The sequence below is a fragment of the Aquarana catesbeiana genome, linkage group LG09 (assembly GCF_042186555.1).
Source record: "Aquarana catesbeiana isolate 2022-GZ linkage group LG09, ASM4218655v1, whole genome shotgun sequence".
Lineage (NCBI taxonomy): Eukaryota > Metazoa > Chordata > Amphibia > Anura > Ranidae > Aquarana > Aquarana catesbeiana.
Window position 1 is genome coordinate 100,247,130 of NC_133332.1, and position 72,089 is coordinate 100,319,218.

The 72,089-nt window shown below is 40.4% G+C and overlaps 1 protein-coding gene across 1 annotated transcript; it reads left to right on the forward strand.

The window, feature by feature from the left end:
* Positions 1-6,222: 6,222 nt before the first annotated feature.
* On the forward strand, positions 6,223-52,471 carry SPRY3 (sprouty RTK signaling antagonist 3). The gene is made up of 2 exons (XM_073599080.1): positions 6,223-6,761; positions 37,768-52,471. Exon 2 carries the CDS (start codon positions 37,865-37,867, stop codon positions 38,735-38,737), a length of 873 nt encoding a protein of 290 aa, XP_073455181.1. The 5' UTR covers positions 6,223-6,761; positions 37,768-37,864; the 3' UTR covers positions 38,738-52,471.
* Positions 52,472-72,089: the final 19,618 nt, after the last annotated feature.

Sequence of the window (72,089 nt, forward strand, 5' to 3'; positions counted from 1 at the left end):
TCTGGTATGAATAATGAGGGGGAACACTGTGCCAAATTTTAAATGAAAAAAATGGCGTGAGTTCCCCCTCAGGGGCATACCAGGCCCTTAGGTCTGGTATGGATTGTAAGGGGAACCCCCTACGCCGAAAAATCGGCGTGGGGGGTCCCCCCAAATCCATACCAGACCCTTATGCGAGCACGCAGCCCGGCCGGTGAGGAAACGGGGTGGGGACGAGCAAGCGCCCCCCCCTGAACCGTACCAGGCCACAAGCCCTCAACATGGGGGGTGGGTGCTTTGGGGGAGGGGGGCGCCCTGCGGGCCCCTCCACCCCAAAGAACCTTGTCCCCATGTTGATGAGGACAAGGGCCTCTTCCCGACAACCCTGGCCGTTGGTTTTTGGGGTCTGCGGGCAGGGGGGCTTATCGGAATCCAGGAGCCCCCTTTAATAAGGGGCCCCAAGATCCCGGCCCCCCACCCTATGTGAATGAGTATGGGGTACATGGTAACTCTACCCATTCACCTAGGAAAAAAAGTGTCAATAAAAAAAACACACTACACAGGTTTTAAAAGTAATTTATTAGGCAGCTCCGGGGTCTTTTTCCGACTTTGGGGGTCTTCTTCCGACTTCTTCTCCCGGTGTTCGGCCTCTTCTCCCGGGCCCCTCCGCTATCTTCTGCCAGCTCTTTTGCTAGCGGGGGGCCCGGTCTCCTGCCGCTGTCCGGTTCTTCTCCGGTATCTTCTGCCGGACTCCCCCGCTATCTTCTTCCAGCTCTTTTGCTAGCAGGGGCCCGGTCTTCTGCGCTGTCTTGTCCCCCCTTCTTCCGATGTTGACACAACGCTCTTTCCTGCTGGAATGCTGTGTGCGAGCCGCCCAGCCATTTATATAGGCGGTGACCCCGCCCCCTTGTGACGTCACAGTCCCAGCATGCGCAGGGACTCTGGGGTCACGCCCCCTTATGACGCCAGAGTCCCTGCACATGCTGGGACTGTGACGTCACAAGGGGGCGGGGTCACCACCTATATAAATGGCTGCGCGGCTCACACACAGCATTCCAGCAGGAGAGAGCGTTGTGTCAACATCGGAAGAAGAGAAGAGGGGACAAGACAGCGCAGAAGACCGGGCCCCTGCTAGCAAAAGAGCTGGAAATAGATAGCGGGGGAGTCCGGCAGAAGATACTTGAGAAGAACCAGACAGTGGCAGGAGACCGGGCCCCCGCTAGCAAAAGAGCTGGAAGAAGATAGTGGAGGGGCCCGGGAGAAGAGGCCAAACACCAGGAGAAGAAGTCAGAAGAAGACCCCAGAGCTGCCTAATAAATTACTTTTAAAACCTGTGTAGTGTGTTTTTTTTATTGACACTATTTCCTAGGTGAATGGGTAGAGGTACCATGTACCCCATACTCATTCACATAGGGTGGGGGGCCGGGATCTGGGGGCCCCCTTATTAAAGGGGGCTCCCGGATTCCGATAAGCCCTCCGCCCACAGACCCTGACAACCAGGGTTGACGGAAAGAGGCCCTTGTCCTCATCAACATGGGGACAAGGTGCTTTGGGGTGGGGGGGCCTGCAGTGTGCCACCCCTCCCCCAAAGCACCCACCCCCCATGTTGAGGGCATGCGGCCTGGTACGGGGGGACGCTCGCTCGTCCCCACCCCGTTTCCACCCACGCCGTTTTTTTTCATTTAAAATTTGGCGTGGCGTTCCCCCTCATTATTCATACCAGACAGCTGTGAGCACTGCCTGTCACTCATCGCGAAAGGAAAAAAAGTTTCCCTTTCCCGAACAGCGAGCCAGCGCGACATGCACAGGACCCTGTCGCCGAGAACCAGCGCGATGGGATCGCGCTGGAAACACAATCTCGCGGTCAGGTACTGTATTGAAGGTAGGAATCAAATATAAGGGTCAGAGGGTGTGCAAGAAATATCTAGCCAAAGAAGAAAATCGGAACTTTGCAAAACTATTCCCTCTCTTTTTGCACTGTTCCACTTTTCTTCTTTGGCTAGATATTGGCTAGGGGTTGTATATTCCTGCCCTTTTTCTATGTTCCGGCCCTGGACTTACCCATCGCCATCAGCTTCCGGATGGAACCTAATATGTCACATTTTTTAATGCACCTATACTCTAGATATACTAGATGTTGTGTAAGTATGGGCTATGCACACTATCAAATGCAAATCAACTGGCTGTTAATTTTTTGCTCATTATGTGGTCTTCCCACACAAACCCAATCTTAGGTGTCTCCTGAGGAAGTGGGTGCTACAAAACGCGTAGAGATTAAAGCTCCTATGAATTTAAGAATTAAGTGGCCTTATAAAAATGTCTTTACATCAATATTAGCAATATGTATGTACATTAGTGATATGCTTTTTATGATGATATAACTATAAATTGGATTTTGCCTGTTTTTATACAATATGAAATACATTTTTTATTTTTATAATATTTTGTTTCCCAGCATCCAATTCGCATGGCAGGAGGCTGTGACAGGCTCTCAATGGAGCCAGTTCACACATCTCTGGGGCGGCTGCAGTGTGCACAGCAGAAGGGTCCTGTGTGTCTATAGCTCTGTTTCAGGTCCGAATTCAGGCAAAAATTCAGACCTAATTCTTACCTGAAACAGTGAACAGGGATGCACCGGACCCCCTGCTGTGCCCTGCGCCACACATAGTGTGAACCCAAGCCTTACACACATACAAGGACTAAATAACCTTCCAGTATGTCTTTAGAGTGTGGGAATGAACCAACACAAGCATAGGGAGAACATGCAAATAGTGTCCTTGCTGGGATTTCAGCCAAGGCAGAAGTGCTAATCATTAAGAAAGGTACACAGAAGTCAGGCACAATTCAAGAATGAATCTGTAAGCAGAGTTCAGACTACCTACAGAATTGCTGTCTTATAAGGTTGAGCATCTCAGACTTCAGGCTAAAGCAGCAATACTGTATATGCAGCACTGAACATGGCCCACTTTAAGGAGAAGAAAAATTTTACAGTGAAATTGTGGCATTAATTACTGCTTAAAAGTATTGTAATGATGAAGTAAATTTAAGTGGTACCTAGTGGTACTAGTTTTTTAAAATCTTAACCCATTCTCTGCATAAAGGTAAAGGAACACTCCAGTACCTTTCTACACCCGCATATCCCCAAACACTTACCTGTGGTCTGTTGACACAGCTGCCAGGCATGGACAATCTGTGCAGCTTGTCTGCTCTTTCACATTCTGGAGGTCATACTGAAGGCAGGGGATCCATAGGGTCCCGAAAAAAGTACTCTTGCGCACTGGTGTGTTAGCTAAAAAGAAAATTCAAGAGGGGCTATGGACTTCGGCTTTGCTGCTCTCGAAGGATGGGATTGTCCTAATAGTGAAAAACAAAGAAAGAGACAAGAGAGCGCACCAGCCTAGCGCATTATCCTTGGCAAGTTTAATAAATTAAAAACAAGGTAAAAAGCTACTCACAAAAGTCGCAAGTAAAATGGCATATCGAACGCACAAAGGCAATAGTTCCAGTGGTAGGCAGCTATCCAGGTCCCAGGAGGGAGGCACACGGACCGCCGCTGGCTTACGCGTTTCGAAGGTTTGACCTTCTTCCTCAGAGCCTTAGTCAAGGCTCTGAGGAAGAAGGGCAAACCTTCGAAACGCGTAAGCCAGCGGCGGTCCGTGTGCCTCCCTCCTGGGACCTGGATAGCTGCCTACCACTGGAACTATTGCCTTTGTGCGTTCGATATGCCATTTTACTTGCGACTTTTGTGAGTAGCTTTTTACCTTGTTTTTAATTTATTAAACTTGCCAAGGATAATGCGCTAGGCTGGTGCGCTCTCTTGTCTCTTTCTTTGTGATCCATAGGGTCCTACTGCCATCAAATTGTTAGGAGGAGTGAAGTGGAGGGAGCCGGGCCGTGGCCTCCCAATCATTATGCGTGTCTATGGAGGCACACAGCACCAGCTGGTAGCATGTATTGCACAGGGGTCTCCTTAGGAGCCAGCTAGCTAAGGAGACACCTGTAAACAGGAAGGGGGCTAGAGACTTGGGAACTAGCCCAAAGAGAATAAAACTGGCCCCATAATTTACAGTAAGTTTGGATCCCCTGTTAAAGCTCAACTCCAGGCAAAAATAAAATGAAAATAGTGCATTGTACATCATCAATTACTTTACTCCTCAGTCTTTATTCCATTTACCTCTTCCTAAGCCATCCTGCAGTGTAATGGATGAAAGTCAAAGTTTCTTCTGAGCCAAGCTAATTTCCTACCCTGCTCATTATCTTCTTGGGCCCTGGTCTCCTCACTGCTCCTGTGAGTTCTCCTGCCTCTGAAGCATATCAGAGAGGACCCATTTGCTGGAAGTGTCACCTCCACCAATATGAGGTGTCCACATCATAGTTATGTGGATATCTGTCAGAATGATCACGTACATGCCTGTGCTCGAGGATATGCTTATGTGCATAGTACAGCTCATGCACCAGTGCTCAGGATCAGGGCTGTGCATGAGCCAATGTGTGTTTGCTAATGTGCATGTGCATTAGCGTGAATGACCGTGCAAGTTTGGCACTGGTGTTTTGGCACCCAGTGACCTAATTAAGGCATTGCAGAATTTTGGAGAGTTGCTGAACGGTCATCAGTTTCAGTGACCAAACCTGCTTCCTGTTTCTTCTGTGCTTTGACCAGGCTTGCCTTCTGACTCTATCTGATCTTGATCTCCTGTTATCGACTTTGGCTTGTGATCTGACTCCATTGTTTGCCTGCTGATTTTGTATTGCTTCTGCATGTGTGATACTGTCCTCAGCCTGGCTTCTAAATGTGCTTCTGTCTTCTGAATCTGAACCTCAGTTGTTGCTGACTTTGGCCTGTTTGACTATTTGACTATAATTCTGACTCACACACCTGGGATTTCCTGCGCTCCATCTATGTGACAGCATTCTGCAGTCCTGCATCCACAGCATCTCAGCATTACCTGCGCTGTCATCTGTCAGAACCCATTCCATGCCTCGTTCTGCTATACCCTGTCACCAACTCCGGAGGAATATGGGACAGGATAAATTAGGGAAGCCCTACTGTCAGCTCAGCCTTTATTAGGTACATTACAGTACTCAACGAAAGACCCCAGGAAATAAACAGAAAGAGAGCGAAGGATCGTCACGTGACTTGCTACAGATAAGTAAAATGGGCATTTGGATAGGTCATCCCAGCAGGTAGTTAGTGTGGGAGGGGTGTGTTTTAATATCCTGGAGTTGGAGTTTAAAAGAATTAGAATTAAAGTCAATAGTAGATGGTGCAAATGGTGGGCAAGAAGCTGAGACCAGGAGCCCATGCAGTTAGGTAGATAACACAGCAATGTCTCTTATCAGTTTGTCCCACCTTGCAGCAGACATCAAATTCTTCTAAAATAAAAAAAAATAAAAAAAATAGGGTTTAATATCACTTTAGGGTCTTCCATTTGCTGTGAGATTTCCTATGTCAAATATTTTAGTTGTTTTATGAGCTTAGTTGAATATCTATAAAACACAACTGAAACTCACTACCCAGAAAGTGCAGTCATGTACACCCATGTATTTAAATTCTGCATTTTCACCAGGCCCCAAAATAAAAAATAAAAAAATTGCACCAAAATAAATTCAAACATCTCTAAATCACTCTTTAAGCATGATCACAACAATAAAACTCAAATGATCCAATCTATTTTGAGCACAAGCCAGATGAATTGCTGCTTTAAAACCATTTTTTTTTTTTTGCATTATTTTTCCCTTGTTTAATTCTGTTGCAGTCAGAGCCAAGGGACCGGATACAGAGAAGCCTATGGGGAGATCTAATGGACCGATTCAATTTCCAAAGCATGACGCCACTTAAGCATTAGGACTAGAGCAAAGGGAAGAGAGAAGGAGAGTGTGGGAGTGTGTGTGAGAGAGAATGAGAGAGAGAGAGAGGAATGAAAGGATGGGAAAAGATGAGACTGGAACATGCATAAAAAAAAAACATTGTCATCAATTATATTAAATGATACCATTCAGATTTCTTTGTTAAAGGATTCGGTGGATTTGCAGGGATTTTTTTTTTTTTAAAAGGGGGATATTTAAGTCTCTATAGGGCTTGTAGTGTACACCACTGAGTGTGATTGAAGATAGAGAGGAAAGGACATTTCAGTTGCATGGAGATATATCATAAAATAATTATACTATGGGAAGGAGAGACAGAGACATACACACAGCCAGTGAGGAGACTGACAAAACCCCTTGGATCCCGCCTCTCTCCACCCCCTTAACTCATTCACAAGATAACTGAGAATATCCGCATTCACAAAACACAGTGACACAGATCAGCACCACCTCTCAGCAGCAAGGCACAGTCAGTCTGTGCTGACCGGAGATGTACACATAGAGGAAGCCAAGGAAACACTGCTAGCTAAGGCTTGCAGACAAAACCAATGCTTAGAGCTGTTCTAGAGATTTGCAGAGGAATATCCCTTGAACTAAAGCCATATCTGCGGATTTATCCCAGAGACACTATGCAGCCCAGCTACAATCTTGGGAGCGATTGCATCCGTCTGTAGCATCTCTGGATTTTCTGACGCTGTAAGCCGCAAAAAAAATTGCGCGTGATCCCTCGCTGCTGGTGTGGTGTTTGGGGGGGACACACCTATACGTCAGTAGCCCACGGTCAAGGAGGAGTATTCATTGAGACTTTTCCTATAGCTGGGATGCATACAAAGGGCAAGACGGAGAAGCAGTAGCTACCTGGATCTGGGTGGAGACTATATACTTGCCTAGCACCATGGATCTAAATATGCACATAGGTAATCTGGATATATATTTTGTAACATTTACTAACCTTTTTTTCAGTTATTGCAGATTTTTTTTTTTTAAATGTCATTGGTCTTTTTATATAATATGAATGAACAGCGTGGGTAATGCAAGAACCCATATTAACCCATCAGAAATTATCAAATTGGTTTGCCAAGGGTATGCACTTTGCACATCGGAGCTGTTGTAAGCACTGGTGTGTGTTGTATGTGCAATTCACATGCAGTGGCCTTTGGCAAAGCAAAGAAAATATGCAGTAATGCATAGCAACAACCAATCAGAAATGGGCTGCCATCGCTCTGAATATTTTATGCTGAAAAAAGTGAAATGTGATTGGATGCTTTAATTTAAAGCCCTTGATGCACTCTTTGCATTGCCTTTTTAAATAATCTCTATTGACTGCATATTTTGTGATTCTAAATCTTAAATAAAGCAGGTGAGGTTGGTATAAACTAGCTTGATGAACTATGTAGCTGTGTAGTTATGTTTAACTCTATATAATCTACATTGTCTAGTGCGTTTACTATGGAAAGAATGAAGATGAATCTCAAGAAATGTAGTGAACTAATCCTTCCTTTACAAATAACAGGGCAATGGTCTATACTCTACATCTAGCTTATAAAAAAAGAGAAAAAAGAATATGCGGTAATAATACTTAGCAATGCAATTTTGCATATAAACCACACTATAAACATTTAATGAGGCAAGGCATAACCATGTTAAGACTTTTAAAGAATGCACTAAAAATGAAAATAAATAATTCTATCTTTTTTTTTTTCTGTATACAGTGTGCTATATTATACCATCAGCACATGCCTCCATGGTGGATTTCATATTGCTTAATTCTAATGTAGGATAAACAGCATCTGTATCTGTATTGATGCACAGCCTTCATGACAGCAGGCCTAACAGTTCAGAAAATAAATAAATAACAAATGCAGATTATATACTATTTTACTAAATCATCTTGTTTTAAAAGGTGGACTTTTCCTTTTTTTTTCTTTTATCTGTATCCGATATATTGCACTGGATTTCAACTCTCATTTACAATACAACCAGCTTAACCACTCCTTATTCTGCACGATGCAGCATTGTAGAGGCATGCATTTGAATTGTGCTGTAAACAACTAATAAAGCAGCAAATATACCAAAAAAAGGCAAACTTTTTTACTTTTATACTCCGACATGTTTATGCAGTTTAAAAACCTGTTTGTAAATGTAGATATGCTTGCAGATGAAAATAGGTGGAGGATAGCATGAGAAGAGCTTACAATTCTATACTTATTAGCAGTAAATGTATGTGTATGCTTATAAAATCTATGGATTATAGTAGGGAAATGTGTTGTGTGATGAATGTATAGTAAGACATTTAAACAAATACATAGTTCAGGAATAGCAATATAGTGTGAATCGTTCCTTATATAATATCATATAATCTTTAGGAAATATTGGCACTCTCACTAAATCCCATAGCTTCCAATTTGAGACCTACATGAATGAAGAGGGAGTTGACTTAGTCACTCATGCAGCAGATTAATGTTTTTCTATTCATGGGTCCTTGTAACCTTGGCTTCATCCATCCATATGGAACAGCAGGTTCTTGTGGCTAGTTACATCAGAGTCTGTGCCACAGATACAATACAAATGTTCTGTTCAAATTTTGGGTGCCATAACAACCTCAGTTCTTTTTGTGTATGGCAGAGCTTGCCTTGCCTAGAACAGCAGTTTAAGGATGGCCACACACAAATACAATTTATTTGTACGATCTGTGTATAATCGACTTTGAATTTTACCATCAACTGTGCAATGTAAGGGCCTACTTTAAAAAGCCATTGATTTACGCCCCAATGACACAATATATTATCTAATCAGATGTGCGTGGCAGCATTAGGATTATAAATGGGCCAACAGACAGATAAAGGATAGCGTGGGGTAGATTTATAAAACTGGAGCAATGGAAATTAGAGCTGATACCAATAATCGGTTAGTGGTATGTTACCTATCATTTTCGGAAAGATCAATTTTTATGCATCATCTCCATTGGGTAGTTCACCTGATAATATCTTTTAGCTAAAATTATTCTATAATCCTGAAAATATATGCTTTATATTTAAGATTGTAGTTTAGGCAAAGCAGGACACATACATTACTGGCTCTAATCTGTTAGAGATTATTTGCTGATGTTATTGCTAAACCAGCAACCTATGCATATGCCTAATACTGCGCTGGGTTAGATACTGGGCACTTTCACCCCCCTCCTGCCCAGGCCAATTTCCAGCTTTCAGGGCTGTTGCAATTTGAATGACAATTGCCTGGTCATGCATCACTGTACCCATATAACATTTTTTATCATTTTTTTTGAGACAGATAGAGCTTTCTTTTGGAGGTATTAATCGCCACTGGGTTTTTATTTTTTCTAAACAAACGAAAAAAAGAAGGAAGCTCTTGAAAAAAATATTTTTTTTTCTTAGTTTCTGTTATAATATTTTGCAAATTAATTAAAGTAATTTTTCTTCTTTACTGTTGAGCACTGATAGGCTACACTGATGGGCGCTGATAGGCTGCACTAATGGACACTGATGAGGCTGCACTGATGGGCACTGATGAGGCTGCACTGATGAGGAGGCACAGATAGGCACTGATGAGGCTGCACTGATGGGAAAGCACTGATGGGTACTGATGAGGCGACACTGATAAGCTGCACTGGAGGGCACTGGTGCGGCAGCACTGATGGGCAGTGATGAGTCTGCACTGATGAGCACTAATGAGGCTGCACTGATGGGCACTGATAAGCTGCATTGATGAGGCAGCACTGATAAGGCTGCACTGATGGGCACTGATAAGGCAGCTCTGATGGGCACTGATAAGCTGCACTGATGGGCACTGATTAGGCAGCACTGGTGAGGTAGCACTCATGGGCACTAATAAGCTGCACTGATGAGGTAGCACTGATGGGCACTGATGAGGCTTCACTGATGGGCACTGATAAGCTGCACCGATGGGCATCGATTAGGCAGCACTGATGAAGCTGCAATTATGGGCACTGATGAGGCAGCACTGATGGGCACTGATGAGACTGCACTGGTGGGCACTGATAAGGCAGCTTTGATGGGCACTGATTGGGCAGCACTGATGAGGCGGCACTGATGGGCACTGATTAGGCAGCACTGATGAGGCAACACTGATGGGCACTGATAAGCTACACTGAAGGGCACTGATAAGCTGCACTGATAGGCTCTGATGGGGCTGCACTGACCATCAGGGCTCTGATGGTTAGTGCCCTGATTATCAGTGTGAATGTGCCATGTCAGCATTGCCGATTACTGGCTTTCTTCTCCTCACGCTGTGACATGCACTGTTGATAACCGGCGGCAAGCCTGTTCTCATGTGATCACCTGTGATTGGACACAGCGGATCACATGGACCCTTTACAGTGATTGGCCCTTTACCGCGATCTGTGATCAGCTGTGTCCTAAGGATGGGGGTGAGGGGGTGCGCTCCCCAGGAGGTGAGTAGGGAGCATGGCTCTGGAAGGATGTCCATGGACGCCTTCAAATAACGAGAGAGCCAAGCTATAGCTGTGGCTATAGCGTGGTCATAAGGTGCTGGGGGATTTTTTTTTGTCTTAGTAAAAGAGTTATGGTTTTGGGGTGCTCCATTGCTAACTGAATGTGGATGTGATTTTAGTTCTCATGGTGGCATTAATATAAAAAAACAAGTGTTAAACCCTATAGGCAACAATTCACTGAGTGCCTGTTCACACTATGCTCACACTAGAATCGCACAGGAACGAGTTGAAACCTGTGCGATTCAACCCACATCCAAAACGTACTGCTTTTGCAATCTGCAGCGGGTGTCAATAAAATGTTAACAACATCCCAAACGCAGGTCTCCAGTGCTTTTCGTTTGCCCACACCAGATCGCATGGTACTTTTGTACCATATGTTCTGGTTACAGACCATTTTAAAAAGTAGTGCATGCATTACTTTTGGCTCGGTGCGAGTTTTTAGCCCATTCAAAATGAAGGGGCTTGAAACTGCAGCGCAGAGAGCCGCATGTGAATCGCACAGGAATGCGCAGTGTGTTTCTGTGCAATTCTGATGTGGGCATGGTGTGATCCGGCCCTAATGTTAATTTATAACTTTTATTATTTGTGTGGCTTCAAAGACCTGTGGTCATTAAAGGCTGCACGGTAATAGCCATCTTAGAGGTGCAAATAATTAAATCCAGCCTTGATAGTAGGCCATTGTGGTTTACTTACTTTTATTTATTTAGTATTTATTATCGCTTTGACTGTATGCACTCAATATAAATCCCAGAGTCTTCCAAAATAAGCCTAAAAATGATGCTCCTTATAGCAACCAGTCAGAATCCACCCACTATTTTACTGGTGCAGTTTAGAGAACATACAAAAAGATTGTATTAGTTGCTATGAGCAACACTTCTATTGCTTCTGATGTCTATGCCAACTGCTCCCCAGGCTATGATGGATATATACACTCACTGGCCACTTTATTAGGTACATCTGTTCAATTGCTTGGTAACACATATTGCTAATCAGCCAATCACATGGCAGCAACTCAACGCATTTAGGCATCTAGATGTGGTGAAGACAACTTGCTGAAGTTCAAACCGAGCATCAGAATGGGAAAGGAAGTAGATTTAGAAGACTTTGAACATGGCATGGTTGTTGGGGTCAGACGGGCTGGTCTGAGTATTTAAAAAACTGCTGATCTACTGGGATTTTCACACAAAACCATTTCTAGGGTTTACAGAGAATGGCCTGAAAAAGAAAAAATATCCAGTGAGCGGCAGTTGTGTGGACCTCGTTGGTGTCAGAGGTCAGAGGAGAATGGGCAGACTGGTTCAAGATGATAGAAAGGCAACAGTAACTCATATAAGCACTCGTTACAACCAAGGTATGCAGAACACCATCTCTGAACGCATGACAAATCAAACCTTGAAGCAGATGGGCTACAGCAACAGAAGACTACACCGGGTGCCACTCCTGTCAGCTAATAACAGGAAACTGAGGCTACAATTTGCACAGGCTTACTAAAATTGGACAATAGAAGATTGGAAAAACATTTCCTAGTCTGACGAGTCTTGATTTAAACTGCAACATTCAGATGGTAGGGTCAGAATTTAATAGAGCATACAAACATGGATCCATCCTGCCTTGTATCAACGGTTCAGGCTGGTGGTGGTGTAATAATGTGGGGGATATTTTTTTGGCACACTTTGGTCCTCCATCGGCACACTTTGGCACCAATTCAGCATTGCTTAAATTCCACGACCTACCTGAGCATTGTTGCTGACCATGTCCGTGTCCCTTTATGACTACAGTGTACCCATCTTCTGATGTCTACTTCACTGTACTCCAATGGCCTCCACAGTCACCAGACCTCAATGCAATAGAGCACCTTTGGGATGTGGTGGAACAGGAGATTTGCATCATGGATGTGCAGCCAACAAATATGCAGCAACTGCGTGATACTATCATGTTAATATGGACGAAAATCTCTGAGGAATGTTTCCAACACCTTGTTGAATCTATGGCATGAAGAATTGTGGCAGTTCTGAAGGCAAAAGGGGGTCCAACCCGGTACTAGCGAGGTGTACCTAATAAAGTGTCCGGAGAGTGGAAATTTCCACATTACACTTAGTGCCATGATGTCACCTGATTTCCTCTTGAAGGACTGAAAATATAAAGCCTTAGCTACCCTCTCTTGCTGGGAAATTTTTATGTTATTAATTAATAATAGATACTAATAACATCCAATGAAATTCCCCATTGAACTTTAAATAGTCATTTTGATGCTCATTGATAACCAAATTGCAATAACATATTTTTCTAATGGCACCTTTAAAAAAACATGATAATTAAGGAAAACCTAGTCATCTTGCTGCTAAGTGAACCAATGGCTTCAACATTTGTTACTTGCAATTACACTGAGCAAAATTATAAATGCAACACTTTTGTGTTTGCCCCCATTTATCATGAGCTGAACGCAAAGGTCTACGACTTTTTTCTATGTCCACAAAAGGGCCTGTTTCTCTCAAATATTGTTCACAAATCTGTCTAAATCTGTGTTAGTGAGCACTTCTCCTTTGACGAAATAATCCATCCACCTCACAGGTGTGGCATATCAAGATGCTGATTAGACAGCATGATTATTGCACAGGTGTGCCTTAGGCTGGCCTTAATATAAGGCCACTCTAAAATGTGCAGTATTATTGTATTAGTGAAAACCAGTCAGTATCTGGTATGACCACCATTTGCCTCACACAGTCCAGCACATCTCCTTCGCATAGAGTTGATCAGGTTGTTGATTGTGGCCTGTGGAATGTTGGTCCATTCCTCTTCAATGGCTGTGGGAAGTTGCTGGATATTGGCAGGAACTGGAACACGCTGTCGTATACGCCGATCCAGAGCATCCCAAACATGCTCAATGGGTGACATGTCCGGTGTGTATGCTGGTCATGCAAGAACTGGGATGTTTTCAGCTTCCAGGAATTGTGTACAGATCCTTGCAACGTGGGACCGTGCATTATCATGCTGCAACATGAGGTGATGGTTGTGGATGAATGGCACAACAATGGGCCTCAGGATCTCATCACGGTATCTCTGTGCATTCAAAATGCCATCAATAAAATGCACCTGTGTTCGTTGTCCATAGCATAGGCCTGCACATACCATAACCCCACCGCCACCATGGGCCACTCCATCCACAATCCACAACGTTGAGATCAGCAAACCGCTCATCCACACAACACCATACACGCCGTCTGCCATCTGCCCTGTACAGTGAAAATCGTGATTCATCCATGAAGAGAACACCTCTCCAAAGTGCCAGACGCCATCGAATGTGAGCATTTGCCCACTCGGGTCGGTTAGGACGACAAACTGCAGTCAGGTCGAGACCCCGATGAGGACGATGAGCATGCAGATGAGCTTCCCTGAGACGGTTTCTGACAGTTTGTGCAAGAATTCTTTGGTTATGCAAACTAATTGTTGCAGGAGCTGTCCGGCTGGTCTCAGATGATCTTGGAGGTGAAGATGCTGGATGTGGAGGTCCTGGAATGGTGTGGTTACACATGGTCTGCAGTTGTGAGGCCGGTTGGATGTACTGCCAAACTCTCTGAAACGCCTTTTGAGACGGCTTATGGTAAAGAAATGAACATTCCATTCAAGGGCAACAGCTCTCGTAGACATTCCTGCAGTCAACATGCCAATTGCACGCTTCCTCAAAACTTGCGATATCTGTGGCATTGTGCTGTGTGATAAAACTGCACATTTTACTGAAGCGTGGCATTTTATTGTGGCCAGCCTAAGGCACACCTGTGCAGTAATCATGCTGTCTAATCATCATCTTTATATCCCACACCTGTGAGGTGGATGGATTATCTCAGCAAAGGAGAAGTGCTCACTAACTCATGACGCTTGAACCATCGGGTTCAGGTAAGAAAAAGGAGCACTCGGGGGGGCTGCTGCAGCACCGAAGGTTTTTCACCTTAAAAACCTTCTGCATATGCATTAGGGTGAAAAACCTCAAGACTTTACATCTCCTTTAAGGGCTTGTGCACACTGCATCTCAAAGAAGCTCAAAGAAGCTGCTCCTACAGGCTTTTGAGCTCTCATTTTTTCTGCCTGGAAACTCCCCTCCATGTTAGCCAATGTGTCCATGTTCACTATGGCTTTTTCAGGAGTTTACAGGCATATGTTCTTAGAGGCATAACCCCCCCCCCCACCACCACCACCACCACCACCACCACCAAACTCGTGTTTTTGAGAGAACTTTTCCAGAAGAAAAGATGTCTAAGTCATCAAAAATGCACGAAAAAGCGTGAAAAAGCTCAAAAAAGCTGAAAGACGCTCAAAACACACAAAAACAATAGGAAACTGAGTTGAGGGGAGGGTTTTTGAAAAAAAAAATAAACGCTTATGCTCAAAAAAGCTTAAAAAAGCTCAATAATAAAAAAAACACAAGCTTCTTCAAGCTGAAATAAAAACTCAAATGCCTGTAAGGGCTTATGCACACTGCAGCTCAAAAGCTGCTTTATAGGCATTTGAGCTTTTACTTCAGCTTGAAAAAGCTTGTGCGTATTTGTGCTCTTGTGCACATTTTTATTGAGCTTCTTCAAGCACCTTTAAACTCCTTTGAGCTTTTTTGAGCATAATGCCACGTACACACGAGCTGACTTTTCGACCGGACTGGTCCAACGGGCCGAATCCGGCGGACAATCCGACCGTGTGTGGGCTTCATCGGACCTTCAGCGGACTTTTCCTGTCGAAAATCTGACGGACTTTAGATTTGAAACATGCTTCAAATCTTTACGTCGGAACTCCGCCAGACCCAGTTCCTATCGAGAAATCCGCTCGTCTGTATGCTAGTCCAACAGATGAAAACCCACGCTAGGGCAGCTATTGGCTACCGGCTATCAACTTCCTTATTTTAGTCCGGTCGTACGTCATCACGTACTAATCCGTTGGACTTTGGTGTGATCGTGTGTAGGCAAGTCTGTTCGCTCAAAAGTCCGTCTGAATGTCCGTCGGACAAGTCCGGTCGAAAAGTCCGCCTGTGTGTACGCGACATAAGAGTTTTTTTTGACAAACTCTCCTAGATAGTATTTTCTTAACCACTGTATAAACAAAACAAAAAAGCTGGAACAAATGTTTTCAAGCTTTTTCAAGTTCTTTTGAGCTCTTTTGAGGTCTTTGGGGCACTAGCTCCTCACAAAAACGTGAGTCTGTTGGGGGTTTTTTTTCTGCCTCTAGAAGCATATGCCTGAAAACGCCTGAAAAATCCATAGTGTGCATGAACACATTGGTTAACATGGAGGGGAGTTTCTAGGCAGAAAAAATAAGAGCTCAAAAGCCTGTAGGAGCTGCTACTTTGTTGAGCTCCTTTGGGCTGCAGTGTGCATGAGCCCTAAAAGCAGCTTTTTTTTGAGCTGCAGTGTGCATGAGCCTTTAAAATGTAAGGAGTTTGCCAGTATCACACTTCCTGTCCTCGGCGACAACACTCATTCACAATATCTATAGAGGAAAAACATTGTTACCATTGGAAGTTCTTTAGTACCACAAAACACCAGTCCCTCTTATCTCTATAACATATGGGGAGGTGTTCTATAGTCCCCAGAGAGACCTGGAAACAATTCTAACTAATAAATGTTAAAGCGATATTCAGTGGAGGCTGGTGCTCCATTTTTTGGGGGAGGCGGCAAACAAACCAAGCCCCCCCCCCTCTAGTCCTGCTCACCCGTTTTCCAGCCCCGCTCAAAAGCTCGCTTGCAAGCCCGCCAGCCCCCACACTTACCACATCCAGGTCCCAGGCGGCTTCGGAGGCTTCCCTGGCTTCTCCTCCCGACCAATCCAGTCGCTTCTCCTCCCAATCTGGTTCCAGGACTCGCTTCCTGTCCTGATTGGCCGAGAGGAGAAGCAGGAAGACTATAACGATTGTTGATTCGCTATTGTCACAAGTGGGTGGGCTCAGGGCGCAGTGCTCTGTGCTTTCTGAAGCCAATTAAATCCTCCGGCTCTAATCACATGCTTCACAAAAACCAAACAAACATGGAGATTAGGGGTTGGGCACATAGAGATTAGGGGGGCGGCACCCCTGTGCCCCTTATGGATGGGCTGCCACTGGCCTTATTGAACACAAAACTAAAAATGTAATGTATTGCAGCTTACCAATAATTAGATGAGGTTGCTGTGTTAGTTCTCTCTTTTTTAGGCTTTTTTAGGCTTTTCCCCCTCAGTTTTCACCTGGTGATCTGGCCAGTAACACACCTCCTCTATTAGAATGCATCCACTCTGGATGGGGTCCAGTTTTAGGTAAAATATTATAAAAAAAAATTGTGCAGCTTTGGAGAGTGTTCGAAGAAATGAGTAAAAGAAACAGGAAATCTTACACACAGTGATAGATCAAAACAATTGGGTATTTCCTATACAGATCTGGAAAATTAACTCTTTATTTTAAAGAATGTAGGACAAAGGACAGGTGAATGCCAGTGGAAAGAAGATTGTACCAACAGTCTAAGAAGGGCTTGATCGGACATTGATCCATCGTTTTTTTCCGACGGATGTTGGCTCAAACTTGTCTTGCATACACACGGTCGCACAAAGTTGTCGGAAAATCCGATCGTTCTGAACGCGGTGACGTAAAACACGTACGTCGGGACTATAAACAGGCAATAGCCAATAGCTTTCGTCTCTTAATTTATTCTGAGCATGCGTGGCACTTTGTGCATCGGATTTGTCTACACACGGTCGGAATTTAAAGGATCGGATTTAGTTGTCAGAAAATTTTATAGCATGCTCTCAATGTTTATGTGTCGGAAATTCCGATGGAAAAAGTCTGATGGAGCCCACACATGGTTGGAATTTCCGACAACATGCTCCGATCGCACATATTCCATCAAAAGTCCGATCGTGTGTACAGGGCATAAGAGTGGCTGTAGAACTATAGGCAAAACGTTTCATTTTGGATAGTGTAAGGGAGGGTTAGATGTCAGTTTAGTTTTGCCATTTGCGTCCCATTGGGGAGATTTCCATTCAGTTCCTGTCCCATAGCCAAACAGGAAGTAAGAGGAAATCTCTCCAAACTGAGGGAATCCTGGGGAGTCACCAGGGTCATCAGAACTAGTGCCCCCATTGGAAGATTTCCCTTCTATTACTGTTCTGGCGTCAACACTAATTTGGGATTTTCTTTAACTTTCACTTTCGATAATGGTAAACAGAACAAAAAGAGAGAGTTCTATCCAAAACTTAAAAAAAAAAGTTTTGCCTTTTGTTGTACTTTCAAGTGTTTGTAAATCCAAAAAAAAATTGTTTTTGTTTTGGATAGAGTAAGGAATGGTTAAGACTTCAGATTTTTTTGGCTCCCTGTATCCCATGAAGATTTCTCTTCACTTCCCGTCCTAGAGACACATCAGGAAGTAAGTGGATATCTGTCCAAAATGAGAAAAAATCCTCTTTTAGACAGTGGTCACCAGAACAGGTGTTCCAATTGGAAGATTTCTCTTTACTTCCTGTTATAACTGTGACATTTTAGAATTCCCATCACTTTCTTCCTCTTAGCAGTTACGTAGAAAGTGAGAAACTAAAAACTTGACTTAACCTCCCTGATGGTATGATTATGTCAGATTTTTGATGCTCAAAGATTGTTTTGCATGGAAATTTGGCGTTTTATATTGTAGGCCTGTAGTTCTTAGTAATAACTCACTTAAATCTGTCCAGTAGACATGCCGGGTATGATAAAGTTTGAAAAATGAAATCATAAATTATAATATAATAAACAACTATAAATAATTATAACAAATAATAATATAATAATAAAAAAATGTATTCAATAATGTTATCAAATCAAAAACACTGAAATTTGCTCAGTTGCTGAATTGTTGCTGTCGTCACTTTCAGTGTTTGATGACGAATTTCCCCTATCACTATCACCACTATCGCTCAATTCTCCAAGTGATTCTAATTTATTATCGTTGTTTTCTACCTGGTCTAAAACCACTTTTGATGTAAAGGGACGCTTTTTGGTTGCTATGGACAATCTCCAGTTTCCAGGCAGAAAGAACAGTATATATAATATAAAACTGCATGCAGGGCACTGGACAAACCACTAGGGACAAAAGGGATGTGAAATGATTTGATACATTAATGTAATCTGTAAGATTACAGTGTACTGTATGTGTTATGTATTTTTCACTTTTGAAATTTGGCACAGGGCTCCGTCCCCATGCGTTGCGACGCTCGCAGGGAACGGAGCCGACACTGTGATAGATGGAGCGGAGACACGGCTCGTACCCACAGCGGGGAGACATCGCAGGATCCTGGGGATAAGGTAAGTAACTTTGCCTGGATCCTGCGATGCGATCCCGAGTGTGGCTCCGAGTTACCGCTTTTAGTACTGAAAATTCACCCCGAGCCACACTAGGGAATACAGTCATGGAGGTTAATGTGGTTGTAAACCTCAGACATGAAATATGAACAAAGCATATCCCTCTATAGTTTGTACTTGTCTAAAATAGGAGCACTACGTGTAATTTCTGTCTGCTGCTTCATTCCTCTGCTATCAGCATGAATCACTCCTGACAAGTTTTTCTGACACCAAGAGAAAAATGGTGACAGGGGAGGGACCTCTAGCAGATTGACAGCCTCAGCTCTGTCCCTGTGTGCTGTGTGGAGGGGAGTGTGTCTCTTCCCTCCAATCAGCTCTCAGCACTCTCCTCACTGAACTCTGCAGAGTGTAATTTCAGCTCTCCTCACCCTTTTTATCTGAACTCTCACACAAGCTTTATATTTCAGCACTTTGCATATCCCACACTATCCAAAATATTTTTTATTTTAAATGTTGGTTTTATATACACTTTAAACTGTAGAACCCTATACTGGATGAGGTAGTAATAGCAAAGTCATTATTTGAATATAAACTTATTTTTTTAAAATAATAATATCCAAATGTATAATCACTCAATGCTTAATTCTATGTCGCATTTTGGTCCAGGGGACCTTATGGTATCAGGAAGAATGTTTTTCCTCTTGTGGCAAAATTAGCAAGATTTACCCATAGGCATTTTTTGGCCTATCTCTAAACTAAAGCTGTATGAGCTATGGGAAATTAAACCTGAAGGGCATCAGCCTTTTTGCTATGCTATGGATGGACATGCATTCAAAATGTGCCTTGTCAGAGACCACATACTGTATAACCAAACATGCTACATAGACTTTGTCATACAGCTGTATAACATGCATGACATTTGGACACACATTATGGCTACATTCACACTGACGTTTTAGGCCTGTGTAGATTGTAGAAGCAGGAATCTTCTGATTCCTGCTGCAGCCCTGAGAGGCAACTTGGGGGCCGCTGGGCCTGTTTGCTTTAAGGTCATCTGTGGACGCATTTAGCTGCTCAGAGCCGCAGCAGGAATCAAAAGATCCCTGCTGCCAGTGGCAGCTGGTGCTCAATATTTTGCAGGGAGGGGACAAACCAACACCACCATGGTGGGAGAAGGAAGGACGGGAAGGTGGAGGGCCTCCTTACCTTAGGAGGCAGATGACGAGTCCACCCGGGATGACACTCTGATCTGTGACACTGTGATCCTCCTCCCTCCACTGTCCGGGCCAGAGTGCTGGATGTGGCTGTGGGTGAGCCATCCATGGATGGAGACCTTGCTCCGAGGATGTTCCTTCTCCTCCCAGGTGAACAGGAAGTGGTCTTGAGACTCCCTGGCCAATTGGGTCTCAGGACCAGCAGCCACTTCCTGATTGGCTGGGAAGAGAATCAGGAAGACAATAGCGAATAGTAATTCGCTATTGTCCCACAAGTGGGTGGGCTCAGGGTGCAGTGCTCTGCGCCCCAAGCCCACCCTTTTCTTAAACCAATTAGAGCCTCAGGCTCTAATCATGTGCTTCAAAAAAACAAAAACCTCATTGGAATCCATGCGTCCAGCGCGCTGCATGTAGATTAGGGGCCGGTGCCCCTGCACCCCGTATGAACGGGCCACAACTACCTGCTGCTATAATTCGCACCGCCCTAAACTGCAGGTGTAAATGTTGCGCTAGATACGCAAGATAGAAAGGTGCTTTTCATCCCTTTATGTATACAAATACCTATATATTATATATATTAATATATATTATATATATATATATATATATATATATATATATATATATATATATATATATATATATATATAATATTGCCAAAAGTATTGGGACGCCTGCCTTTACACACACATGAACTTTAATGGCATCCCAGTCTTAGTACGTAGGGTTCAATATTGAGTTGGTCCACCCTTTGCAGCTATAACAGCTTCAACTCTCCTGGGAAGGCTGTCCACAAGGTTAAGGAGTGTGTCTATGGGAATGTTTGACCATTCTTCCATAAGCTCATTTGTGAGGTCAGGCACTGATGTTGGACGAGAAGGTCTGGCTCACAGTCTCTGTTCTAATTCATCCCAAAGGTATTCTGTCGGGTTGAGGTCATGACTCTGTGCAGGCCAGTCAAGTCCCTCCACCCCAAACTCACTCATCCATGTCTTTATGGACCCTGCTTGTCAATAAACACAGCAGCAGGGCTTGGGAGCGAGCATGCACGAGTGCCCCCAGGGGAAGCAGCTTCCTGGGGGGGCACTGGACAGGGAGGAGCAGCCAGGAGCGCTGGCGGGGGACCCGAGAAGAGGAGGCTTGGGGCCGCTCTGTGCATGTTAAGGTAAGCATTGAGATGTTTGTTATTTAAAAAAAAATCCTTTACAATCAAAGAATCCAACTGCTGGTATAAAGGCAGCTTCTGGATGCTGAGTAAGAAAGATACATATTAATTCAGTGTAATATTCCTCTAGGAATTGTCTAGACTAGGGCCTAGGCTAGTACTGTAGACCACAGTTTGACTGAATGTGTGTTTTAGGGGGATGATTGCAGGGGTTTAACTGTGGCATTGCAGTTTACTGTAAGGTCTCATGCACACTGGTCACTTTTGCAGATGCTTCTAGGAGCATGTGGCATTTTTATTTCCTGTCTCTAAACTTGTAGAAGTTCCCTACACAGGGGTCTCTTCCTGCAGAACTGGACCCAGGAACACTGCACCCTATTGTGCAGGCCTCAGATCATTTATGGGCTCTCTCACCCCCTTCTGAGCACAACTCCCAGGGACTGGCTATAAGCATTCAAGCTGCAGACACTGTCTTTCCTTCTGTTATGTTCCAGATCTCTGTGGAAGAGGGGGGAAGTAACAGAGCAGCAGCCTGTGAAACCCTGAGCAGCCCTAAGCAATCTAACCCTGCTCCTCTGATTATGGAGGAGTCAAACAAATTTGCTTAGCAGCCTACTCTGACTATGAGGGTACTAAATCAGCATCATTATAACTAATATATGAACTACAGGAAGAAAGACATTTATAGGTTCATGGGAGGTTTTTGTTCCTAATTCAAACCTGCTAAACTCTCACATACTGTTGAAGAGGACCTGCCCCACGCAATTAAAATTGGTGATGTCCACACCTTCAACTGTGTGCCACTTTTGACAGCTGTCATCTCCTGTCAGCAGACCTGTCAGGCCAATGTTCAGACCTTTACTGATGTACCCTATGGCCAGCTTGAACCTCCAATCACTGTAGAGGTGACGTTTATGTTTTTTAATAGTAAAAGCTGAAATTGTATTGCGATTGTGATTTTTAGGCCTATATTAGGATCATTTGAAATTATTTTCCTTCCGCATGTTTTTCAAGTTGTTTTTCTGAACTTGTATTGGGATTATGGTATGTGGTGAGCCATGATGCTGCAGATCCTAATGTTCCCCAATGTTTGCAAGGTATATATATATATATATATATATATATATATATATATATATATATATATATATATATATATATATATATATGAATATATATATATATATATACATATATATATATATATATATATATATATATATATATATATATATATATATATATATGAATATATATATATATATATATATATATATATATATATATATATATATATATATATATATACAGTATCTCACAAAAGTGAGTACACCCCTCACATGTTTGTAAATATTTTCTTATATCTTTTCATGTGACACTGAAGAAATTACACTTTGCTCCAATGTAAAGTAGTGAGTGTACAGCTTGTATAACAGTGTAAATTTGCTGTCCTCTCAAAATAACTCAACACACAGCCATTAATGTCTAAACCGCTGGCAACAAAAGTGAGTACACCCCTAAGTAAAAATGTCCAAATTGGGTCCAAAGTGTCAATATTTTGTGTGGCCACCATTATTTTCCAGCATTGCCTTAACCCTCTTGGGCATGGAGTTCACCAGAGCTTCACAGGTTGCCACTGGAGTCCTCTTCCACTCCTCCATGACGACATCACAGAGCTGGTGGATGTTAGAGACTTTGCGCACCTCCACCTTCCGTTTGAGGATAACCCACAGATGCTATATAGGGTTTAGGTCTGAAGACATGCTTGGCCAGTCCATCATCTTTACCTTCAGCTTCTTTAGCAAGGCAGTGGCCGTCTTGAAGGTGTGTTTGGGGTCATTGTCATGTTGGAATACTGCCCTGTGGCCCAGTCTCTGAAGGAATGGGATAGTACTCTGCTTCAGTATGTCACAGTACATGTTGGCATTCATGGTTCCCTCAAAGAACTGTAGCTCCCCAGTGCCGGCACTCATGCAGCCCCAGACCATGACACTCCCTCCACCATGCTTGACTGTAGGCAAGACACGCATGTATTTGTACTCCACACCTGGTTGCCACCACACACACTTGACACCATCTGAACCAAATAAGTTTATTTTGTTCTCATCAGACCACGGGGTATGGTCCCAGTAATCCATGTCCTTAGTCTGCTTGTCTTAAGCAAACTGTTTGCAGGCTTTCTTGTGCATCATCTTTAGAAGAGGCTTCCTTCTGGGATGACAGCTATGCAGACCAATTTGATGGTCTGAGCACTGACAGGCTGACCCCCCACCCCTTTAACCTTTGCAGCAACGCTGGTAGCACTCGTCTATTTCCCAAAGACAACCTCTAGCTATGACGCCAAGCACATGCACTCAACTTCTTTGGCTGACCATGACGAGGCCTGTTCTGAGTGGAACCTGTCCTGTTAAACCACTATATGGTCTTGGCCACCATGCTGCAGCTCAGTTTCAGGGTCTTAGCAATCTTTGTATAGCCTAGGCCATCTTTATGTAGAGCAACAATTCTTTTTTTCAGATCCTCAGAGAGTTCTTTGCCATGAGGAGCCATGTTGAACTTCCAGTGATCAGTATGAGAGAGTGAGTGCAATAACACCAAATTTAACACACCTGCTCCCAATTCACACTTGAGACCTTGTAACACTAACAAGTCACATGACACCGGGGAGGGAAAATGACTAATTGGGCCCAATTTGGACATTTGTTGCCAGTGGTTTAGACATTAATGTCTGTGTGTTGAGTTATTTTGAGGGGACAGCAAATTTACACTGTTATATAAGCTGTACACTCACTACTTTACATTGTAGCAAAGTGTCATTTCTTCAGTGTTGTCACATGAAAAGATATAAGAAAATATTTACAAAAATGTGAGGGGTGTACTCACTTTTGTGAGATACTTTATGTTTTGAGAACAGAAAACAGTATTTACTAATGAAGAGCATTTATATGATGATTTTGTTAGGAAGACTATTGCATGTGGTTTAATCAGTTTGACTTTATGCTTGAAATGGGTAGGTGTCAGTTATTTCCAGTTACTCTTCTCTTTTCGTGTAAGCTGTTCTATAGCAACGTGTTAATTCTGTCCTCTCTCATCACTGGGTGCAAAGTGCTGCTCTAAGGAACATATCTGTTGTCCAAACTTATAGGATGTAGTGACAGAAGAGAGATTAGAATCAATGACCCCTCTGACATTGGAATCATGCTAGTAGGCAAATCTGAGTCATTAACGCAGACTGATGGGCTGTTCTAGAATTAAAGAAACGCAATGGAACTTATTTATTAAAATTGGAGCAAGGGAAAATTACAAGTTCTGTCCCTAGCAGCCAATTGCAGGGCAGATTTACCAAATTAATCATTTTACACTGGTCTGTGTTGATTTCCAATATCAGGTACAAGGAACTTGAAAAAAAATGTCACTAAATATAATTGTATTTTTGAAACGAACACTGTAAAAAATAATTGTTTTTTTATTTTTTATTTTTTTTTATTCATTTAGTTGCAAAATAGCAACTGGAATCTGATTAGTGGGTGACAGAAACAGACTTCATGTACTACAATACCTGCTGTAATAGTTTATACATTTGGAAAACTAACTTCACCATTTCCAAGAAGAATTACACATAAAGTCACTGGTTAAAGGAAATAATACACATCCTTCTTTAATTAAAAAAACATTAAAAAGTAACCCAGTGGTCTTCTTGCTATAATAGTCCTCTTCCAAAAAAGAAATCAAGGATTACCTTTAGCATATTAACATTCCTTTATATCAGTGATCTCCAAACTGCAGCCCCAGGGGCTGGATGTGGCCCTTTTCCTGCCTTTATCCAGCCCCACTATTCAACCCACTGATACAAGACACTATTCTGCTCACTGATACCAACAATGAAACATAATTCCTGCCATTGACATCAACAATGAGGTATTATTTCTCCCACTGACACCAACAATGAGGCACTATTTCTCCTACTGACACCAATGATGGGGCACTATTCCTTCCTCTAATACCAAAGATGGGGCACTGTACACACCCACTGATGCCGGGACTTCTACTCACTGATTTCTACTCACGCTGGCCAGTACGGCCCCCTAAAGTCTAAAGGACTATAAACTGACTCTTTGTTTAGAAAATATGGAGACCCCTGCTTTATACTTAAAGCATTATGGCATAGTTAAGTTATTATTGAATAAATCTCCATGAATCATTGATCATAGCAAAACTTGAGTGGGATCATGGGGGGTTCACAACCCAACTTCAAACAATTAATGTATCCATCCATTACTCTGCTCATTCATTCAGTCATGTAATATTGTAGTTATAGCATATTCAGTGTAGTCACAGTCGTTTCTAGACTAAAACTAGAACTACTCCCCCCCCCCATGTTTCATTGCTTTAGTATTGCTGTAATGAATGATTACCTAAGAAGGATTGAGCAGTAATCTAGCAGCTGTACTGTAAAATGTATCTTTTATGTATTTTTTTCAAAAGCAAGACCTGCACATAACCCTCCATCTTACTTCCAACCTAACCTCTTCAATGGTACGGGTGACACGGAAGAGACCACTCTCTTTATATTCTGCCACTTTCATTGAAGCACCTGCTGAAGGACATTAAGGTTGTTATCAGCTCTTTAGAGAAAGAGCATGTTCATTGCCCTTCCATCAAGGGGACACCAGTCTGCATGCTGCCATGTCTGACTGGTGTCTTTGAATTAGTACACGTTATTTTTTTATTTTTTAATTAACATGAAAAAAAAAAAAAAAAAAAGGCGGCATTAAAGGCAGACTAAACCCAGCCTATGGCAATGAAACATGGGTCTTCATGAACTCTCAATAAAGCTATGTACAGTACTCACCACACCTTGAAAACAATCACAGTATTCACATGGTACCCCAATTAACGTGGTACAAGAGAGCTGATGCATGGGGATAGTCTTACAGCAGAATCATTGAACAAACAGTGCCTTGAAAAAATATTCATACCCCTTGAAATTTTCCACATTTCATGTTACAACCAAAAACTTAAATGTATTTTACTAGAATTTTTTGTGATAGACCAACACAAAGTGGCACATAAGTATGAAGTGGAAGGAAAATGATAAATGGTTTTCCAAATGTTTTACAAATAAATATGTGAAAAGTGTGGCGTGCATTTGTATTCAGACCCCCTGAGTCTTTTTGCGGATGTCTCTAACAGCTTTGCACATCTACAGAGTGACATTTTTGCCCATTCTTCTTTGCAAAATAGCTCATGTTCTGTCAGATTGGAGCATCTGTAAACAGCAATTTTCAAGTCTTGCCACAGATTCTCAATTGGATTTAGGTCTGGACTTTGACTGGGCCATTATAACACATGAATATGCTTTGATCTAAATCATTCCATAGTAGCTTAATGGAGGGGATGGTGTGTTCAGGGTGATGTGTAGTGTTAGTTTTCTGCTACACATAGCCTTTTGCTTTTACTCCCAAAAGTTCATGTTTGGCCTTCTTCCACATGTTTGCTGTGTCCCCCACATGGCTTCTCGCAAACTGCAAATGGGACTTCTTATGGCTTTCTTTCAACAATGGCTTTCTTCTTGCCACTCTTCCATAAAGGCCAGATTTGTGGAGTGCACGACTAATAGTTGTCCTGTGGACAGATTCTCCCATCTGAGCCGTGGATCTCTGCAGCTCCTCCAGAGTTACCATGGGCCTCTTGGCTGCTTCTCTGATCACTGTTCTCCTTGGCCAGCCTGTCAGTTTAGGTGGACAGCCATATCTTGGTAGGTTTGCAGTTGCGCCATATGCTTTTCATTTTCAGATGGTGGATTGAACAATGCTTCGTGAGATGGTCAAAGCTTGGGATATTTTTTTTTAACCTAACCCTGCTTTAAACTTCTCCGCAACTTTATTCCTGACCTGTCTGGTGTGTTCCTTGGCCTTCATGATGCTGTTTGTTCACTAAGGTTCTCTAACAAACCTCTGAGGGCTTCACAGAACAGCTTTATTTATGCTAAGATTAAATTACACACAGGTGGACACTATTTACTAATGAGGTGACTTCTGAGGGCAATTGGTTTCACTAGATCTTAGTTAGGGGTATCAGAGTAAAGGGGGCTGAATACAAATGCATGCCACACTTTTTTCATATTTATTTGTAAACAAAAATTAAAACAATTTATCATTTTCCCTCCATTTCACAATTATGTGCCACTTTGTGTTGGTCTATCACATAATTTGGTTGTTACATGGCAAAATCTGGAAAATGTCAAGGGGTATGAATACTTTTTCAAGGCACTGTAGTTCAGTATGTGTACACATGTCTTTAGTTTTTGTTGTCCATTGCAATGCAGCAGATTTCAGCTTTCAAACATTTAAAACCATACATTTGCACATGGTTGCTATGAGCAATCAAAGACTTTCTATCCAGAATTTATACCTGAGTTCATGAGCATTTGCAGCCAACATACAACATACATACAACATATACAGAGATGGCAATAACCATACATATTGATTTGATACATAGAATTATCAATCCTCTATGTACCTGGAAGCATCAGTTTATTACTATTTAGCATTGTCAAATCATTTAGGAACCTCAAAGGAATGATAAAGTATAACTTAGGGCTCATGCACACAGGATGTTTTTACAGCTGCTGTCAGGGGCATCTAATGTTTTTTGTCTAAATGCCCCTCCATGTTAGCCTACGTGTCCATGCACATATAAACTTTAAGAGGCGTTTGGGGGCAGTGGAAAAAAGTCAGTCTGTGCGTCCAGAAGCAGAGGCTGTTGAGCTGTAAAAAGAAAAACGCCAAAAAACTGCTAAATGCTGTAACAAGCGCTTAGCCTCGTTAAGCTGCGTTTGGCATTTTTAGGCGTTTTTACATTCTAGGGAGTGTTTTTACACTTTTTTACGTGTTTTTTTTTTAACGCTGCTTTTTCCTGGCAGTAGCGCTGGCATTTTTTAAACGTCCTGAGTGCACGAGGCCTTCCAATGCAGACACTTGTTCCCATGACAACTAAGAGGGATTTTCCTTCACACTGGAAAGATATCCTCTCACTTCCTGTTGAGACAAGAAGACAGGAAATAAAGGGAAATCTCTTATATGAAGCACAGATGGCAAAAAAACCCCAAAAACTGACAGCAGTTTAAAGTGTCCCCTAGTCTATTCAAAATGAAAAAAAAAAAAGTTTTGGCTTTAGCTATACTTAACCACTTGACCTTTGGAAGATTTACCCCCCTTCATGACCAGGCCATTTTTTGAGATACAGCACTGCATTACTTTAACTGACAATTGCGCGGACATGCATCGCTGTACAAAAATAACATGTATGTGATTTTTTCCCAAACAGAGCTTTCTTTTGGTGGTATTTGATCACCACTGCGTTTTTTTTTTCTTCCTTATAAACAAAAAAAAGACTGACAATTTCTAAAAAAACAATATTTTTTACTTTCTGCCTAAAAAAATGTAAAAAAATTAAATTTCTTCAAAAATTTAGGCCAATATGTATTCTGCTACATGTTTTTGGTGAGAAAATTCCAATAAGCGTATATAGATTGGTTTACGCAAACAGTATAGCACCCACAAGCTATGGGATACACAGTTGTGCTCATAAGTTTACATACCCTGGCAGATTTTATGATTTGTTGGCCATTTTTCATAAAATATGAATAACACAAAAACATTTCTTTCACTCATGGTTAGTGTTTGGCTGAAGCCATTTAATATCAGTCAACTTTGTTTACTCTTTTTAAATCATAATGAAAACAGAAACTACCCAAATGACCCTGATCAAAAGTTTACATACCCTGGTGATTTTAGCCTGATAACATGCACACAAGTTGACACAAAGTGGTTTAAATGGCTAATAAAAGGTAACCATCCTCACCTGTGATCTGTTTGCTTATAATTATTGTGTGTGTATAAAAGGTCAATGACTTTCTGGACTCCTGACAGACCCTTGCATCTTTCATCCAGTGCTGCACTAACAATTCTGGATTCTGAGTCATGGGGAAAGCAACAAATTGTCAAAGGATCTGCAGGAAAAGGTAGTTGAACTGTATAAAACAGGAAAGGGATATAAAAAGATACCCAAGGAATTGAGAAGGCCAATCAGCAGTGTTCAAACCTTAGACCAAAATTTAGCTTTTTGGCCACAACCATAAACGCTACATTTGGAGAGGAGTCAAAATGAAAGGCCTATGATGAGAGGTACGGAGGTGGATTACTGATGTTTTGGGGATGTGTGGCTACAAAGGCACAGGAAATTTGGTCAAATTTGATGGCAAGATGAATGCAGTATGTATATAAAAATACTGGAGGAACATTTGCATTCATCAGCCAGGAAGCTGCACAAAGGACGCACTTGAACATTCCAACATGACAATGATCCAAAACATAAGGCCAAGTCGACCTGTCATTGGCTACAGCAGAATAAAGTGAAGGTTCTGGAGTGACCATCTCAGTCTCCTGACCCCAATATCATTGAGCCACTCAGAGGAGATGTGCAGTTCATGCCAGACAACCCAAGAATTTACAGGAACTGGAGGCTTTTTGCTAAGAGGAATGGGCAGCTTTATCATCTGAGAAGATAAAGAGCCTCATCCACAAATACCACAAAAGACTTTACGCTGCCATTGATGTCAAAGAGGGCAATACACGGTATTAACAACTGGGGTATGTATACTTTTGATCAGGGTCATTTGGGTAGTTTCTGTTGCCATTATGATTTAAAAAGAGTAAACACAGTTGATTAATAATACAGTAGATGGCTTCAGCCAAACACTAACCATGAGTGAAAGAAAAGTTTTTGTGTTATCATTTCTATTCTCTGAAAAATGGCCAAGAAATCATAAATTCTGCCAGGGTATGTAAACGTATGAGCACAACTGTATTTAGAGAATTTTATATATATATTTTTTTGTATGCTAGTAATAGCAGCGATATTGCAGCAGACAGTGGGACCTAACTGACACCTTTGACACTTTGGGAGAACCAGTGACACTAATGCCGCGTACACACGATCGAACTTTACGGCATACTTGGTCCGGCGTACTGGATTTCAACGGACAATTCGATCGTTTGTGGGCTCTAGTGGACTTTGTTTTATCAAAAGTTTGACGGACTTAGATTTGAAGCATGTTTCAAATCTATCCGACGGACTCGAGTCCGGTCGAAAAGTCCGCTCGTCTGTATGCTAGTCCGACGGACAAAAACCAACGCTAGGGCAGCTATTGGCTACTGGCTATGAACTTCCTTGTTTTAGTCCGGTTGTACGTCATCACGTACGAATCCGTCGGACTTTGGTTGATCGCGTGTAGGCAAGTCCGTTCATTCCGAAAGTCCGTCGTAAAGTACGTCGAAAAGTCCGTCAGGCAAAGTATGCAGTAAAGTCCGGTCGTGTGTACGCGGCATTAACACAGTTAACAGTGCTAAAAATATGCACTGTCACTGTACTAATGACACTGGCTGGGAAGGGGTTAAACATCTAGGGCAATCAAAGGGTAACTGTGTGGATGCATAGGATGCATTAAGGTGAAAAAACACAAACCTTTACAACCCCTTTAATGTCAATAGCACCTTTAGAAATATATTTACCTAGAAAAATGGTGACGTGCTCAATACTTATTTTACCCGCTGTATGTGATTCTGCACAAGAGAGCCATCCTGTAGCATTAAAACTGCTATGGGGAGGTCTTTAGTTGGTAACTGAATGTATTCTCCTTTAACCACTTCAATACCAGGCACTTAGACACCTTCCCGCCCAGGCCAATTTTTCAGCTTTCAGCGCTGTCGCAATTTGAATGACAATTGCACGGTGATGCTACACTGTACCCAAACAAATTTTTTATCATTTTGTTCCCACAAATAGAGCTTTCTTTTGGTGGTATTTGATCACCTCTGCGGTTTTTATTTTTTGCGCAACAAATAAAAAAAGACCGAAAAAAAAAAAAAAAAAAAAGTTTTTCTTTGTTTCTGTTAAAATTTTTTGTAAATAAGTACGTTTTCTTCTTCAATGATGGGCACTGATATGGCTACACTGATGGGCACTGATACGGCGGCACTGATGGGCACCGATGAGGTGGCACCAATGAGGTGGCACTGATGAGGTGGCACTGACGGGCACTGATGATGGACACTGATAGGCAGCACTGATGGGCACTGATAGGTGGCACTGATAGGTGGCACTGATGGGCACTGATAGGTGGCACTGGTATGCGGCACTGATGGGCACTCATAGGTGGCACCAATAGGCACTCATAGGTGGCACTGATGGGCACTTGTAAGTGGCATTGATTGGTACATATGGGTGGCACTGATGGGTACTTATGGGTGGCACTGATGTGTGGCACTGATGGGCACTGATAGGTGGGCACTGAATGGCACAGATGGGCATTGACAGGTGACACAGATGGGCACTGACAGGTGGCACCGATGGGCAATGACAGGTGGCACTGATAAAATATATTGGGGGCATTGCTGGCAGATCTGGAACATAATGGTGCCAATCAGTGCCCATTTGTGGGCACTGATTGGCACAGATTGGGCACATTGGGCACATGTGGATGGCCATGGGGTACATACCTGGCCATCCACATGTTGTCCCTTCCCTGGTGGTCCTAGTGGCGATCCCTGGTGGTCGAGTGTGGTGATCTGAGGGGGGGCTGTGCTGATAAACAATCAGCGCAGACCCCCCCTGCCAGGAGAACCGCCGATCGTCTCTCCTCTACTCGCGTCTGTCAGACACGAGTGAGGAAAAGCCGATCAACGGCTCTTCCCATTGACAGCGTGATCTGCCGTGATTGGACACGGCTGATCACGTGGTAAAGAGCCTCCGCCGGAGGCTCTTTACCAAGATCGGTGTAGAGGTGTGTGTAGCGGTGTGTCAGGTGTGTCACGTTAATCCGCTATAGGGTGGGCAGGAAGTGGTTAAAGTATATGTGAACCCTCACCTTGTAAAACAACCCATTCAGTTTAAAATAGAAATGAAAGGCAAAACATTTGTGTATAGATCTAAAAAACATTATAAACACCTTTGTTTCCCCTTTTTTTATAAGTGATCACATACCCTATGTTCTCAGCTGTATAAGGAGCTCAGAGGGCTGGAGGAGGAGAAAAAGCAGCACATTGGTCTTCCCGTTGAATAGCTGTGCAGGTGGGGGAATGAGCGTGTCAGGACAAGTCTGATTATTGGACAAGAGCAGGCTGAGTTCCCAGCACAGTTCTAGAACTGACCACACTGTGCTCTTCTGCCTAGTGTAGTCAGATTTTAATAAGAACGCTGTGGGACTGGCAGAAACACCAGGAAATTCACACAATGGAAGCAGTAAAAGAGAAAAGGATACTTTTTCATACAAGTACATGGTACAGCAGGCACATATCAGAAATGTGAAATGTTGGGTTTACATATTCTTTATGAAAAGACAATTAATGTGGGATATGATCACTTTGTATAAATAAAGCACCCATTGGAACTGGAGGAAAAGTTATTGAATGCTCATATACGGAAAGGGTTCTTTACTACAAGAACTGCAAAATAGTCTTTAACCAAAACTGATTCTACCCTGCTAAATGCATTGTTTTAAAAAAGAGCTGAGATGTTCTGTATAAATGTATAAAAAAAAAACTTCTGCCTTTACAACCACTTTAAGACACCAGATCAACATGACAAACAGACACCTTTCATTTATGTCAAGAGATGTTAGTAATGAAAGTCTCCATATTCCACAGCTCAAGGTTTCTGTAACAAACATACTGCATCCTGTACAGCTAATATGGTTGCATATTAGACCAATACATAAAAATGATTTTTTTAAATTAACATAATAATAACACAAATTGTTGAAAGTATTTACATCACAATAATAATATACATATATGTCTACAAAATTAAAAAGACCTAAAGCATGTCTGTGTACTTCATACCTTCACTATAGGTTGGCCCTCTCAAAGGAGAACTACCTTTCTATACTGATAAATACAATCTCAACTTTCATTGGTGGAGCAGTACCTTGCTTCTACTAGATCTACAAAATTAAAAAGGACCACAAAGTTTTGCTGAAGTCCAAATTTACAAGAAAATATTAGAGATATATGAAGGCTGCCCTAATGCACATCTGGAAATGCTAGTTGCTCGGCTGTTACATTAAAGTGGTTGTTAACCTCAGACATGAAATGTAAACTAAGCACATATTTATATAGTGTCTACTTGTTACATAGTTACATAGTTACATAGTAGGTGAGGTTGAAAAAAGACACAAGTCCATCAAGTCCAACCTATGTGTGTGATTATGTGTCAGTATTACATTACATATCCCTGTATGTTCATTCAGGTGATTATCTAATAGTTTCTTGAAGCTATCAATGCTCCCCGCTGAGACCACCGCCTGTGGAAGGGAATTCCACATCCTTGCCGCTCTTACAGTAAAGAACCCTCTACGTAGTTTAAGGTTAAACCTCTTTTCTTCTAATTGTAATGAGTGGCCACGAGTCTTATTAAACTCTCTTCTGCGAAAAAGTTTTATCCCTATTGTGGGGTCACCAGTACAGTATTTGTAAATTGAAATCATATCCCCTCTCAAGCGTCTCTTCTCCAGAGAGAATAAGTTCAGTGCTCGCAACCTTTCCTCATAACTAAGATCCTCCAGACCCTTTATTAGCTTTGTTGCCCTTCTTTGTACTCGCTCCATTTCCAGTACATCCCTCCTGAGGACTGGTGCCCAGAACTGGACAGCATACTCCAGGTGCGGCCGGACCAGAGTCTTGTAGAGCGGGAGAATTATCATTTTATCTCTGGAGTTGATCCCCCTTTTAATGCATGCCAATATTCTGTTTGCTTTATTAGCAGCAGCTTGGCATTGCCTGCCATTGCTGAGCCTATCATCTACTAGGACCCCCAGGTCCTTTTCCATCCTAGATTCCTAGATTCCCCCAGAGGTCTCTCTCCAAAACACTGAGTTTGATTTACTAAAGGCAAATAGACTGTGCACTTTGCAGAGTGCAGTTGCTCCACGCTTAGTAAATGAGGTAAAGCTTTACTTTTCAATGAATATCCAATCACGTGCAAGGAAACAGGAAAAAACAGCATTTTTGTTGGCACATGATTGGATTATGGAAGTCAGGAGAGCTTCTGCTCATTTACTAAGCATTGGGGTAACTGCTCATGCAGAGTGCAAGTGCACTTTACAAAGTGCACAGTGTATTTGCATTTCGTAAATCAACCCCACTGTCATTCCTCTCTGCTGCCTTGTTGCTCTGTTACCAGCATGAGTCACTTATGACAAGTTTTACTGACACCAAGAGCTAAAAAGGTGACAGGAGAGGGATCTCCAGTACACAAAATGTGTTTGAGAGCCACAATTTTGTTCCTGTGTGCTGTGTAGGGGTGTGTGTCTTTTCCCTCCAATCAGCTCTCTGAGCTGTTGTACAGTGTGGAACTGCAGCTCTCCGCCCCCTAATTTGTGAATGTGAAAAATCCTTTTTGATCTCTGAGTTTTACTAAAATGTACAGGGCAAATGGCTGCAGATAAACAGATACAGCTTATGTAGGAGGATTTGTTTCATCTTTGTGTATCACCTGGGGATAGTCACTTCACTGGGAATAGGTAAGAGTTTACAGCCACTGTAATCTAAAGACTTCATTCAACCTTTGGTGCATCACTAACTCAGAGCAAGTATTCATGTTAGGACTTCTGACTTACATCAGAGTTTACTTGCTTCATACTTATTAAGGGTCACTGACTCAGAGCATAGGAAAGCTTAAAGTGATTGTAAAGTCTTGTTGTTTTTCCCCATAAAAATAAAAAACATGTTATACTTACCTGCTCTTTTGCAGTGGATTTGCACAGAGCAGCCCGGATCCTCTTTTTCTCTAGTCCCTCTTCTGTGCTCCTGGCCCCTCCCTCCTGTTCAGTGCCCCTACAGCAAGCAGCTTGCTATGGGGGCACCCGAATCGAGTCACAGCTCCATGTGTCCATTCATACATGGAACCCCACCCCGGCCCTGCCCCTCTCTCACTGATTGGCTAACTGACTTTGATTGACAGCAGCAATAGCCAATGGCATCGCTGCTGTCTCTCAGCCAATCATCTTGGACAGCTAAAAAACTTGTGGACATTGCTGGACAGAGAGGGACCTCGGGTAAGTGTTAGAGGGGCTGAGGGGGGCGGCTGCACACACAAGGCCTTTTATCTTATTGCATAGAATGCATTAGGATAAAAAAACCTTTTGCCTTTACAACTTTTTTAAGAGCCAGGAAACTAGCATGTTCAGAAAAAGGTCAACAATGACAGCTCATGAATTTCTTTTAGTACAGGCTTCTATTAAACATACCCGGTGGCTTGCTTTTAATGTCAAAATGTATAAATGAGAGATACCGACTACATTTAAAAAAAAAAAAACATTTAAAACTTTTAAATAAATAATTATATTTAAAGGATGTATTTTATTTGAAATAAATTGTCCATTGAACAAAATCATCAAATGGATATTAGAAACCCCCCTATTTTTTATTCTTAGGATATTTTTGTAGAAATATACAGCTATTTTGTTTAAAACAAAAGACAAAAATTGAACTGGTATAGTGAAATGAATACTTTATCTGGAAGGGAAGTTTAGGACATGTGTCTGTTTTTTAATATTAAAACTGCTTGTGATGCGTCCTTTTATAATCTGATGGATATGAAAAATATATCATATTCATTTAGATATGCAGACAAGATTATTCAACCGGTGCATTAGACAGCACCATGTAAATGGTAGTATGACACTTCACTTTCTCCACTAGTGTCTCCTGGAGGAATCTCAGGGGAGCGATGCCTGGAAAAGCAATTACAGGCAGGATAATAAGAAATAAAGTGGTTTTCTCCAAGCAGTCTGCAGTGTAGATAAGGTCATGTGTTTCCCTTGTGGTCGGAGTTAAGTTAAAACTTTCACTGAGTGCTTTTTAATACGCATTATATACAGGGCTAGTATTAAGAAAATATTATGTAGCAGAAGGCTTGTGGCACAGAGCCCTCGGTGCCCTAATCCCTAGGTAAGCTATGTTTATCCACTAGGTGCACATCTTTTACACAAAATGTTGCATAGTTGTCCAGGTCTTGTTATGGAGCCAAATATAGTAACTGAGGAACCATATTCATGGTATAAGACAGGGCAAAGGATCCTTTGACATCCACTGCTGATCATACAGAGGGCCTACAAACCAACATTTTTGAATTCCTACAGTTTATGTATGTCCAAAACTTGTTTTTTTCACTTTTTGATAAAGTAGGGAAGGGTGAAAATCTCTAGGTTTTCGCTGCTGTATGTGTCCCTTCTGAGGAGATTTACCACCTCTACTCCTTATGGTAGTCATTGTCACCTGTACAGAAAATGATTGGAAATGCAAAATGTTATAGTTATCTCTAAAACAGGGGGTACTGGTAAATCATCAAATGTGATAAGTGTTTCTGTAATAACTGTCCAAATTCCTTATTTTTTGAGGTTTCCTCTCACATCCTGTTGTGTACTAGGGACAGAAAGTGATGGGATGTCTCCCCAGTGGAACATAGGAAAGTGATGGAAAGTCCCTCCTACTTTATTCAGAATGAAAAAAAAAAAATTGACTATACTGTACCTACACTTTAACAGGTACTGATGCTAACAGTGCCAGTGATTCCGGTGAAGGTATAGATAGAGCAAATGAGGTGGTGAATGACCAAATTTAATGTGGTATTTTTTAATGTATTTTTAAACAAAAAAAACTGCATCAACTTAGCACCTCCAAACTCCTTTCATACACAATGGCTTGCATATACAAATTTTGAGCCATCAAATATTTTTATAACTGCAAGAACAATTTCTTTAAAAAAAAATGGCTTTTTTATGATTTGAAACTTGACCTTGCCCCTATACTAAAATACTTCCTCTAGTAAGCAACAATGATCTTCAATGCACAAAAGTAACTAGGAAATAACTGCATTTCAATTCTACTTTCATAATGGAAGAGATAATATTCAAAGCTGCACTGTGGGATAAGCAAGTGCAACAGTATTTTATTTAAATCTTGGGGGGCTTTGTGTCACTGTGCATATCTGTGCATGAATCCAATGTGAAACATTTCCCCTATGCAGATGCTTCCTGTAATGAAGACCAATCACTGCTGCTCCCTCTTCTTGTGTAGGATGACGAGTCTTGTATTCTCCCCCTGTAGTGGGTGTGCCTGCTGGGTCCCTCCCACAGCTTTGTTCTTTGCATGGGTTATGCACAGCACAGTGATGACATCACTGCTACTTTTTACAGGGCAATATCTGGGTTTAGAAAGATATTTGATGCATGCAAAGTGGATTTATAAGCTTTGTGGCTATTTAGGAACATATTTCAGTGAAAGTGGTTGTGCCCAGAGTTTAGCTTTAAAAATGCTAGTTTGGATGCCTCTTTTTGTGGTGCTGTTGCAGTAGGGTGAACCCCCTGCTAAGTAGTTTTTTTTATCTTTGTTTCATCCCTTGCCCCAGGGTCCTCAGGAGGCATTCTTCCCAACAATTTACTATTGTTTTCTGCTCAGAAGCCTATGATATGTAAAGAAAATTATAAAGCTGCAATATTTAATACAGTCAATGTGTAAAAACAATATGTCAGTTTTTTAACAAGGCTTTATCATGTAAGTTATTTTCCTGCAAGTTTTATAAAAAAAACTATCGAAGGTTAATAATTATGACATTTATTACTTATTTCTTTGGCATATCATAATACAATAATGTATACTTTCATCTATATAACATATGCATTGTAAATATATTTTGTATTTTGTAGGATCTTCTGATGTACCTTGATGGAAGATACAACTTGAACATATTACTATCCAAAGAGTGACTGTCATTACATACATAAGGAAGGAGGTAGCAAGGCCATGGATATTTCAACTGGAGACATCCAGCAGGTTCTTTCCCTTGACCAAATTCGTTCCATCAGGGCAAACAATGATTACGTGGAGCGACCAGCTGTCTCATTTATGCAGACTTGGTCTAATCCTTCCATTTCCCAACATGCTGCAAAGCAAGAATGGTCTAATGACCACCTGGTGTCCTATAATCACCAGGATCTACATCGCAGCCAAAGTCATCAACACCAATCACAACATCTTATCCACGATCTAAGTCATTCCAGTACAATAAGCTCAGTTTCTCGGAGTACCACAGCATCAGACCAGAGACTACTAACTGGAATCACTCCATCCAATTCAGGGCATTCACTTATGAGGACACAGCCTAAGGATGGTGACCTGAAGCAAGACCAGTTTATTAAAGGGATAATGGAGAAGTCAGATAGATACATGGGCCATCTTTTCATCTGTGAGGAGTGTGGGCGTTGTATTTGTGATGAATGCACACAAGTTCGGAAACTCCCTTCTTGTTGGATTTGTAACCAGCGCTGCTTGTGCTCGGCCAAAAATGTCATTGAGTATGGAACTTGCCTTTGTTGTATCAAAGGCCTCTTCTACCATTGCTCTTCCGATGATGAGGACAACTGTGCTGACAACCCCTGCTCTTGCAGCCAGGGATCCTGCTGTGCTCGATGGGCAGTCATGAGCTTCCTTTCTTTCTTCATGCCCTGTCTTTGCTGCTACCCTCCTCTTAAAGGTTGCCTGTCACTCTGCCAGAAAGGCTATGACAAAGTAAAAAGACCAGGCTGTCGCTGTGAGAATCATACCAACACTGTCTGCAGGAAAATATCTTCATCTAGTGGCACACCATTCCCAAGGCCTTTTGACAAACCAGTATGACCTAAGAAGACCATCATGGATATGATCCTACTTCCTACTCTCCTTTAGTACTTCCCGCTGTCCACTTCTTGGAAACACTTGGTGCCAGAGTCAGCGAAAGCCTTACCAACACCCTATTAACAATTCAGGAATGTAAGAAATATTTTTAACAGAATGTAATTTGGGTGGAACAATATACAATTACATAAAGATATACAAATTAAATAGACACCTCTAAAACTCCTCAAGTTCATGCTGCAGTAGACCATGTGACTTTTGGTTCTGTAATGATGACATTGAGATCTCTGCCATATGACCTCTCTGAGTAGGATATCATCTGTGTAAGAATGGAAGTTATATAAAAGCGGTCTGAAGAAATCTTCTGCCTGGACATATTACAAGTGAAACACTTAGAAAAAAGCCAAGACAACTGTCCATGTATTAAGCAAACTTGGCACTTGGTGATCTACTCTTTAGCTGTGTTGAGAAAGGAACAATAAGGAAGTATAAAAACCAAGATCAACTGCAAAACTGCAAAAGCTTATTATAAAAATGAAAATGCGTGCACTTTAATTTAGCAGACATAGCAATCACAAGAGGAACTGTACTTGTAAAACAGTATATAGAAGACATTGAAGGTAAATGGCAACATGAATCAAACAGGGAAAAGGAAAAAAAAAAACATATTTAAAGGATGCTTGGATTAGTCAATTTAAAATTAACGCCTGATTAATCCACGTCTAGCATACATTTGATGCAATGGCAAGCTAGGGAGCCATATTTTATTTATTCTTTCAATTCAAGAAGGAAATCTTTATTAAACTACTTTTCAACTAGGTGAAATGCATTTTGTCACATATCAAGATATGATGTAAACCAAAGGAGATATATTTTGCATGGAATAGGTTATGTTTCTATTCTTTCTTGCCCATACCTCTGTATTATTATATTTGTTTCGTTTTTAGCCACTGTTTCTAAAGTGACATTGAATGCTTTCATTTTAATATCCGCTGGGGATAATTTATCAAAATTAGTGTAAAATAGTGCTACCAATAACAAACAATGAGATGTCAGCTGTTATTTTTTTAATACAGGTTATAAAATGAAAGCTGGCTCCTGACTGATTGTTATGGGTAGCAGCATATTTTTTTTTTGTTTTCTTTTCTTTTTTATATTGATACCCACTGTGTTCTAAGAACCTTGTGGGTTTAGCCTTGCTGGTGTATCGTGTGGTAGATTTATAAGCTAGTCCAGAATGGACAGATATACCACTTGAGGTGAGGACGGGGAGGGGGTATTTATAAGTTGATGGAATAATGAGCATTATTTTGAATTACCTGTGGGAATAGAGCTAAATAAATGAAATGTATAATTTTTATAGGTCTGTGAAAAGAAACTGCATTGGGAAAACCCAAAGTCAAAGGTCTAGAAATACTCAACTAAGTCATATGTAGAAATAAAAACATGCGCAATTAAAGGGAATCTGTGAAGATAGATATACGGCAATTGCCATTACTGACCTGTTATTGAAGCTGCAAGCTCAAAAGCTATAATCATTATCTTTTTTTGTCTCAAAATTGTATATTAGATGTCAGGATGTCTCATAGACACATGCTTCTTCTAAATGGTTTAGCATAGCATAATGTCTACCCTGGATCTTGCCCTTCAAAAACAATCAACAGTGATAAATTCTTAAATTTGTATCCTGACAGGTTCCCTTTAAGAGATGTAGAAAATCTGTAGCATGGTCTAAGTATTTATATTCTCAGGAATTACCTGGGTTCCTTTGTTAAGGCAAAGAGCAACATGAAAACTAATGTAACCCCGAACAACCAATTAGAAATAGAAATGTATTGTTCTGCCTGCTAAATTTATTACCAGGGGTTACTGGGGCATGTCAATGCTCTTTCCACTATTTAGAATCATCTCTGCCTATTTCAAATAGTAACCGTGAAGGTATTGAGGCAATAATTTACATTAAATTTACAATTTCCTTCTGTTTTTGGAAAGTACTAGACAATGTCAGTGAAGTAGTAATAGTATCCCCAAGGGTTCATGGGCCCTTGCTGTAAACACTTGCTACTGTCCTCACCCAGCCAACAAAATCCCTTTTCTAAGACCACATGTTTGGACCCCATCTGTTTTGTGAAGTTCTAAAATTATAGACACACTTTTAACACTGTGCAAAATATATGCCCTTGACGATATGTGAGAATACTCATTGCTTAACAGAGGGGACTTAACAGAATAAAACCTAATAAGTTGTTGCAGGGGGTGATGGTAAGAGAGTGAGTGCTTTGCAGACAGGCTTGGGTACAGTGCCACAAGGGGGATGGTCACTGAATGCAGGTTTATGTAAATAGGATTATATAATCTTCTATAAAGGTGCTTTTTTCGAATAAATTGGGACAGACACAAAGTAGCGTAGGATAAGTTAAAATAATGAAGCTTTACATGGCAATGTGCCACAACAATGCACTGCAGATTGCAGGTCAAAAGAGAACAGCAGCTTTCAGCCCATTTATGAAGCAAGGAATGGCCCTTTTTGGGAGATTATCATTCACTGGTGTCTGTGGAAAACAAGTAATTTCTTGTGACGTGAATGGTGCCACCATCTGAGCAGTATTTTATCTCCAGCAAATCATCATCGTTTATCTCTCAGACCCATAAATGAGTGACACTTTTCTTTTCAACAATCCAAGTTTAGATTTTAGGACACATAAAGCCTAGCTGAAATGAAATTCTGCACATAAAAAGTTTTGAGGGTAAAAACTCACCCTCCTCTGCCAACAGGACCTGGAAAGTCTGGGATTGCTGGCAGGTACTTATGCCCTTTTATGTTTTTTTTTGTTTCTCACCATAACCATTGAGTACTCCAAGACACTTGACCCATGTAAACATGTAGCCAATCTTGTGGAACCATGTTTTCTATGATGTTCTGCTGACCAAGAATTAAACCAGTATTCAAGTTTAACTGTTTAGGGATTACATGTAATCAATGATCTAAATATCTTCCCTAATTGTGTATAAATAAAGCATAAAGATTTCCTAAAATCTTACATGTTGCTAGAGATCAAACTTGACCTCTTGGCTCCTCTATTAGTTGAAGTGTTATATGTTTTTCATTTCTACCTCTGACTAGTAACAAGAGGAGTCTGTTAGACAGCCTGGGCTGTAGTTTGCTTCATATCTGATATTCCATCCAGTTATACTAACAAGTTAGAAGCAGGATGCAAGTTATGGTATCCTGTGCCTTCAAACACTCTTAAAGTGGTATTAAACCCAAAAGAAAACATTTATTATATTGCAGCTTATCAATTCTTGGATGTAATGGCTGCATTCATTTTCTTTTTTAGGCTTTCTTTCTTTTTTTTTTTCCCCTGGTTATCAGGCCAGTAAGTCTGTTTTTTTTCCACAGAACAAGCTGTCCTACAAATCTATCAGTTAAGAGTGCTGGGAAAACCATTTACCACTAATGGGGGTGCTTACAATGATCTGCTTTTATTTATTCATGTAAAACCTTTATCCCAAAAGAAAAAAAACTGTTGCTGTAACTGTCTGTGGAACTGCAGTGTTAGCTTGGTCTTAGTATGGCCTCATGTTGTTAGTGTATCTAAATCTGCTAGTACATCTAACTCTCCCCTCCCCTTAGACCGACAATGCTGCTCTTTCGCCCAGAGTGGGGGGCACTCTAATACAGGGGGTGTGTTACTGGTCAGATCACCAGGGTGAAATAAGAAGGAAAAAAGCCTAATAGATTTGTAAGCTGCAATATATTTGATTTTTGATTCTCAGTTCAATACAGCTTTAACGCGTCTTTTTACCTTTGCAGTCAATTTTTTTATGTGTTCCCATTCACACAGCATACCTACAAAATATAAAACAAAGATTTCTTAACTTTTTAGTGGTTTCTTTATTTGCAATGTGCAGCCAGGGAACAGATTAAGGGTAATATTTTTTAGGCCCATTAACATACAATATATCACCCAAGCCTTGAAATGTTTAACTTTTTGTTGGGATAGACAGCCTGCACATCTAGTTTATAAGTGATAATAAAATTTGCCAGCACAGTATAGAAAGGATTAATGATAATGATGAGCAAACATAACTTCTCAGCCCCCTCCTTAACATTACATAGAAGGGGAAAGCTAAGTAGGATTCTTCAGTAAGTAAAAATGTAAGCAGCATTTTTGAAATATTTTTAAAGGGTATGCTATGTGAATGGGAACATGTAACAAGAATAAAGTAGGTGTTATATTCATTAAGTTGCAAAAGTGGAAATACAATTTAAGGTAACTATTAATAAATGTGGCACAACAGGAAGTCCACTTACTTGAAAGAGGCTATTTAAAAACTGTAGAGGGGATTAAGACTAAGTTCACACTGGCATTAAAAGCAGGCATTTGAGAGGCGTTAAAAACACCCCTCAAACGCCTATGCACAAGATACAATAGACAGCACACAGTGCTGTTCATACTATTAAAATATGAAGCATTAGCATTGCCTTATGTCGAGTCAGGAGGCGCTGAAAGGCTTCAAAGGCCTCCTGACTCAACATGAGGCTTCAATTTTGAAGCGACTCAACACTAACGTTTTTGAAGCCTTGCAACGCCTCCCATTCAAGTCTTTGGTAACGCCTCGCAAATGTTCTGGCAGGCAGTTGCGGTGCAGTTGCAGGGCATTAAGATTAATTTATTTACTGTAATGGAATAGGCATTTGTGGAGCCATTTTAACGTGCCTGAGCGCTCATCAAATGCTTCAAAATTGCCCATAGGGCAATTGAGGAGCCCATCATTAACGCTTGTAAAATGCCAGTCTAATGGCCGTACTAAAGCTCAATAACGCGAGTCTAACACCCATACTAAGGCTATAGAAACGTTTGTTAAGTGTTAGAAATGTAGTCAAGTGTGAACAAGCCCTAAAACTGCATGATTTCTGAATCAGATAATTAACATAGATTACAGGCTGTTCCTGCAATTCCATACTTACCATTACTACATACATATTGGGCCAATAACTATTCTATCTTTTAGATAAAAGCAGTATTTCCTAAGCAGTAGAATCACTGCATTCACCAAAGGCAGATGTTCTTTTTAATGCGTATGCTTTCTTAATTATGGGTCTTGTTATACCCATGGTGGTTATAGCACTTCTGCAGTTGGTCCATTGCAAGTGCATAAAAGTATTTGTAGAGACTAGAGCCAGTCCCAACATATAAATACTGTATCTTAGTGTATCCTCTAGAACCAACACCAGGGAAACAGATCAAGTTTGCCTAGTTCACATTCCTGTGTTATTTCTCCAGTGTAAATAGCAATATAACCTTCCAAAATTGGGAAAGTTGTAGTTTTCTGAAGCCATAATCTTATCGGATCATGGGTGGCAGCATTTTAAGTGCTTCCTCAGACAGCATTGACCATAGGCTTGCTCCTGGGAAAGACATGCGTTCTCTTTGATGAATGCTAATGTCAGTACTCATGGATGGTTTCCAAAAGTTGGATGCACCTTAGAGGCTTTCTACAGTATATGAAGCAGATCAACCCTTCTTCTGATCATCCATGAGAACCACGCCATGGCAACTGTCTTGATGGTAGAAGCTTTGCACATTTGCCAAAAATTCCTACTTGGCATGTTAGCAGGCATAAGCATGTTACAACTCAAAAATATTAGCTCCAAAGAGGGTTTTCTAAAAGCTAGGTTCCCAGGCACATTTTTATTTGAAACAGCAACATAAAATAATTTACTATTACATATAATTGAGAGAAATTTAGGAAAAAGAAAAATATATTTTGGTAATATTAACATAAAAATAATAGCAGAAAAAATATAATCAAAATCATGTAGTAAAAAAAATGTTGGGATTGAAAATAATAGCATCAGTTGGGAAGAAATACCTCTATGGTCTATAAATGAGGCTGGCTATCCAATAATATCCTTCTTCTGCATTAGTACTGTTGGGGGTTCTAAACTTTTTTTTAATGCAAACTTTACTCAACTGTTTTTGATTCCAGAGTAGTGAAATGAGCCTACATGGTAAAATGATTCACCCTAACAAGCCTCCAGGATTTACCTTCCACTTCCACTTTTTTAACAAATTTTCTTGAAATGTCACAGAGTGACATTTCATAGAGTTTTATTGGTCAGTGCTTGGTGACTTGCACTGTGCTGGAAAAAGGGACTGCACGCAGTACATTTTGTTTAGTGCACATTGCCCGCACACTATCGCAATGCTGTGGTGTTAACATGCCATACCGCATTTTGCCTTGTCTTGCGCTTGCAGTGCTTTGGGACTGCTTTGGAATAGCCACTCAATGCAGTCCCACCACACTTGGTGTGAATGGGGCCTTAGAGAAATGTACACGGTCATATGAAAAAGAACAATTCATGAGATCCCCCCAAAAATTAATTAATCTTGTTTAAGGAAATTCTATGGTCAGTAAAGAAAAGTCTGCATAATATACTTAAAGAAGAACTATATTCAATGAAAACATCCATTTAACATTAAAAATACAAACAAAACTGCATTGTTTTTTAATTTGGTGATTTTATATTTTATAAGAAAAATTCAATTTGATTCTGCCAGTGGACGGTCCTTCTTCTAACAGGGTAACAATGCTAAATGCCTTACAGTAAAATGACTGCAGTCTTGTTACCCTGTTCAGAACAAGGCCCTGCACAAGGACTAAACTCCATTGTAACATATTTTGAGGAGGAGGATTATTAGTGTTGTCACTGCTGATAACCCTGTCCCTTACTGTCAACAGCTGCAATGGGCCTGCCCATAGAAGGAATGAAGTTACACAAGCCCCCCGCTAGGATCTCTCCTTTTGGTTCTGAGGGCATTGATGGGGGAATATAAAAAAAAGAAAATGTTTGCCTAATGTTGGGCTTTAACAAACAGTCACAGATATGTGCAAGTATTATTTACTGCTATAAATAAGTGGTTGCCTCCAGTCAGAATTTGAGGCTCTTACAACAAAAAGTTTCATTTGTTTTTTGCAAGAAATTGCAAGATTGATAATCAGAAGCAGAGTATTGTCAACCTATGGAATGGGTCCTTATGGAAAGTCTGCCTTAGATTCCTTGAGAAATACATAGAAGCATTAAGTGATTCAACTATCTGGCATCTATCTAATACTAACATATGAGTGTTAGGTGGCAAACCCTTTAAGGGCTGATGGATTAAAGATGGATCACATTTTTTAAGGGTTTCCTAATTTCCCATTTGGAAATTTGCATGCCAATTTTCTGAAATGTGATAACTTTTTGATGCCACATATGTAAAGGGAGATCATTCTACAGATGTAGACAGATATTAAGTGATCTGTGTGCCTTTATTAAACTTTCGAAGAAGTGTACTTACCCACCTTTAAAGCACATCCTGTCAAACTAGAATTATTTCCATCACCTTGTTGGTAAACAGCTCACAAAAATAAACTGATACTGTCATATTTTCAGTCATATAAAAGCATTTATGTGTATGCTCATTGTATAAGAAAATACTACTTTGGTATAAGCCATCAGTACAGTAGTTCTGTTTCACATGCTCCTCCAGTATAGTGCTCTACCATTAATATCATGTTTTGCACTAGGGATAATGTATGGCATAGAGATATCAAGCAGCGTAGCCTCATCTCAGGTTAGAAAGTCTAACTTACGGGTTAATTTACTCAAGTCACAGTTTTCTTTTTTGTGACTTCAATGCAACTCTTATTTTTCTTACCTAATTTTGTAAATGGTTTTTTTAACCAAAATAATTACACTTTACAATTTAATTAGAAAAAAGCAGAATTGTATTTATTATTCCGTTATAATACCTCTGTTAAAATGCTTCTGATATTTTAGTTAATCTTAAAAATTCCAGGATTCTCAAAATTTTAGTCAGTACTCTTATGACCATAAGTTGAATAGCCATTTAACAAAGCATTTAAACAAAACCTTGCAGCTTCTTTAATAGTAGAGCACTTCAAATAGATTCATTTGCATGCAGCATTTTATCTGCTGATGTGCTTGATAGTAGCAAAGATACAATATTTCTCATTAAATGTAATGGTCTTCTTTATAAAACATTTGTTATTGTAAATGACAGGCTAGAGAGTAGGTCTTTAAAGTTCTAATTGGAGAAAGTGAAAAAATGTTATAAAATGGACGACTTACCAAATGTTAATAACAATAAGTTAAGGCAAAGTTCTGAAAGGTTTTTTTATTGTGACAGAATAACATAAACATTTTTTTTTTGTTAAAGTATATGTAAACTCAAATCCCATATACTGAAAGCTTTAACATGTTAATGTAATTTCAGAAGCAATTTGAAATACTTTTACATTTGCAGCTTTCATTATAATAATACCTGGTGATCATGCCATGAAGGTCCTTTTTCAGGCACTTTCTCCTCTGGTGACCACTCTTTGTCCCTGTCTCCCAATTGTGATCTTGCATTGTCACAAGGGTTTCCGATGGAGACTTCAATATAGATAACACAGACTTACAACCTGTAACCATCATGAAGCCTGCCCTGAGTATTGCTATGCAGTCATTACTGGGGTGAATGTAAACTGGAAGGGGATAACCTCAAGGTGAAAACAGTATTATTTATAAAAAAAGGCAATTGTTTATGACACACAGGTTTTTTAGTAAATTGAATACCATACAGTTAAGGTTTACATTTACTTTATCAAAAACAACTTTACCACTGAAAGCCATATACACCACACACTTTACGGTTTAAATGTTAAAAACATTTTTCTTTTTAATATATAAATGAGTTAGAATGTCTTTTCACAAGAAATTCAGGGTTATCCTTTTAAAATTTTGTGTGGTCAGATAAATTAACCTTGGTTATTTGCTTAGATAGTAATGGCTTAGCTTAATAAACCTTGTTAACACACACATTTTTAATTTTACTGTTCTTCATTTTATTTCACTCATAAAATGTCTACACTTCAACATTTTTAAATTTTAAAATCTTTGAGCATTTTGACCCCTTGGTCAGCTCAAACTCCATCCACATGTACTCAACCACTCTTCTATTCCAGTGAAACCCCTCCAGATCTTATTAAGTCCTCCCCTTATTTTATGGTTTCCAAAAATTAAGGCTTCCACAAAAAATAGGAAATTTATTACACGTGTTAGTGGAACCATGAGGGGGCAGACTTCCACCAAATTTTTTTTTCCACCTGCCAACCTGTTCTTTTAATTGCCTAATCCAGGAAAGCTGACAGTACCTCTCTAATTTTACCTGAAAGAAATGATAATCTAACCCAGAGCTACTTCAGTTTTTTTGAAGTATTAAATTATATTTAATTTGGCACTTTATTGTATACTGTACCTCTTTTAATTTTCCTTTTTTTGAATGCATAACTCAACATGATGAATGTGGGACCCAGTTTATTGTAATCAAACAGCGTAAGCTATTTTGGTAACATATTCTGATCCATGTAAAAAAACTAGAGGGGACTTAGAGCGAAGATTTTGCAACCAACCAAATTGTAGATGTATTTTCTTTAGTGCTTATAATAAAATCAGTGCATGCTTCTGATTGGTTGTTGTGGGGAGTGCATCCACTTTTCCTATCCTCCATTTTTTATACAAAGTATATTATTTTTTGTCTTTGAAAGGGGATTCTCCTTTTAGCTGACACTTATTTATTGGCTCTTTCTGTCTGGATTCACTTTAAGAAAGTATGCCATTTTTTTTCTTGTTGTGGGTTACTGTGCATAAATATATTACTAAATAAGACCATACAGTAGCTAATTCAGAAGCAGTATGGCTTCCTACAAAAATATATATAAACTCAATCTAGACAGAAAAATAATACAATATTTATTAATATCTGTAGAAGGCACTTACAGCCAATAAATTAAAGTTATCTAAAAACTGTATTTCCTTTAATGACCAAAAATAATAATTTAAAAACTATAAATTGTGTATTTATAAATTGCTATAAAAAATTGCAAGTTAATGGATAACTGCATGTGTTAAGCATATCCTTTACCTAGTTTTTTTCCTAAACACTGAACAAAATGAAATAGCATGAATAACCTTTCTATTCCTTATTGGTATGTTTGACACAGCATGGCCTACAGACTTCCTGGTCTCTTTCCAGGTTCATGCTGTGAAATCCACCATTTCTGGATACCTTTGGGAGACAGGTTGTTCCTTAAAGTGCAACTATGAGTAATATTAGAAAAGACATATACGATATAATGCAGTCTGTCACTATAATTAAGACAGCAGGTTTTGTTTTTCTGTGTCCTGCCTTTAATACTGTATAGCTTTATGCCCTGCTGATCCTGCCAGTGGATCCATTATTTTTCCATTTCCACTAAAGCAGAACTAACCCTCCTATCCTTTTGCAGCCAAAGAAGGCACCATATTAGCCTCTATTTTGGTCTGCAGTTTCCATTGTGCTTTCTTATTGAAAACAGTCAAACCGGACCTTCACTGCAGTAAACCACTTTGTATCTTTGCAACTTGTGCACTTCGACAATCTTAAAAAAAACTTTTTTTTGTTTACTTTTTGTTTGTTTGTATATTTAGACCTGCCCCTTCCTGCCATTCTCATCTAAGCAACAATGATGTTTACTTTGCTCCAGCAGCCTCCAGAGATATCTAAGTCAAATATTCCAGGAGGCAGTAGCTTACAGAGAGCAGCTGGAGGATGGTGGACTCAGTAGTGTGTAATTGAGGGCCAGCTGAATGAACCTGGAAAAGACAGCTGGCTCCCAATGACACAAAGGAAAGAAGATGCTGGCCTGGGACCCAGCATGCAGCAGTGGAGCAGCAGGACAACAATGAATTCCCTGTGTTTGTATATTATTCAAGCATAACCTAGCAGACAAGGATGCCCCTGATGTTAACCCCTTCCCTGCCAGTGTTATTAGTACAGTGTCAGTGCATATTTTTTTTAGCACTGATCACTATATTAGTGTCACTGGTCCACAAAAAGTGTCAGTTATGTGTCCAATTTTTCCGCCGCAACATTGCAGTCCTGCTAAAAAATCACTGAATGCCACCATTACTAGTAAAAAAATTAAAATAAATAAAAATTCCATAAAAATATCCCCTAGTTTGTAGATGCAACTTTTGCGCAAACCAATCAATGTACGCTTCTTGGGAGGGATTCTTTTTACCAAATATATGTAGCAGAATACATATTGGCCTAAACTGATGAAGACATTTGATTTTTTAATTTTTTTTTTTTTTTGGATACGTTTTATAGCATAAAGTAAAAAAATATTTTTTTTTTTCAAAGTTGTTGGCCTTTTTTTGTTTATAGCGCAAAAAATAAAAACTGCAGAGGTGATCGAATACCACCAAAAAAAAAGCTCTATTTGTGGGGAAAAAAGGGACAACAATTTTATTTGTGTACAGTATCGCACGACTGCCCAGTTGTCAGTTTAATAATGCAGTGCCGCATCGCAAAAAATGGCCTGGTCATGAAGGGGGTGAAACCTTCAATGGCTGAAGTGGTTAGCAGGCCAAACGGTCCAGCCACAGTGACAGCTATAGGGGGTTGGGACTAGCATTTTACCACCGACAGGGATGTGTACAAAGGCCAGTGTTTATTAATTTGGTTTAAATCTTTTTTTTCCAAAAGATGAAAAAAAATCAGGCTTTAATTTGTCATTTATTTAAAGTCTATCTAAGACTATCCAATTTACAGGTTTATGACCTATCTGTGTGCATTTACTGTGGAACAAGCAGCTTTTTCACCCTCTTAAAAGAAGTAGAAAAATAATGTAGGATAAACAGGTAATAACACTATGTTGCTGGAGGGAATTGAGAAACAAAAACTGCCAGGTTACTGATAGTGACAGTCAACACCATACGGTATATGTTATTTTTCATTTTGCCCATGGTCCCACTTTAACTCAGATTTCATGACAGTAACCTGTCCACCCAATATTACCATCTAGTGGCAGTCAGGAGTGACCTTCTCCATGCCAAATGATGTTGAAATAGGCTGAGGATTCAAGTGTCTCAAACACACATAAATGGTGCTATTTGCTTCTTCCATTGGGCAGAGACAAGGATAGCTAAAAGAAATGCAGTTATCTTATAACTTTCAGCAAACTGAACCTCAAAATAATTTTCTTGGTTTGGTGAAAGAAGAAACCACCAATGAGTAGTTTTGTTTTTACTCTATGATGTACGATGACATTTCAAGGTATTTCAAAGGTTCACCTTTCTCAGGTAGACAGAGCCAGTTATAACAGATGGATTTATGGTGAAGTTTTTTGTGTAAGAGTAGGGGGTTCTTTGTAAGCATTGTTGTGCTGTCACACAGATCAATTCTGCCATCAAGCCATGAAGACAGTAAAAGTCAACTGTCTATAAATAATCCCAAATTTCAAATTTGGGAATAAAAATGTATACTCCAAAACATTATATGTAATCTGTGTGCCTGTATTCATAATGTACAAAGTGTTTGGGGTCTATGTAATACGGTAATTTTGGAGCAGTCCATACAGAATTCCATATGTCCTTTGAACAGAGCCTGCCATGAAAGTAATGTTGTATCTGAGTTTAATTTCCTATTCATGGTTAAAGAAGGTGAAATGATTCCAAAAATGCAGGCTGAAAGAAAATGCATATGTTTGTTAACTGCTGCCAGTTGTTTAAAGTCCTGTAAGGATTTTTCTTCAAAAGTAAATGAGAGAGAGACCAAGAGTGCGATTTGCAAAATGGAACAAATCCAACATCTGCATTACCCCATGCTAATTATTTTATATTCTTTAAATGTACCCTAACTCAACTAGACTTTAAACAGTGGAATACGAATTGGGTTCCTGCAGTCACAATTGCAATTGGGCTTCTTTGAGACTCATGTCACGGCAACCATCCCTAGACTTACATAGTATAGCTCTGCTTTCCAAACTGGTGCTGATCATTTCCTAATTTTTGTAACTATACACAGTTTTCACGCAGTCATGGAAGGGTAGAATTGTAAGAGGCTGGGAGAATTCATAAGATGGGATTTCGAGGACAAGCTTGAGTCCCTATAGATTTGTTATTTTGACACGTGTCCAAAAAAATAAGCATGGGTTTGCAATGCAGGTGCAAAATTGTGCCATTCAGTAAATCACCTCCAAATTTTGATGCAAATATGACATGAATTTTCTCTTACACATTAATATTGACACAAGTGTTGTGGACATTTTAAGCGATTGATATATTGTTTTGCTTTTTATGGTGCTGTTTGTTACAAAAAATATCAAAACGTATTGTTTATTCAAAAACATACTTCCAGTTTTGCTTCAAAATTACCAACTATTCATGGACTGCCAATATCCCTCATCCTTTATTTAATCCTTATTAAGCTAATCACTAAAAGCATAAGCATTTTCTTCACTCTCAGTACCTAGACATTTTATGATATTTGAACTCTGCACCTTCCATTATGTGTATGCGTGCAAAAGAATATAATATATAGAAACTGTAACCTTGAATATTATATGATCAAGAAAAAATGTAAACAATTATATGCGAATGAAACCGAACTTCAGACTCTTCCTCTGTGTTTAGAGTTACTTTGATATATTTTTGTATATATATAAATATATATATAAATATATATATTATATATAAATTAAAAGGTATAGAAATCTTTATTAAAGAATAATAATGTTGTGAATGGTGCCATAATTAAAGCATAGTTCTAATTTTTGGTACATTAACAATACCAATAGTATACACACACACAAACACACAAAGAATGCAGTATTTATTAATAATAAAAAAGGAAAACATTACTCCTGCCTTCTGTTCTTTGCGAATATATTTATTTATGTTACAAATGGAAGGCAAAAAAACTATATTTAATATTTTGCAAATATTATCATCATGATCATAATTAACTTGAGAGGGGGATATTCATTTTTCTTAATTTATATTTGCAACAGTCAAATGTGCACTGCATTATAATTACTTTTATAATTTAAAATATTAATTATTGTAATAAAAAGAAAAAATATAGTAAAAATAATATTTATATTAAAGTAATAGCTGAATCATAGCTTAGAAGAGTAAGGTAGAAGTGGGGTAGTAGCTAACATAATATCCTTGCTCTTATCTTTTCAGGACCCCTTTCAACTTCCACACCACTGAAAATCTAAACCTCTACGTAATTATCAACTCTTGGGGGTTGGTTTTCTAAAGGCAAATAGACTGTGCACTTTACAATGTGCAGTTGCACTCTGCAAGAGCAGTTGCTCCAGAGCTTAGTAAATAAGCAGAAGCTCTGCTGACTTCCTTCATCCAATCATGTGCAAGCAAAAATGCATTTTTTTCTATTTTTCTTGCACATGATTGGGAATTTTTTGCAAAGTGAATCTTTACCTCATTTACTAAGCTCTGGAGCAGCTGCTCTTGCAGAGTGCAACTGCACTTTGCAAAGTGCACTGTCTATTTACCTTTAGTAAATCAACCTCTAAAAGTTGATAGTTACACGTGGCTTGCAATGCTTCCCTCTGTCTAATATGACATTGCTCAAACCTGATTAGTGGTGACTCAAACACTGAGCCGCGAAGACTGGGAAAGTGTGACGTGTTCTCCCCATGCAGGATAAGCATTGAATATTCTTGTTCAAGAAGGTGAAGTCAATAACTGACCCCTTATGGTGCTTTCAGACACATTGATGTCTAAGGCCCCATACACACTATTAGATTTTCTGCAGATTTTTTTCTTCAGATTTACCAAAACCATGTAGTGTAAGGGCCTCCCTGATTGCATACAAATTGAAACTCTTAAGGTTTGACCTCATATTATATGGTTATGGTAAATTTGAAGACAAAAATATGCAGAAAATCTAATAGTATGTATGGGGCCTTACTAAGTTGTGATTCGGTACACTTCAAGTATAATGTTTTTAAAGTTGAATTACAGGCAAACAGCTAAATACACAGATAAAATACACATAAGAGCTGTTTTACTTGCCAAAAAAATTTACTTCTCTTTATCCAGTCCTGAGATTTACACGTGTGTAAAATACAGTACAGTCAAGAGGATGACCCTCCTTTTTCTGTTACAGATTCAGATTGAAGAAGGGATACAGTAGTATATTTTCTCCATCCCTAGCCAGCTGACTGGACAGTGAAGGAGCAAGAGAAGACTGATGAGGTCTGTTCTCTGCTCTGTCCTTCTATGATCATGTTCCTTGCTGGTACATTTGCATGCAGCACACCTGACTGTCTCCCAGTCTTACCCCTCTTTTTCCCAGTCTGAGTGCTGCTGTAAAGGAGATTGCAAGTCATATTGAGGTATCTACATTAGTTATTACTTAAAAAAAAATGAATACATAGCTGCATTTGTTGCTTTTTTTAAAACATCTGCCTGAGTTCAGCTTAGAATAACCACTCTGCAGATAAGATTATTTAAAAAGCACTGAATGTGACATTCACCAATTCACTATCCATGGTTAATGTGTTTCAATAGACAGTAAATTATTTACCACCAGTGAATGCCTTACAATTATGCCAATGAACACTCCAATTATCTTTTCTTAAAAACCAAGGGGATTATTTACGAAAGGCAAATCCACTTTCTACTAAGGGGTAGATCTGAAATGAGGGGAAACTCTGCTGATTTTATCATCCAATCATGTGCAAGCTAAAATGCTGTTATTTATTTTTCTTCATGTCCCCCTCGGATCTACAGTGACTGCACTTCCAAGTGCACTTGTAGTGCAAAGTGGATTTTCCTTTAGTAAATAACCCCCCAAGAGTCTTCAGTATTTACAAAGATCATATCTATTCTGAGCTGCCCTTCTCCGAATAAGGATGCTCTGCAATGCATGCTAGAGAATATCTATAGAATGCAAGGTAGCTGTCCCTGTAAAATGAAAACATTTACTGCAGTGGGGTAATGTGAGACTACCTGTGCTATAAGAATATCTATGAGAAAAAAACGACTTGTGTTAAATTTCTAATAGGTCAAATAATAAAACAAATTGCAAATCACGTTAAAATCCATTTCCGGTTCTGCACTGTCTGGAGAATATTTATAAATTAGATTTCCTCATTTTACTTGCGCATATAGTTCTGTAATGTCCATTTACTGTACAATTACTTCCTGGATTCTAAAAAAAAAAAAATAAAAATGCAGTTAAAAGGTTTTTTTTTTAGATATGTTTATAAATATCACACTATGAAAAATACAATAACAGCCATTTCCTCACAGCTGCAAAAAACTAAACTTGGTATGGAAAATCCTTTGCACAACATCAAAATGAAAAAGTAAGGGCGTAACTTACATGAGGGGTAATTTTTGGTCTTGGCTGAACAAATCTGTTTTGACTTCAAAAAATGAATCATGTGCATTTAAAGGTGGCTGGATGCTTAAAGCAGGCAGTCACTTGCGATTAAATAAAAAAATGACTACATTATTAATTTGGCTTGTAAATGTCCAATGCCATGCAACTGCCTGTACAATTGCCTGGATACAGCAGGACTTGTCTCATGGTCTCATGTAGGCTTCTTTCCTCATTAAGATGTTTTTCAACCCATGTGTTAGCAATCTGGTATCAGGATTATTATTATTTACTCCCACCTATTAAAAAGAAGGTATTTTGGACCCTGAACTATTTTGAAATGTTTAATACTGATTCAAACATTTTGCAGCTGGTATTTGTCACATATTTGAGAGAGTTGCAACATTAATAGCCCCAATAGTTAAACTAAGAGACCCTAGTTGTTTGGATATGTTAATTTAAAAGTTGTGCATCAAACATAATAAAACAAATGAGAACTGGTTTGCTTTGAGTGTAAAAATGTAATTAGACATAGATTCAATTTACAATACAACAAATGTTTTTGGGCTCAGCATAGCTTTAAGACCAACTAATGCTCTAAACGCGTTTCCTTGTTTTTTTTTATTGAATAACGTGACTCTTTTGCCAGAAAAATGTTTTGAAACATGAGCACCAGCAACAGAAGACTACTCATACTTATCTTCCTTTTGGGCATTGACTCGAATTGTCAATTTTTTGAAGAGCTACAGCCTCTGGGAGACCTGTCCTGTTAGACAATTCTGGGAGTGTCAGATGTCTTCCTAGTCTTCTGTCCACTGTGGTTCCACCCACTCCATCCGTCCTGTAGTATCATGGTGGCCAGCAAAAGAAACTCAATTGTACAAAGCGGAGTCTCAGCTGCTGATGAGCTTTCAGTGGCAATAGCTGTTCAGCAAAACAATAATCTGAGTCAGTGCAAGAAAAATGATAAACAGTCTTCTTTTGCATTTTTACAAGCAAAAGAGTTGCTTTAAAGTGAACCTGTGCCCTAACTATGTACATTAAATATTTACATATTGTGAACAAGCAATAAAAGCATAATACAAGCCCTCACTTACTTCTATAACAATAAGCATTATGGAGAAAATAATTTTCAAATTCATAAGCTTTGAGCTCTCATGTATTTTGTAAGGAGAGCAAAATCTTCGTAGCCTACCAGCCATCTGATATAAACTTGAAGCAGGTATCTCTAAGCTGTTAGATATAGACCAAAACCACTTTGGAGTCTTTGCTGTGATGTTTCAGGATCTTGGAGGATGAATTACAGTATACTACATGCATCTACAAAGGTCAGAGATGTTTTACTGCTTGGAAAAATTATGTAAATGCTTCAATGTCAACAGTATGGGCACAGCTGCACCTTAAAGTGATTGTAAACGAAACTTTAAAAAAAAAATAACAAACATGTTATACTTACCTGCTCTGTGCAAAGGTTTTGCACAGAGCAGCCCCAATCTTCCTCTTCTCGATGCTGGTTCCTCCTCTTCTTGGTGTGCCACCATAGGAATCTGCTTCTTAATATGGCACACTTGTGGGCTCGATCCCGAGCCACACTGTTTGCGTCTATAGACACAGACAGTTCATCTGCCCTGTGAGGAGGGAGAGAGTGGAGAGAGCCACTTCTTGATCGAGAATGGGCTCAGGTAAGTATAATGGGGGCTGTAGAGAGCTGCACACAGAAGGTTTTTTTACCTTAATGTATAGAATGCATGAAGGTAAAAAAATCTTCTACCTCTACAATCACTTTAACTGACAAGGCATTAAGATTCATTGGGGCTAATTTACCAAAGACAAATAGGTTCTTCACTTTGCAAGGGTGTAAGTGCATATTAGATACCATTTAAGCAACTCTGATTACTGGTATGGAAAAATTCATAGACCAATAACTAGAAGAAACAATAAAAGCTAATATTTGCTATATATTTAGAGACAACAGGAGGGTAAAAAGGAACTAAAGACTTTGCTAGACAATGTAGTAACAACAGGCAGAGGTTTAGTAATGTCTGTGCATGTGTATGATGAAGATAATTGCTTACACCAATGGCGTTTAGGCCGTGATATAGGTGCCTCTAAATTAATTACACATATCAAAAAGGGGGGAGAGAAAAAAGCAATTCATCAGAGAGGAATGAGCAGTTATCAAAAAGTATGAAAAATGATTATTAATAATTCACTTTAACACCAATCAAAAATTGATTAAAAACAGGTACGACTACCAATTCTTAAAATTGACAACGTTGTCAGGGACAGACACAGATGGCCACCACACACAAAGACCATGCACACCTCCTATCATAGAAATGCAAGATGAGATCTCCTAATGGGTCATCCTGCTTAAAGCTGATAGTCCTAATATTTTTCAGCATGCAGGCTGATATCAAGTGGGGAGAAGGTGGATGGTAATGTAGCCGTTTGGAAATCACATCCACTGTGTGAATGTAAAAAGGGGTAACTGACAGTGACCAACTTGCTGCTGGGGCAGTAGAGACTGCTGTCCTTGTATGCAAAGTTCATAATAAACATTGAGCACCGTGGGAGACAAATAGCACGGGGGGAAGTTCCTGTATGTAAGGAGCTATTAACCCTGGAGGATTGGAGCAGGCTATAATATATATCTGTATCGGTTAATTCATCAGTGCTTAGGGGGAGAATGAAACTAAAGATGAAGCAACAGTCCCATACTGGGGATATAAAGGTAGAATCTTCCATCCACTTGCTTAATGTCACCAGCGAGGTCCCAATGATGATGTTCAGAGAGCATGGCATTTACCCTGGAGAGTGCAATGGATAGTGCAGACAGTCCTTCAGTCATCCAGTTATCGGGCTTGTTCTTGTGCACAGACCCACCCACCAGCCTCGGGATTTCGTCCGTACCCCCGCGAGGTCTTCCGAACAAGCCCGGTAACTGGATGACTGAAGGACTGTCTGCACTATCCATTGCACTCTCCAGGGTAAATGCCATGCTCCCTGAACATTATCATTGGGACCTCGCTGGTGACATTAAGCAAGTGGATGGATAGCCTGATCAGCTACTCAGAGATGGTACAAGCAAGACATGGCTTTTCCACTTGATCGGTGTTATATTCCAGTGCCTGCATCTGGGTGAGATTCTACCTTTATATCCCCAGTATGGGACTGTTGCTTCATCTTTAGTTTCATTCTCCCCCTAAGCACTGATGAATTAACTGATACAGACGTATATTATAGCTTGCTCCAATCCTCCGGGGTTAATAGCTCCTTACATACAGGAACTTCCCCCCGTGCTATTTGTCTCCCACGGTACTGAATGTTTATGGTGAACTTTGCATACAAGGACAGCAGTCTCTACTGCCCAGCAGCAAGTTGGTCACTGTCAGTTCCCCCTTTTTACATTCACACAGTGGACGTGATTTCCAAACAACTACATTACCATCCACCTTCTCCCCACTTGATATCAGCCTGCATGCTGAAAAATATTAGGACTATCAGCTTTAAGCAGGATGACCCATTAGAAGATCTCATCTTGCATTTCTATGATAGGAGGTGTGCATGGTCTTTGTGTGTGGTGGCCATCTGTGTCTGTCCATGACAACGTTGTCAATTTTAAGAATTGGTGGTGGTACCTGTTTTTAATCAATTTTTGATTGGTGTTAAAGTGAATTATTAATAAACATTTTTCATATTTTTTGATAATTGCTCGTTCCTCTCTGATGAATTGCTTTTTTCTCTCCCCCCCTTTTTGAACTGCTATATATTTAGCAGATATCCAGACTCAGTAAGCAGTAGGAAACACGTTTCTTCAAAAAACAACACTATGAAGCTGTCAACCCAATTCTATAAAAAAGATACACAAACAGAATGAGGGCATATCCTTTTCAGGGAGTGATAGCAGGGAAAACTATATCTCACAAGAAATAGCATAGTTCTACTTCTTTCATCTATAATTCAAAGTTCCCATAAAGGTTTGGATAAATATATTGGTAAAGAAGGAAACTCTTTTAAGGTCCAACTACACCTAACATTTATATTTTAGCTTTATGTGGTAAGTGACAAGTTGAATCGCACCTAATACCTACCAGGGAATTCAACACCAATTATCCCTATTAAAATTCCTTATGTCACACAAACTGCATTACAAAGCCAACTGACATTGTTGTCATGCTGTCCTTGTATATGTTTTTATCCAGCTACAAGTGACTCCTTTGTTTTGACCTTGGAAGACAGTAGGTTGGAGACACAAACCAGTATAGATTTTTCATTAGAGCACCAAAAGATATGTGATAGGGGCGGGGGCGGGGGGGGGGGGGGGGTTACTAAAATTGGTGCACATAGAATCTGGTGCAGCTGTGCATCGTAACCAATCAGCTTCCAGGTTTTATTGTCAAAAGCTTAATTGAACAAGCTGAAGTTAAAAGCTGATTGGTTACTATGCACAGCTGCACTGGATTCTGTGTTCACCAGTTTAAGTAAATCTCCCCCATAATTTCTGTGCAGAGTTGGCCTTTAAATTTGCCTAATTTAGTGGGTTATAGATATTTGCACTTCCTTGGAAGATTGCTACTTTATGAAGAAGTTAATAGAAGATTTGACAGAGTATCGTAGTTGTCCGAGAACAGTTTATCAACCATGTGCTCAGAAGTTTGACAAGTCGAGTAACATAGTTCCTGAAAGACTGGGATATAGTGCTGACACTCACTAAGTAACCTAAACTTTGCAGACATTGTTGGCTCATCTCATTTTAAGCCATTGTTTCTAGCTGTGCGAAGGGGTTCCTACAGTTTTATTTTTAGCTTTTTTTCTGTTTGTAATTCATGGGAACATGATTGGCAGAGGAACAAAAATAAAATACATCTTGACCTATACAAGTGTTCCAATTCTTGTGACTCATTTGGTTCATGTGAAATTTCTGCTACTACAAACTAAATGGACTTTCCCGGACAACAGTATAACTTGGAGTCTGCAAAGAGGAAGAGATTGTCTGAGAAACAAATGTACTTGCAGCTTGTGAGATTCTTAGAACAATGTCATTGTTGCAAAAACACCATATAAAAAACACAATGCTTGGCTTAACATCATTAGCCTATGCAGTCAAGGGGCCCCAGTAGATATTAAAAATCTGTTCAGCTTTGTAATATGGTAATTGTAATATGGTAATTGATTTTATGGTTTTATCTGTAGGTCATTTGGTTCCTCTCATATACCTGGGTAATAAACTCCTAGTTAGCAACCCCCACATCCTGACTTGTTGCTAGGATGTGAAAACTGTTGGATGCTCATTCTTAACATTGCAGAACTGAAAACCAATGGTTTTCGTATTCTTGCACTGAGACAGGACGCAGGGTTTGCTAACTAGGTGTTTATAAGCCAGACCTCTAAAGGGGCCCAAATGGCCCACAGGTAAAACAATAAAATGAATGATCATTTTAGAAAGAGTCACCAATTTTTAATACCTACCGGGGCCCCTTGACTGTGTAAACTAATTTCTGAAAAATTTGAACTTAGCCTTTAAAACTTCTGACCCTAAACATCCCACCTAACTAATTGTTTTCCTTATATTCCAATATTCACAAAATTGGTACTGCTGTTTCAAGAACCTTGAAATCTAATTGCCCCCATCCTTCCCACTAAGCCAAAAGAAGGGTTACCTCCAATATACAGATGGTAATGTGAGCACCCTTCTGTGTGTCAAAGGGAGTAGTGGTGATGTTTGAGACCTCTGACCTCATTCTCTTAGGTACATATAAAACCACCTGCAATTACTTTCTAGCCAAATGATTCATTAATACTGGAGCTAAATCAACATAAAAATGAGATTGGCCTCATGAAATAGGATTGGCTTTGTGAAGGAAACTGCTACATAACTTATAAAGGAAACTGCAACAAAAGTCAATAGAAGACACAGTAAAGAAAATAAACCCCTGTGTAATGCAAGTGGTTATAGCAAGCAGCATGACAGTGGATGAGTTACACAACAGAACGCCCATCCTACACTAGAGCTTCTCAGTTGGACCTGACTTCGTGATACAGGAAGGAGTCTCAGTGGCTACAGCCAGGGAGGGATGCTTTGTTTTTCAGCACTTCAATTCTTTCCTGCAAGGCTAAACTTTGCTTTCCTGAATGGGATATCCAGCTCCCCCCAGACACCCGTCATGTTTCCCTCTCCTAAACACAGCTCTTCTGTCTAAAAATAGCCCTTATGAAGTCCATCCAGCTCTGCTAAAAGTAATCTGTGAAAGTGGCTTAAGTGCTCTGCAGAGAGCCCATGACTGTTGTCACTGACACGCACGCACGTACATATTCTTGGATTGTTGCCGAAAAGAAGTCATATCCACTGATATGAACTTGGAGGACAATAGCTTGTGCACCTGTAAATCAGGATTGCCAACTCATCCCTTTAAAATGAAACTTCACTTTTACTGAAAAAAAATTCCCTCCAGGTCAGTTATATTCATTCCAAAACGTCTACCAGTTTACCTGTTTGTGCTTTGTAGCTTCTACCATATGCAACTAGTCATTTTACTTCTTCCTGAGTGCCAATTTTGAGGGTCAGATTGCTATACCACATGGTTACTATATCACATATCAGTGTACTAATAGAAAAACACTGCTGGGAGCAGGAAATAAAATTTCTTGTAGCTTAGTGAGTGAGGTGAAGCTGTATGACTTCTTATATCATCCAATTTTGTGCACGCAAATATCCTATCTAACCTTGGCTGATGGCTTTTGCTGTACAGCTTGGAAACTTTAGAGACCAATCAATCACAGCTATTCTCCATTTTCCACCACTATAGGACAGCAGGGAGAGGAGGACCCTGAGTGGTTGCACCAGCAACCAGGACATAACTCTTCCCACGTGACCCAGAGGGGACTCAAGTGCAACTGGTAATTAGACACCAGGGGAGCAATCAAGAATGAAGGACTATGTGCTTTGTACAGGGTGGGGCAGGAGGAGAGGGACTCGTAGAGGCTGGAGAACTTAGAGGTTGTCTGGCTGCAGGTAGATCAGGTCCAGGGAAGTGTGCTGCCAAATAGCTATGTGACACAAGTGAGAGCTGCTGAGAGAGAAGGAGCACCACTAGGGCTCTACAATGCTGTGCTGCACAGAGTCTGCTGTGGATGCCAAGCTGCTGTTCTGTGCTGCAGAGCAAGTTGACTTTAGAGAGTTTGTGCTGCTAGACCGAAGAGGAAGATAACATCAGAGAGCCTATTTGGGCTGCAGACTGTGAGTTCTAGAGAGGGGGAGGCCCAAGGATCCAGTTGACAAAGGCTTGAGAGGGGAGCCCCGTGTGTGACATGACCTCTATATGGGTTGAGACACTGAGCAGCATTAGTGGTGCGGTGGGAGACTTCTTGGCCACCTGTGTTAATACTAACTTTTGAGAGAGAGAGCACTGCAATGGGAGTTCATGGGCCCCAACACAAGTAGACTCCCCACTGAATAGTGGTATAAGTGAAGCCTTTGAATAAGAAATGGGCCATATTGGTTTCCCTTATAACAAGTTAGAACAGTGTTTGTTTCTGAAGTTTACCTCGCTATTGCCACACTTTCTTAACTAGTTTTCCTCTGGAGGGACTTCTTGCTTTCTAGAATGAAGCTCATTCTATGCTACTGGTGTTTTGGTGATTTGGGTTACTTTTAGGGTGGGTCACCACTGGGAGTGGCTGTTGAGCCTAATATCTCAGCAGCTGCCTAAGGAGTCACTGCTACAGTACATGTGGGGACATTGTCTGGGATCCTTCTGGTCCTTCTCACCAGAAAGGGCGAGCCAAGTAAGCTATATGGACCCAGTTTCTGATTATTCTGCACCAGCACCCCAGGGATATCCTCCCACAGCCTTCTTTACCAATGTGGGAAGACTAGTATAACTTTGGTGATAAACTCCATTTTGCCCTTTAATTATGGACACAGGAAGATAGAGCTTTATTCAGACAGGTTACCTGTTACATCCAGGGAAGACTTCAAGACCTGAATAGATCAGGCAGCACACGCCATGGAAGGGTGAGACGTCTCTAACACTGTCAAGAGATAGAGGATAGTAGGGATCCTGTGAGAATCGGCTTCGACCATTATACACAATTTAAAAAGAGATAAGCCAGGTTGCACTGCTGCAACTATCTACAGACACTTTGAGAAGTCTATAGATGGGTAGAAGCTGTCCTGAGCTAAATGACCTTTTTAGTTGTACCTTCCAGGAAGAATGGGAAAGACTGACAAGACAAGGGACAATATTTTCCACCAGGAGCCAAACACTGGGAGCAAGGCATTGTGGACTCACGCACTCAGAAGGGCACAAATACTTGGGCCCATAGTGATGAAACTTTGGCAAGAAATGAAAGTGGTTCATTGATTTTCTTGAAAATGATCAAGATCATCCAAGAGGAAGAGGCCCTGCTGGCTGCTAAGACTGGTGTGTGTTTTTCCCAGAACACATAGATGTGAATGCAGCCTTAGAGGTCCTTATGCAAGCAGTAACACATATGGCCAAATTACAATCCACTTTGCAGCAAGCCTTCGCTGAAATTCATTGGTAAACGTGGTAGAGTCTCTACCGAAGTACAAAGTGTGACAATATGTCCTGACCCGAAAAGCCTGCCTTTGACACAAGAACAAGCCCTGAAAAACAGAAAACTCATAAATGTTATAATTGGGGGAAACTGGGCACTACCCAGCTCAATGCCCAAAACCCAGGTGCTCAGAACCTGACAAAGGAACGCCAGGCATCACTGGGTCTAATACTTGCAAAGCAACCAGAAAACTTCAGGGGCATCAACTGCAGTTAAAATTGAAGAACCACCCAGGCCAATATACCACTCCTCTAATAAAGTATGCTCTCCAGTGCCTGCCAGGGACCAAATGGTTTAGTGTGCTGGATCTGAGGAGTGGATACCACCAGGTTCTCATGCATTCTGAAAACAGAGTGGCCTGCTCATTGGGTTTCTATGAGTTCAGCAGACTGCCCCAAGGTTTAACCGGACCTCTGCAGTCTTTCAGTGACTGATGGAGCAAACTGTGGGAGATATAAACTTGATAAGAAGTGCTGATGTATCTGGGCAATCTTACTGTCTTTATAAGGAGGTTGGGAGAGCATGAGCAATGACTGGAAAAAGAGTTGAAATGACTTCATGAAGAGAGGCTAAAACTTTTCCTTCCATGCCAGTTTTGTCATCAGTCTGTCACCTACCCGAGTCACGTAATTTCAACTGAAAGAGGGACCACTGACCCTAATGGCTCTTCTTTGATCAGCAAGGGGTCTATGAATGGATCTGCTTAAAGGATAAGTTCACCTTTAGGAAGATGTAACATGTTCCCTCTGCTTCAGCCACTGCCCCCTGCCCTCTCTCCCTGTGACAGCAGTACGGGAAGAAGTTCCCCGTAAAAGCTGTCACTTTTAAAAAAAAAGCTTGGCTGTGTGGGGCTCTGCCCACATGGCTGCAGGAGAACACATGATGGCTCTATGGGTGGTTGGATGTAAATGGACTTGTCTCCATTTACATCTGACTACCTCCAATCTGTGAGGTAGAAAGAAATCCTGGATAGCCGCACTCTGGGATAAGGACATCTTTATTTCAATAAAAATCCAAACATACAGTCAATTGCAGAGACGTAGAGGGTGGTAGACTGCTAACGCATTTCACATCATTTGGATGCTTATTCGTAGCTACGAATAAGCATCCAAATGATGTGAAACGCGTTAGCAGTCTACCACCCTGTACGTCTCTGCAATTGACTGTATGTTTGGATTTTATTGAAATAAAGATGTCCTTATCCCAGAGTGCGGCTATCCAGGATTTCTTTCTACCTCACTGCAAACCAGCAAAGCCAGCACCTGGAACCAGTTCTTACTAGGGCGGTGTCATTCCAGAGCAAGAGTGTTTGTGAGCTGCATCTCCTTTTTTCCTACCTCCAATCTGTCACATTTAGGTTCAGAAAAACAGAAAAGGACTGTGTCTGTTTTTTTTTCAGAATTTTAACTGACTCAGAGGTAGGACACAAGTCTGTTTACATCAGTCTGCCCATAGATCCACATGGAACCTTTAGTCAGGTGGGTCTGAAAAATGAACAGGCAGTTCCAATCGGAAAGCCTGTGTGAAAGGGCCCTGGAAATTTGAAGCCGATGCCACCTGGAAGAGTTTGTGAAAGGGTTCTCCAAGATAGCCCAGCTCCTCAATGAACTTCTGAGGTCTGAAAGAGATTAAGTTAGCTTGAAGCCTGACTTCTCAAGTTAAAAGGTCTAGAAATTACTAGACGTAGTCAGCATTGGAGGGGTATAGATATACATAAGGCACAAAATGAAACACGCTGGATTCATGAGTTGTGTAGTCTCACTGCTCAGGGTATGAATATTGTTATGGATATCAAGTGTTTTTATTCTAATTTCTGAGTAGCTGGTCATGTAAATTTTTATGTAATATGGAAAGCAAATGGCTTATCTGGATTTGTGTATGGATTTTTTATTAAATATTTTTAATTAAATATATATATATATATATATATATATATATATATATATATATATATATATATATATATATATATATATATAAATAGTGGATCATCGGGGATCATCTATTTTAATTAATAATTTTTTAAGTGTCATTGGTTAGATATGGGTTAATTAGTGAATTTGTTCTAGACCTTTACCAGGTCTGGATATGTTTGATGGATTATTTTATGATCACTAGAGTTCACTTTATGTGGGAAACAGGCTCATATATTATTAAAATATAATAAATATACAGTTGTGCTCATACGTTTACATACCCTGGCAGAATTTTGGATTTCTTGGCCATTTTTCAGAGAATATGAATGATAACACAAAAACTTTTCTTTCACTCATGGTTAGTGTTTGGCTGAACAACTGTGTTTACTCTTTTTAAATCATAATCACAACAGAAACTACCCAAATGACCCTGATCAAAAGTTTACATACCCCAGTTCTTAATACCGTGTATTGCCCCCTTTAACATCAATGACAGCTTGAAGTCTTTTGTGGTATTTGTGGATGAGGCTCTTTATCTTCTCAGATGGTAAAGCTGCCCATTCCTCTTGGCAAAAAAGCCTCCATTTCCTGTAAATTCTTGGGCTGTCTTGCATGAACTGCACGTTTGAGATCTCCCCAGAGTAGCTCAATGATATTGAGGTCAGGGGACTGAGTTGGCCACTCCAGAACCCTCAATTTATTCTACTGTAGCCAATGACAGGTCAACTTGGCCTTGTATTTTGGATCATTGTCATGTTGGATTGCCCAAATACATCCCATGCGCAGCTTCCTGGCTGATGAATGCAAATCTTCCTCCAGTATTTTTTGATAATGTACTGCATTTATCTTGCCATCGATTTTGACCAAATTTCCTGTGCTCACACATCCCCAAAACATCAGCGAAACACCTCCATGTTTAGAGTAGGAATGATGTACCTTTCATCATAGGCCTTGTTGACTCCTCTCCAAATGTAGTGTTTTATGGTTGAAACTCTAGTTGGTCTACCTGACCGTGGTTTGGTTTCAACAGAACCCCTAATTTTCCACTTCTTGATTAGAGTTTGAACACTGCTGATTGGCATTCTCAATTCCTTGGATATCTGTTTATAAACCCTTTTCAACAACCTTTTCCCGCAGATCCTTTGACACTTCTTTTGTTTCTCCATGATTCAAAATTCAGAAACGTCAGTGCAGCACTGGATGAAGGATGCAAGGGTCTGTCAGGAGTCCAGAAACTGATTGAGCATTTATACAGACACACTAATTACAAGCAAACAGATCTTAGGTGAGGATGGTTACCTTTAATAGCCATTTAAACCCCTTTGTGTCAACTTTATCAGGCCAAAATCACCAGGGTATGTAAACTTTTTATCAGGGTTATTGGATAGTTTCTGTTCTGCTTCAGCCAAACACTAACCATGAGTGAAAGAAAAGTTTTTGTGTTATCATTCATATTCTCTGAAAAATGGCCAAGAAATCATAAATTCTGCCAGGGTATGTAAACTTATGAGCACAACTTTATAACTTATAGTGTTCACCATTGCAGGTGTTGGTTCCACAATTATTTAAAATATTTTTAGATTTTTTTTTAGCTTTTCAAATTTGTATTTAATTCACGTTTAAGAGTGATTCCGGTATGGTGGAGGGGATATTTATAGTGGTGGCACGGCATGATCTCCAGCTTCTGATGACGTCACGCTTGGTGACGAAATACGGAACACTGGAACGCACATTGCGCTACGTCACGTCCTGGTGGAACACACACTGACTCTGATGTGGGTCTTGCATTTTTCCAGAGTATTCACTGGTTATTGCGGTTGCTCGCATAGGAGGTCCATAGATTGATTTTAATCTGTTACTTGCTGTAGCCATTTGAGGCTTTACTAAAAATACCTCTACGGTTTCACACTATGAGGAGTCCGTACTCTCTTTTTTCAAACTCATATCGCTGGTGACACCCCGTTTAAAGATATGTCCCACGCTGACGAGGAGGAGATTGGAGGAATTTGCTTAATAGTATCCAAGGAGGTCGGGGAGACCCCACAAGCCTTTGATGATCCTTCCTGTCATACGGCAGGGGGATCTACAACATCTGGGGAGTGTACATCTACACCAAATCTTTCACTGCATGATCCATATAGGAGGAATCTTTTTCATTGGATTATTTAGAAGTTTTTTTGGGACTTTATTCACAATTGTATTCACACTTTTATTCAACATCATACACTTGTTTGGACTTTATTTACTTTTTGGGCATTTAATGTTTTTATAGTCTGGGGTCTGTTTATCTAAACAGTCCCCCCTTTTGCTTCATATTAGTGTTTGCTATTTATTTGTTTGCACTAAGTATACACAGTTTTCAATTCATCATCTATTCAGGTGGCATTGGCAAGCGTTGTTTGCACAATAGGTTTGTGCACGTCTATAAATTCACGTATTTATGGAACAGCAGCTGCCATCTAATTTAATTGAATCTCTTTGGCACGGGTCTATTAATTCACAAAGGGTCTAGAAAGTCTTGAGACTTAGTACAAACACCACTTCTGGAATTCAAACTCACCAGACACTCTAAACACCAAGGTATAGGTTGGTCAGTTATAGTTCCAAGGGCAATACCACAACCTCTTCAAGTATGATGTTAACAAAATAAATCTTAAAGTGGACTTACACCCTCCCTCTCCTTTACAGCCAAGGAAGCTGCAGTTGCCATGGTGCTGCACATGTTCAGTTATGGAACAAGCCATTTGATGACTTGACAGATCAGTTAAGAGCAGAAACAATTTATTACTCAAGTAACTAGTTTAGGAAACAGTTAAATCAATGGGTTTTGTTCCATAATAAAGCCTAAGAGCAAAAAGTTTTGATCGACCAATTATCTGCTAATTGTGCCACATCCTAAATTCAAATTTGAAGCAAAAGGAAATCCCCTAGTGGACTTTAAAGGCACTTTCAAAAAAACATTTGGAAGAATATATAAAGTAAATACCAGTTTATTTATTACAAAAAATCATCGAGTGAATATCACACAATCACATAATTAAAAACACGGAATGCAGTTCCATAGATACAACACTAGTGATACCAATACGTTAGTACCCGACGCGTTTCGGAGTTACTTATGCCTCCTTCTTCAGGGGTGATTGTAGGGTTTACAATAGAATTATCTATATGGGAAATGGTATATATAACATAAACATAGTAAGTACACAATAGAAATCATGAACAGAAAACCTATAATTGCATAAATCTGTATAAATATATTTTTCTGTTTATACTTACAATGGTATCTATAGATATTGGTTTATGCATTCCAGAAAGGGTATAAAAGAACATAAATGTACTGACACATACTGCCCGTCAGACGCATTCCCCGGTCATAGTGTGTAGAGCTTTAGTAGAGTATAGCAAAAATATTCATATAGCCACTGTCAAGGTGGAAATGGATAGGTATGAATATATGAAGTAATTTATTCTTCCTTCCAATGGAAAGAGAGGCCCATTAATCGAGGGCGTATAGCAGTTTAGATCTGAGATCACACTTGGGCCGAATGTGTGTCCTGTAAGTCATGAAAATATATATATAAAAAAATGTGCATGCATATGAACAGCCAGAGTAGTACATGGAAAGTCCAAAAAAGTGTATCCTACCTGGTCCGCCTATAGTATGGAGGACAGTGGCTGATGGTGGGTGTGAATCAGGTAAGGCCCAGATCACTGGAGAGTCAACATGGAAATAGAAAATATATCACTACCCTGATTAATAAAGAAAGAAAGGGGGAGGGGGGGGGGAAGAAAGGAAAAGAAAAGAAACAGAGACAAGAGGAAAGGAGGGGCAAGGGAAGGGGGGGAAAAAGAAAAAACAACGGGGGGGGGGGGGGAAGGGGGGGGGGGAGGAAAGGGGGAAAGGGGGAAAGGGAAAGGGGGGGGGGGGGGGGAAGGAAGGGAAGAGAAAAAGGGGGGGGGGGGAAAGAGAGAGGGGGGGGAAAAGGGGGGGGAAACGGGGTTTTTTGGGAATGGGAAGTAGGAGGGGAAGAGGGGAAGAGGGAAAAACAAGGAGGGGGGGGGGGGGAAAGAAAAACAGAAAGGGAAGGGAAGTGGGGGGAAAAAAGGGGAGAAAGGGAAAATGAAAGGGAGAGGAATAAAGAAAGAAAGTAGGCGAAGAAACCGAGAACAGGAGAAAAGTAAAGGACATCCAAGTAGCAGAAATGGCTTGTGATTTTAGTGGAGAAAGGACTGGATCGTTAAGTGTATTGTAAAGGAAGGAGGAACCATAGGACATAGCAGGTGACCGATGAAGTAAATAGAGCAAGACAGGTAACAGATAGGGTAATGGCTGGGGATGTCAATAAAGAAGTCTAAGTCCATAAGTATGTAATAAGTTACTAACCGTATAACACAGCAGCTCACACCAATAGCGTCCTGTCTGCAGCAGATGACGCTTGGTGTGAGCTAAAGCTGGACATATAAAGCCCTCCCCATCCATCAGCTGTTGATGAAAAGAGGCAACAGCTGATTATGGTTAGGGAGGGACGGACACACTCTAGCCGGCCCCCCGGGTGGAGTGCGCGCCGCCAGGCTCCCACAGCGCGTGCGTGCGCCGACGTCATGAGGCGTGGCCACGCCCACTGCACCCGCCGACACGTCTAGCTTCCCCAACGGATTGCGCATGTCCGTTGGGGTCGCAAGATGGAGGACAGTAAATACTGTACCTCACACAGCGCCGCCATGAGTCCAGACTCAGGCGGCTCTTTTCGTGCCGGGCGGATGGCAGATCGTAATGTAGGACCAATAAGCAAATGAGTTAAAGCACATATCATGTGCATCTAATAAAAGACAAAGATAAAAGTAATAGTATGCTGAATTTTGTTGCTATAGCGGAGAAGCAGAACTGGTGGGCAGTATGATACGGGTTAGGAAGGTAACCTAAAGGAGGGACATATAGCAAAAACGGTAATTACATACAAATATAAGGGATGTGCAGCTGGAAGGCATATTACATGGATAAGAGTCATACATGACACCAGGTATATACATAATAAAGCCTAAGTTCACCTTTTGTTTCTAAAACCCAGCTCCGCTATGTACCAATATGTCATTAATATACCTCGGTTGCAGAAGAGTACAAGTTTTCTTTGATTTTGAGAACAAGGCCTTACCTTAGCTGAATTTCTTAAAAGCTTCATCACATCCTGACATTAGATGTAGGACGGAAAAACCAATAAGACACAGGAAGGAGTTTACCAGCTGATCTTATTAGCACACTGTCACAAACCATGAATCAGACTGAGACAGAAGTGCGGTACAAATCATTTTAATAAAATGGTAAAATGGTAAAAACAGAGCAAACATAGTCAAAACATAGCCAGAGTTCGGTAACCAGGACGGGTAGTCAGAACAGGCCAGAAAAACAGGAGTCCAGAGATCAGCCAAGTCAGGTGCAGCAAACAGGATCAGGAACCAGAAGGGAAGTCCGCCAAGCAAAAGTCTTTCACAGGAAAACACAGCAGAGAGAGTCCAGATATGTTGACCAAGGCAAAGGCACTGAAGATCTGATCCAAGAGGTTTATATAACCAGCAGCTCTAGCTGATGAGCACGAAATGAACACCAGGTGAGTCACTGTGGAAGGAGGAGACTTTGGCAATTAACCAACAGCTGAGCACAGAACTCTGAGAAGGAAGGGCTGAGCCCAGCCCTGACACACAGATTCACCCATCAACTATGCTTTCACAGCATCCTCGGCATCTCTTTATACATGCATTTGCCTGACTTCCCCAGCGTCCCTTCAGATGGGCTCAGGCCACATGCTAAACTCCCTGGGGCCACATGCAGCCCACAGGACACCCCTGATGTAGTGCAAGAGCCTGCCTGATTGGATACAGAGTGATTGGGTAGATGGTGTGTCCTCCTATTATATAGTTTTGGTAAATCTAAAGGAGATTGTACAGAGATTGTACAATCAGATTGTATAGCCACATTTATACACCTAAAATTACCTAGTTGCACTTTCAGTGTCATTAACCACTTCAGCCCCGGAAGGTTTTACCCTCTTCCTAACCAGAGCACCTTTTGCAATTTGGCACTGCGCTGCTTTAACTGGTAACTGTGCGGTCATGCAACACTGTACTCAAACGAAATTTGCATCTTTTTTTTCCCCCACAAATAGAGCTTTCTTATGGTGGTATTTGATCACCACTGGGATTTTTATTTTTTGCAAAATAAACGAAAATATCAAACATTTTTTAAAAAAAATGATAGTTTCTTTTTGTTATAAAAAAATCCAATAAACCCAATTTTTGTTATACATTTAGGCCAAAATGTATTCAGCCACATGTCTTGGGTAAAAAAATGTCAATAAGCATATATTTATTGGTTTGCACAAAAGTTATAGCATCTACAAACTATGGTAAATTTACACAGCTTTTAGTTTATGACTGCCTATCTCATTTCTTGAGGTGCTAAAATGGCAGGGCAGTACAAAACCCCCCAAATTATCCCAATTTGGAAAGTAGACACCCCAAGGAATTTGCTGAGAGACATGTTGAGCCCATTGAATATTTCATTTTTTTGTGATTGAAAGTGATTGAAAAATGCCAAAAAAAAAACTACACAAAGTTGTCACTACA

Coding starts and splice junctions, on each gene's coding strand:
- SPRY3 (XM_073599080.1), top strand. CDS start 37,865: ATGGATATTTCAACTGGAGACATCCAGCAGGTTCTTTCCCTTGACCAA.